Source organism: Coregonus lavaretus (genome assembly GCF_964263955.1).
Source record: "Coregonus lavaretus genome assembly, chromosome: 33".
Lineage (NCBI taxonomy): Eukaryota > Metazoa > Chordata > Actinopteri > Salmoniformes > Salmonidae > Coregonus > Coregonus lavaretus.
The window spans coordinates 21554215-21623442 of NC_140020.1; the positions used below are offsets into that span (position 1 = coordinate 21554215).

The window sequence follows — 69228 nt, forward strand, 5'->3', positions numbered from 1 at the left end:
TCCAAAGTGTAATTAATAACTTGACCATGCTCAAAGGGTTATTCAAGGTCTGCTTTTTATTTCATTTTTACCCATATACCAATGGGTGGCCTTCTTTGCGAGGCACTGGAAAACCTCCCTGGTCATTGTGGTTGAATCTGTGTTTGAAATTCACTGCTCGACTGAGGGACCTTACAGATAATTGTACGTGTGGGATACAGAAATTAGGTAGTCATTCAAAAATCATGTTAAACACTATTATTGCACACAGAGTGAGTCCATGCAACTTATTATGTGACTTAAGCACATTTCTACTCCTGAACTTATTTAGGCTTGCCATAACAAAGGGGTTGAATACATTCACTCAAGACATTCCAGCTTTTCATTTTTTATTAATTTGTAGACATTTTGAAAAACATAATTCCACTTTGACATTAGGGGGTATTGTGTGTAGGCCAGTGACACAAAATCTCAATGTAATCCATTTCAAATGCAGGCTGTAACACAACAAAATGTGTAAAAAGTCAAGGGGCGTGAATACTTTCTGAAGGCACTGTATATCTCAATCAGTAGAGCTGACTACTAGGCCTTTTGTGTGTATCACTGTCTACAACTAGGCCTACTCGCTGTCATTTGGGTCGCTGTCTGTGGTGCTGAAAGATGCCTGTTCGTGCGAGGCAGTTTTGTGGGGCACAAGCTTTTAGTGCCTGTGAGTGTATCTAATGGTTGCACAGCCTACCTGCTGCTGTTTGATGGTTGGTTTTTGTATTTATTAAGGATAACCTCTACTCTTACTGGGGTCCAGCAACATTAAGGCAGTTATATACAATTTAAAATATTACATGACATTACATTTCATAACACTTTAAACAATTCATCAATTGTGTTCACTCAGGCCGCTACTCTACTAACACATATCTACAATACAAAATCCATGTGTATGTGTGTGTAGAGTGCGTGTCTTATCATGTGTATGTGTGTCTGTGAGTGTGTGTGTCTCTTCACAGTCCCCGCTGTTCCATAAGGAGTATTTTTATCAATTTTTAAAATCTGATTCTACTGCTTGCATCAGTTACCTTATGTGGAATAGAGTTCCATGTAGCCATGGCTCTATGTAGTACTGTGCGCCTCCCATAGTCTGCTCTTGACTTGGGGATTGTGAAGAGACCTTTGGTGGCATGTCTTGTGGGGTATGCATGGGTGTCCGAGCTGTGTGCTAGTAGTTTAAACAGACACCATGGTGCATCCAGCATGTCAACACTTCTTACAAAAACAAGTAGTGATGAAGTCAATCTCTCCTCCACTTTGAGCCATGAGAGATGTACATGCATATTATTAATGTTAGCTCTCCGTGTACATTTAAGGGCCAGCCTTGCTGCCCTGTTCTGAGCCAATTATATAATTTTCCGAGGTCCCTCTTTGTGGCACCACACGACTGAACTGTAGTCCAGGTGCGACAAAACTAGAGCCTGTAGGACCTGCCTTGTTGATAGTTTTGTTTAGAATCCAGGGTTACTCCAAGCAGTTTAGTCACCTCAACTTGCTCAGTTTCCACATTATTTATTACAAGATTTAGCTGTTTGATGGTTGGTTGTAGTTGTTTGATGGTTATCTTTGTGATTGTGTCATTCTGATGAACACTGTGTGTGCGAGTGAGTGAGAGACGGGGACCGGGGGTGGGAAAGGGATTTGTATCCCAAATCAATGGCAGGAAAGGGATGTGAGTGACCCCTCACTTTCACATCGTATTACAATGCCATGCTGCCTTGATTGTGAACTGTATATTTTTGTGATTGAAAATAAAATAATTTTGCTCTGTATAATTTCTGCTCTGTATGTAATTGTATCTCTTTAAGCTGTTTTTGAATTGTTGTTTGTTGTAACACAGGACACCATTGAAAAAGAGACCCTGGTCTCAATTGGGATTCTCTATATAAATAATGGTTAAATAAAATTAATACAAATGTTATAATGTTTCCTATCAAATGTATGAAACAATGTTTTTGTATCAGAATATTCATAAACATTGTGATTGGAGGACAGCTGTGAGGGTTATCGGATCAAATCCTCTCTACTCCTCAAGCTCATTAATGATAAAATGTTCATATTTGAAGATTGCCGAAAGGCCAGTCTGTTTGGCATATCATACGAAGTACTCTACAAGGAGTGAATTGTTAGCAGAAACAGACTGGTAGCCAGGCTAGCGTTGGCCCGGGTATCCTGCGACCCAGACTGAATTTGATCTAAATCGAGACAGCTCGAACGGATTCCCTCAAACACGCTGATTGTCATGATTAGGCACTAAGGAGCAACTTTGCCGCTGCTGGAGATGGCAGATCGTATTTTCACTCGGGTGGTTGAGAGGAAGAAGGCAGAAGTTCTGGTTGAAACTGACTTCGGGAGAAGATGAGAGCATAGACTCGGATGAAGGATTGCGGAGGTGGATGTGGAATATGAATCAGATGGCAGTGGAAGTAAGGAAGAATGGACCTCTGTCCAAAGGAACGGGAAAAGAAGCAAAGTTGGGAGGGGAAAGAAGATACCTAGTGTTGAGAATACCTCATCATATTTGGTGGAAGTCTGGTTTCTGGGAGAATTGGGGCCGAATTGTCAAAATCGTTGGAAGTATCTGAGATGGTGGAGAGGTGTGGGTAAAGTGGAGTCGGTGAGGGTCACGAGGAGTGGGCTGGTCTGGATTTTTTGTGTTTCTGTTGGCTATCAGACGAATTGATGACCATGCTGTATTGTGCTTTAAGCTAAGGAGAAGAGCGCCTGTCAAGGGAGTCATTGCTGGAGTTGGGTCAATGGCAAGAAAGAAAAGAGCTTGTCTATTATGGTGTCCCTCCCGATTCGAGTGGAGCTGGGGTACGTGCACTCTCCTGTAAGAGCTTTTACATCCAGGCGGTTGCAGTATAAACGGTATAGAATGTTTGGACATGTAGAGAGCGTCTGCAGGCGGAGGAATCCGAGATGTGGAAGTTGTGGAAGAGAATATCATGGTGAAAGTTATGAAGAAGATGAAGTGTTGCAATTGTTGTGGAAAGCATGTAGCTACATCATCAGAGCGCCCGACGAGGGCGAAAGAGAATGAGGTTGCCAAAGTCAGGGCCATCCAGAGCATTTAATATGCAGAGGCTGTCAAAAGGGTGGATGGAACAAAAGGTACTACTGAGGACTCCATTGTTTTGGGTAGACCTTCAATGCAGGCTGCGGAGTTGGCTTCCCGCCAGCAGGATCCAGGGATGCAAATAGTCCAGGTAGCCATTTGATTAGCTGTTCAGGAGTCTTATGGCTCTGCGGTAGCAGAGAGAACAGTCTATGACTAGGGTGGCTGGAGTCTTTGGCAATTTTAGGGCCTTCCTCTGACACCACCTGGTATAGAGGTCCTGGATGGCAGGAAGCTTGGCCCAAGTGATGTACTGGTCTGTACACACTACCCTCTGTAGTGCCTTGCGGTCGGAGGCCGAGCAGTTGCCATACCAGGCAGTGATGCAACCAGTCAGGATGCTCTCGATGGTGCAGCTGTATAACCTTTTGAGGATCTGAGGACCCATGCCAAATCTTTTCAGTCTCCTGAGGAGGAATAGGCTTTGTCGTGCCCTCTTCATGACTGTCTTGGTGTGTTTGGACCATGATAGTTTGTCGGTGATGTGGACACCAAGGACCTTGGAAGCTCTCAACCTGCTCCACTACAGCCCCGTCGATGAGAATGGGGGTGTGCTCAGTCCTCCTTTGAAGTGCTGTTACGAGCAGTGCTACCCTCTCAGAGCCTGGGGAGGGAGCTATGGAAGAGTGAAGAAATGAGGGAGTAGGTTATAGGGTTTGTTAAGATATTTAGTTATTTAATTTTTTTAAAGCAAAGTATAAGGAAGTTATACTCCAGTCTAGTAGGTGCCGGTAATGCAACATTTATTGGATGCCAACCGCCGTTAAACCTCATCGAAGAAGAAGTAGTATGCTGAAACACAGCCAATACAGTAGGTGGCGGCATGCACTTATAACATTTGTTTGTTTTTGACCGCCGTAATATCAAAGAAGAAGATTAGGTACTGACAGCAAACAGCTGTATTGAAACCCTCGCATGTGCAGCTCAGAGAGGCATATCAACTTCATTGAAAAAGGCAGCATACAGCAAACCACCATACTTCTGAAATGCCGAATGGTAAGTAGGATTGCAGTACCACACTAGTGAATTTAACTATACATTTATTTGGTGTACAGTTTAAACATTATCGTTGATCAGGTAAAGCGAAGGATTATTTTCTGAAGCCACTGGTAGCAGACTACGAGGAACTGCTGGGTCGTTTCCAACAGACGGAATCCGTGCGATTTGAGGAATTTACTGCTATTTGGAGAAGCATGGGCTTCTCCAGTTTATTTTAGTAAGGCCCTTTTCTCTTTTCATCAGTCATCTCTTTAAGATTACCTGCCGGCCTACCTATTGTCGACAATTTGTTGCGAAATATGTCGTTTCTATAATACACACTCAAATGTTTTTTAAAACATGCAAATTATTATTAGACCACAACACACTGCCAACGTGTGCCTGGTTTCCCGATAACTATGGAATTTAGGCTTACTAAAGTTAGTGTTTTAACGATGCATCTTTCCTACAACGGCCGAAGATGTAACATTATTTTCCCAAAACGCCACGCAGAGAACAACGCTAAGTGCGTCGTCGGAGCATTTGTTGATACTGATAGGATCGAAAGAAGGGCAGCGCTACTCGCGAGTCAACTTTCTCAATTGAAATCTTACTTTAATATTATAATTATTTCACAATACTGACGACGGATCAGCTTCTAGTGAGAGATTACAATCTATGGCTGCAAATATTGAGGCGGCTTATTCTATTGCAATACCCAATAAAAATGCACTAAATCAGTGATTTGGCACATCATTGCGCACATGTTAGACTACTCATCATGAAATGTATTTGACAAATTAGGCAGTAGCCTACAATTAACAAAATATATTCAATCTATTGAACATGAAATGTATTTAAACATGATTGAGATAGGCCTATAGGCTACTGTATTTATATTTTAATGCAGTCATCTCGGTTTTAATTTAAAGTTGATTTTATACCCCGCTTGTTTGTATTAAAGACATTGGCAACTTTATTTGTAGTGAACTTTGTTCAGCAATTGCAGAGAGACGGATAAACCTTATGATTCTATGTTTAGCGGAGATCTGTGTCTAAAGTGACGCGGGAGGGCAAAAAAGCATATAATTAAGCATTTAGCTGTACTTTAACGACGCTCCTACGAAAATTCTAACTTTGAATTTAGCCTTAAGATGCTTTTGGGAAACTGGGCCATGGTCACGTTCCGGAGGGTGCAGTCAATGTTGTAGATGGTTCATGCCATGAACAGAGCTGACACATATCAGGAATTCACAACAATAGTTGGTGCTGTACAACAATAGTTGGTGCTGTTCCTAGAGGTGCTACTTAAATTAAGAGATTATTATGTGAGCTCAATAACACAGTAAAATAATGTTTTTATTTTTAGTCATTTTAGTAGACGCTCTTATCCAGAGCGATGCTGAGACTCAGATTTTTCACTTTAAAATGAATGCCCCCCCAAAAAAAAATTATGCAGGGTTAAACAAACCATACAACTCTATGCACAAGGACTACTTTTAACAATTTCCATAGCAAATTTTACACAAACACATTTACTTGAACAGTTCAGATACAACGTTTGGTAAAAGAATGACGGCCCAAATCGTCATTCTGTAACCAAAATTAGCATTTGCGCTGTTTTTCCAAGTAAATGTGTTTTTGTAACATTTCGTAGAAATTGTTAAAAGTAGTCCTTGTGCCAGTAACGGTGCGTGGGGTGAAAGAGCCATATTACAACCTATGTGTTGTGATAATTGCGTTGTTTGCTCAATAAATCCTGTTAATTCATATGCCTTGTGATCGTGATATATAGGCTAAAGGCCAAGACAATAAGAAGACACAGTGGCAGAATAAATTTAGCCCCACATGTTTTGAGCCCCACATTGTTTGCAACAACATTCTTTTGTAAAAACAAACAACACATTTATTTATTTATTTATTATTATTTTTTTTGGGGGGGGGGGGGGGGGGGCTTGTTCTCTAGGTGTTGGTAATGTTCTCTAGTTGCGCCATGATTGGCTCAGTGTTCTGTCACTCACGGGGACACTACGTCACCGCCAAGTCTGACTTGAAAGCACCATCAATCCAGAGAATTCCAGACTTTGATGACAAAGTTTGATGACAAAATTTGCCCACGAAGGACCGCCACGCCACTTTCCTGTTCAAGTGAGCACAGCACAACAAGGTGTCCAAATATGTCTTGTATGCTGCTGCATAAAATGCCAGGGAGATATGTATACTGTAGCTAAGAAAGTAATACTAAGTGTATGTTGTATAGTAAGTTGTTAGTAGCCCATGTGCCTCACCCTAATAATTTGGTCTATTTTCCCCTCTTAATTTCGCCTACTGTTCTGACTTGGTGGTGCAGATGTAGCCTATAGCCTGTTTTAGTGAAATGTCATCAAATATTGTAAGAGCTTTCATTGTCTGCTTATATGCCCCCTTTATTCATCCTACGGTTCTGACTTGGTGTACAGGGAGAACGCTGTAAGAACAGCCCATGTTCAGAATTCTGTCGCTGTGCATTTAAAAAGTGGTGAACAAATAGTTATATTGACTACGTCCATCCTAGCTCGCTCATTAATGTCTTCATTGAAATTATAGATTGCCTCTTGTCTGCTTGTCTTCCCCTTATGCCATAGTTTGTACATCTCAATTGTCAGTAGAAACCACATTTGTTTAAGCAAGTCAGCCATATGAGCTGTGTTTTTTTATTTTTTTATGCAGTAAATTACGCTGAATGAACTGTTTCGCTGCCAGACAAGGCTCCGCTGATAGCCAGGTGTAGAAGTGGGAAGGTGTTGGGACAGCTTTATGTAGGCCCTAACAGTTTGTGGGCACAGTTTGTCACCGTTATAATGCAATGAATGTGTTGTTTAGTGTTGTGTAGTGGCTTTGCTGGTATGCATCCCACTTATATATGTTTTGCCCCACCAAGATTTACATGCTAAAATCACCACTGGTCCAGTGAAGTCCACAAAGCATATTGCATATACAGTAACAGGCAGTTACATGACCCACCGCATGGTCAAGCAAGTTAATGTTTCTGACTTTTTCGGACCACTAAACAACTATTGATTTAGAACCAGAGTTACCACAAGTCGCAAAGAAAACAGGAGCTGCCTCCACTATTCCAGCACCATTTCAACTTCAACATCATCAAATCACCTCTGCTTAGTCTAATACAATGACGACTAAAAGATACCAAAAACTATTTAGTCCAATCAACGTAAGCTAAATATGATGTGGCTCTCCACGGTTCTGATTTCTGTGTGTGTGCACGTTCGTGCAAGTAGAAAAACATGTCTCTACTTGTAGAGAAAAGCCAATGCCGCCATCCTCTTTCATGTTGACGAAAAGGTCTATCACACTGTCATGCAGTACATGCTTTTATTTTTTGTTGTCCTAGGCTACCTGGCTAAAATGCTTGCTCGCCTAACTTCCATTCATGGCCAACATTAGTTAGTTAACATTAGCCTTCTACATCTAACTACATATTGAACTTCCATCCTCTCAGGCTAAAGGCACAACGATATATATAAATTAATGGTTGGATCAGAATCACCGTTATAATCATTGGCCAGTACGGAGAATTAAGTAAAACCACAAGTCCAAATCCTTATCTCCATCCATGGCTAATTTAGGAAAGGGACAATTTTAGCTATCTAGCCACTGGAGGACAACACAGCTAGATGCAACAATTCAAGTTATGTCAGTGATGTATGCTCTCATTGGGATTTGATATGAGTGACTCCAAAATCCAAGCTGGCTTCCCTTGACACTTTTGGTGCGCCAGGACCATTCGCAGTTGCGCTCACTCAGTTTAGCTCAACGCTGATTGACACATTTTTTTAATACGTTTTTAGCAAGGGAGGCCAAATGCTTGCTGGCTTGCCTTCAATGCTACGGGCGGCAACAATGTCATACTTGTTTGGACCAGACATTTACATTTACATTTACGTCATTTAGCAGACGCTCTTATCCAGAGCGACTTACAGGAGCAATTGGGGTTAAGTGCCTTGCTTAAGGGCACATCGACAGATTTTTCACCTAGTCGGCTCGGGGATTAGAACCAGCGACCTTTCGGTTACTGGCACAACACTCTTACCCACTAAGCTACCTGCCGCCCGCATCAGATAGATGGCCTACACATAGAGAGACAGAGGGGCGCTGTTTCACTAGCTTGGATGCTTTCTCCTGTGAGATACATTCAGCCTCTTGCGAAATGATGGAAAATTATGAAACAGAGACTAAATAAATTATTTAATGTTAATTTATTTTATTGGTAAATGTTTTTGGGAAGCCTGGATTCCCTTGGGATCCATGAATACACACCACTGCCTTGTGCATAGTTGTATGGTTTGTTTAACCGTAGAATTGCCCGAGGCACCGGAAATGCTTAATTCTGCAGGAGTTAATATTAATGCTACAGTATGTGAGAGGTTATAGACCTACAGTCGGTGTCCAGATTTCAGTTTCCATTCAACCCATCTGAACAGTAGGCTACAGTCCTCTTAACTTGCCATAGGCCTATTTGAAGTCCCTGTCTTGTGACTGTCGAATTTGTATAGCGCCTCACAATGATCTTTTACCACTTTCCCAAATCTTTCCCAAACATTACTTTTCTGGCCCTCCCTTATCTTTATTTTTAACTCTCCATTTCGCAGCTATTCTCTTATTGAATTAAACTTCGACATTGTCCTTTTTGCCTCCGTGGATCGACGTCAACTTTTTCTGCCTGTTCCTAAAAGCGTTTGGCGTTTATGCTATTTGACGAGTGTGCATTTAGACCCTAAAGCTTAGACTTACGCACTAATGCCAGATAGGCTAAAATAATGAAAGAAAAACCTCAATGTAGCCTATAGCTATAAATGGCAATAAGAATGATCCATTTGTTTTTTTTAAAGGTATTGTTTTCTCTTTATTCAACCCGCCTGTCACCCACCTGTCCTTTATCGACACAATATTTAATGACCCTAAACCCGCCAAACCACGGGTTTAACCATGAGGACTGCGGGTTATGTGTCATCCCGCGCACCACTAATGGAGGACTTCATAGCATATATTTTGTTGGAGGGGAATTATATTTTAAGAACATGCAATTACAAAATATAGGCCTAAAATCTGTCAATGTTTCTAGGACTACTAGTCCTCCTAATTATTCTGGGCCTGTTTCCCAAAAGCATCTAGGCTAGTTCATCGTTAGAACATTCGTAGGAGCGTAGTTACATTTCCGAGCTGTTTCCCAAAACCCTCGTTACTAAAGATGAACTTGAGTACACTCTTTATTTACTGACTGCCTTAGACGACTCAGAGAACATTTTAAGTGTGTCGTTGGGTGCCTTTTTGCCTTTCCGCGTAGCTTTATACACAGAAGATCTCCACTAAACATAGAATGAAGATGTTTCTCTGTGACCGCTATAACTTCAGAACGAAGTTTACTACAAATACAAAGTTACCAATGACTTTTCAGGAGTTACAAACAAGTGAAGGATAAAAATATGCTGAATGAACCGAGTTGACTGCATAAAAATATTAATACAGTGCCTTCAGAAAGTATTCACACCCCTTGACTTTTTCCACATTTCTGTTACAGCCTGAATTTAAAATGGATTCAATTGAGATTTTGCCGCTGGCCTACATGCAATACCCCATAATGTCAAAGTGGAAGTATGTTTTTAGAATTTTTTACAAATTAATAAAAAATGAATAGCTGAAATGTCTTGAGTCTAAGTATTCAACCCCTTTGAGGGCAAGCCTAAATAATTTCAGGAATAAAAATGTGCTTAAAGTCACAAGTTGCATGGACTCACTATGTGTGCAATAATAGTGTATAACATGATTTTTGAATGACTCCCTCATCTCTGTACCCCACACATACAATTCGTTGTGAGGTCCCTCAGTCGAGCAGTGAATTTAAAATACAGATTCAACCACAAAGACCAGGGAGGTTTCCCAATGCATTGCAAAAAAGGGCACCTATTGGTAGATGGGTAAAAATGAAATAAAATCATTCATTGACTATCCCTTTGAGCATGGTTAAGTTATTAATTACACTTTGGTAGCATGGCCAACATTTCATATCACTTATTTTTTTCTAAATTGTATGTTTTTGAATAATCGTTACAAATTTGCTCTGAGTAGGGCGTGACCCCTAGGGTGGCAACACATACAGTGCATTCGGAAAGTATTCAGACCCCTTCACTTTTTCCACATTTTGTTACATTACAGCCTTATTCTAAAATGGATTAAATAAATAAAAATCATCATCCATCTACACACACTACCCCATAATGACAAAGTGATAACAGGTTTTTAGAAATGTTTGCAAATTTATAAAAATAAAAAAAACGGATACCTTATTTACGTAAGTATTCATACCCTTTGCTATGAGACTCGAAATTGAGCTCAGGTGCATCCTGTTTCCAATGATCAGCCTTGAGATGTTTCTACAACTTGATTGGAGTCCACTTGTGGTAAATTCATTTGATTTGGTCATGATTTGGAAAGGCACACACCTGTCTATATTAAGGTCCCACAGTTGACAGTGCATGTCAGAGCAAAAACCAAGCCATGAGGTTGAAGGAATTGTCTGTAGAGCTCCAAGACAGGATTGTATCGAGGCACAGATCTGGGGAAGGGTACCATTTATGCAGCATTGAAGGTCCCCAATAACAGTGGCCTCCATCATTCTTAAATGGAAGATGTTTGGAACACCAAGACTCTTCCTAGGGCTGGCCGCCCGGCCAAACTGAGAAATTCGGGGAGAAGGGCCTTGGTTAGGGAGGTGACCAAGAACCCGATGGTCACTTTGACAGAGCTCCAGAGTTCCTCTGTGGAGATGGGAGAACCTTCCAGATGGACAACCAGCTCTGCAGCACTCCACCAATCAGGCCTTTATGGTAGAGTGGCCAGACATGACAGCCTGCTTGGAGTTTGCCAAAAGGCACCTAAAGTCAGATCATGAGACACAAGATTCTCTGGTCTGATGAAACCAAGATTGAACTCTTTGGCCTGAATGCCAAGCGCCACGTCTGGAGGAAACCTGGCACCATCCCTACGGTGAAGCGTGGTGGCAGCATCATGCTGTGGGGATGTTTTTCAGCGGCAGGGACTAAAAGACTAGTCCGGATCTAGGGAAATATGAACGGAGCAAAGTACAGAGATCCTTGATGAAAACCTGCTCAGGACCTCAGACTGGGGCGGAGGTTCACCTTCCAACAGAACAACAGCCCTAAGCACACAGCCAAGCCAACGCAGGAGTGGCTTCGGGACAAGTCTCTGAATGTCCTTGAGTGGCCCAGCCAGAGCCCGGGCTTGAACCCGATCGAACATCTCTGGAGAGACCTGAAAATAGCTGTGCAGCGACACTCCCCATCCAACCTGACAGAGCTTGAGAAGACCTGCAGAGAAGAATGGGAGAAACTCCCCAAATACAGGTGTGCCAAGCTTGTAGCATCATACCCAAAAAGACTCAAGCCTGCAATCGCTGCCAAAGGTGCTTCAACAAAGTACTAAATAAAGGGTTTGAATACTTACGTAAATGTATTTCAGTTTTTTTTGTATGTATATATTAGCAAAAATGTCTAAACCTGTTTTTACTTTGTAATTATGGGGATTGTGTGTAGATTGCTGAGGGGAAAAACATGTTTTCTCTTAGCTACTCTGTGTAGGTAACACATTCATGCTTATTCCTCTTTGATTTAGAAAATACTGTTGTACAAACATGATGATTTAGGCCTACAGCATCACTGGTATCAGGCGGTATAGCTAGCTATGTTTGCTCTGTACATTTATTTGTTAGCTAGCTAGCCAGCTAACTAGTGATTAGCATTAGCGGCTAACACAAATTAGCCACAACTTGCTAAGAATAGACAAACTAGCTGTTTGCAGATGTAAGTAACACAATCTAATAGTGTAATTATAGAACGCTTGTGGATTTAAACTGAACAAAAATATAAACACAACATGCAACAATTTAAAAGATTTTACTGAGTTACATTTCATATAAGGAAATCAGTCAATTTAAAAAAAATGAGGCCCTAATGTATGGATTTCATATGACTGGGAATACAGAAATGCATCTGTTGGTCACAGAAACCAAAAAATAATTATTGGTGTGTGGATCAGAAAACCAGTCAGTATCTGGTGTGACCACCATTTGCCTCATGCAGGGCAACACATCTCCTTCGCATAGAGTTGATAAGGCTGTTGATTGTGGCCTGTGGAATGTTGTCCCATTCCTCTTCAATGGCTGTGCTAAATTGCGGGATCTGGAACACGCTGTTGTACGCGTTGATCCAGATTATTCCAAACATGCTCAATGGGTGACATGTCTGGTGAGTATGCAGACAATGGAAGAACTGGGTCATTTTTCGCTTCCAGGGATTGTATACAGATCCCTGCGACATGGGGCTGTGCATTATCATGCTGAAACATGAGGTGATTGTGGCGGATGAATGGCACGATAGTGGTCCTCGTCACGGTGTCTCTGTGCATTCAAATTTCCATAGATAAAATGCAATTGTGTTCGTTTTCCGTAGTTTGTCTGCCCATACCGTAACCCTACCGCCACCATGGGGCACTGTTCACAACGGTGACATCAGAAAACCGCTCGCCAACACGACGCCATACACCTGGTCTGCGGTTGTGAGGCCGTTGGACATACTGCCAAATTCTCTAAAATGACTGTGGTAGAGAAATGACAACTAAATTGTCTGGAAATAGCTCTGGTGGACATTCCTGCAGTCAGCATGCCACTTACACGATCCCTCAACACAGCACAAGGTGCACCTGTGTAATGATCATGCTGTTTAATTAGCTTCTTGATTTGCCACACCTGTCTGGTGGATAGATTATCTTGACAAAGGAGAAATTCTCACTAACAGGGATGTAAACAAATGTGTTTACATCCCTGGGGGGGGGGGGGGACCTGAGGATGAATTAACATTGTAGTTACTCCACAATACTAACCTAAATGAAAGAGGGAAGTCTGTACAGAATACAAATATTTACAATAAGGCACTGAAGTAAAACTGCAAAGAATGTGGCAATGAAATTAACTTTATGTCCTGAATACAACACTTGGGGCAAACACAACACTGAGTACCACTCTTCATATTTTCAAGCATAGTGGTGGCTTCAGTGTTTTTTTGTTTTTGTTTTTTTTTTTGTATAAAAAGAAACCGAATAGAGCTAAACACAGGCAAAATCCTAGAGGAAAACCTGGTTGTCTACTTTCCAACAGACACTGGTACACAATTTCACCTTTCAGCAGGACAATAATCTAAAACACAAGGCCAAAAATACATCAAGAGTTGCTTACCAAAATGACACAATGTGGCCTAGTTACAGTTTTTATTTTAAATTGGCTTAAATCTATGGCAAGACCTGAAAATGGCTGTCTAGCAATGATCAACAACCAACTTGTTGAAGAACAAATAATATGCAAATATTGGACAATCCAGGTGTGCAAGCTCTTTGAGACATGCCTAGAAAAACTCACACGTAATCGCTGCCAAGGTGATTCTAACATGCATTTACTCAGTGGTGTTAATACTTATTACTGTCTTCATTTTCAGTAAATTTGCTAAATAATTCTAAAATAATTTTTTCACTTTGTCATTATGGGGTATTGTTTGTAGATGGGGGAGGGGAAAAAAATATTTCATCAATTTTGAATTCAGGCTGTAACACTATGGAATAAGTCAAGGGATTTGAATACTTTCTGAAGGCACTGTAAGCCTATATATTTAAATCGTATTGTAATCAATTTCTTGTTCAATTGAGTTATAATTTGCTAATTGTAGGCTACTGTCTGTAATTTTTGCCTTCATGATGTGTAACGTGCGCAATGATGTGCCAAATTTGGGATTTAATGCTTTATAGTGTAGGCTAGGGCCTAAGCATTAGAATAAGCCACCTCAATATTTGCAGCCATAGTCTATAGGTGATGATATCTCTCTAGGAGCTGATCTGTCAGTATTGTGGAATAATTATAATGTTAAGGCAGGATTTGAATGGAGAAAGCTGATCCGATGGCAGTGCTGCCTTTCTTTTGATCCTATCAGTGTCGACACATGCTCCAACTACGCACTTAGTGAAAGTTATCCCTATGTAGTGTTTTGGGAAACGCATGTGAGTTCTTCGGCCGTTGTCGGAACGATGCATTGTTTTATCTTGGCCAGGTCGCAGTTGTAAATGAGAACTTGTTCTCAACTGGCTTACCTGGTTAAATAAAGGTGAAATAAAAAATTTACAAAAATACACTCGTAAGCCTAATCGCTATCGGGAAGCGGGGCCCTGGATGTTGCCCCACAAGTTCGACGGCATACGGCAAACTCGACTAGAAGTTCAGTTCTTCTTTCTAGTTGAAACAGAGCTATGCCAACATGTTTTTATTTATTTATCGATTTGCTCAATGGGATAATTAGGAGTACAGCGACACATTCCATCCCTGGATTGAGGTATGTTTTCAAACCATTTCACTTCTCGTTCACCGCGGTGAAAACATATTGGCGTGTGCCTGTTTCGACTAACAGGAGGTACTGAACCTCTAAGTTTTTGGCTTTTTGGAGTTACCATCTCAGTGGATACCATAGGATATGCGTTTGGGTTAAGTCACACTGAAATGACTGTACCTGTTTAGCAGCATGTGTCCCACGTTGGAAGGTATATCTGTAATAATTGGTAGAAAGTTCTGATTTTAAAAAGGCTTTTTACTGAGCAGTGCCCAATAAATAATTAAATCCAGTTGTTCCAAAAATCTAAAATGGATTCCATGTTGTGTTCTTTCACACCTGTTTTGTCCTAGCTAATCAATACCAGTGCTACTGTTGTAACAGCTCCCACTCTTCTTAATTTTCCCTCTGATCTCCTTTTCATTTTAGCGGTTCACTTGCTGGTAATAAGATGAGGGAATTCTGCCACCTAACCCTGACCATGGCCTTCAACTACTTCTTGCCCCCATATAGCTTCCAGATCAGAGTGGGGGGTTTGTACTTGCTCTATGGCCTATACCACACACAGCTCGCTTCACCTAAAGAGAAGGTGCTGAAAGACTCTTACTTTGAATCTCATTATTCAATGTTTTCTATTTTTAACTTTAACAATGGACTTGATATACTTTTCCACTGGCTAAACTAATATGCTGTACTGAACAATGTCTGTGGAGAATCTCAATTGCATACTCCTTGCTTCCTCTTTCCTCGCCTCCTTCTCAAAACCCATTGGAGGAGAAGGTTAGAGGGGATGGACTTCTGGCTTTCTCATCCAATGGGTTTTGAGAAGTACTTGATGACTATGCAATTGAGGTTCTCCCATAGTGTGCAACAACTTGCAGACAGCCATAGTCTCGCGGAATATCTGAGTTTCCCGCACAATGACTGTAAATCTTCCAGATCCAAGTGGTCACTGTCAATCTATTTGAAATGTCACATTTTTGTAACTGATCAGAAAATGTTTATCTGATACATATGGGTGAAAGTGTCGCTCACTAGCACAGGAGAAAATCTATGCATGTCCCTGACAGTAAATACCCCCTTGGCGATAGCTTATGTAGCTATGAAGTATAGTGCCAATCAAAAATGTGGACACATCTGCTCATTCCAGGGTTTTTCTTTATTTTTGTAGAATAATAGTGAAGACCTCAAAACTATGAAATATAATAATAATAATATTATCCAAAGCGACTTACAGTCATGCGTGCATACATTTTTGTGTATGGGTGGTCCCGGGGATCGAACCCACTACCTTGGCGTTACAAGCGCCGTGCTCTACCAGCTGAGCTACAGAGGACCGACACATATGGAATCATGTAGTAACCAAAAAAGTGTTAAACAAATAAAATAGATATTATATTTGAGATTTTTCAAAGTAGCCACCCTTTGCCTTGATGACAGCTTTGTACACTCTTAGCATTCTCTCAACCAGCTTCACCTGGAATGCTTTTCAATTAACAGGTGTGCCTTGTTAAAAGTTAATTTGTGGAATTTCTTTCCTCCTTAATGCGTTTGAGCCAATCAGTTGTGTTGTGACAAGGTAGGGGGTGTATACAGAAGATAGCCCTATTTGGTAAAAGACCAAGTCCATATTATGGCAAGAACAGCTCAAATAAGCAAAAAGAAACGACAGTCCATCATTACTTTAAGACATGAAGTTCAGTCAATCTGGAACATTTCAAGAACTTTGACGGTTTTCTTCAAGTGTAGTCGCAAAAACATCAAGCGCTATGATGCAACTGGCTCTCATGAGGACCGCCACAGGAAAGGAAGACCCAGAGTTACCTCTGCTGTAGAGGGTAAGTTCATTAGAGTTTACTGCACCTCAGATTGCATCCCAAATAAATGCGTCACAGAGTTCAAGTCACAGACACATCTCAACATCAACTGTTCAGAGGAGACTGTGTGAATCAGACCTTCATGGTCGAATTGCTGCAAAGAAACCACTACTAAAGGACACCAATAAGAAGAAGAGACTTGCTTGGGCCAAGAAACACGAGCAATGGAAATTAGACCAGTGGAAAACTGTCCTTTGGTCTGATGAGTCCAAATTTTGAGATTTTTGGTTCAAACCGCAATGTCTTTGTGAGACGCAGAGTAGATGAACGGATGATCTCTGCATGTGTGGTTCCCACTGTGCAGCATGGAGGAGGAGGTGTGATGGTGTGGGGGTCCTTTTGCTGGTGACACTGTCAGTGATTTACTTAGAATTCAAGGCACACTTAACCAGCATGGCTACCACAGCATTCTGCAGCGATACGCCATCCCATCTGGTTTGGGCTTAGTGGGACTATCATTTGTTTTTCAACAGGACAATGACCCAAAACACACATCCAGGCTGTGTAAGAGCTGTTTGACCAAGGAGAGTGATTGAGTGCTGCATCAGATGACCTGGCCTCCACAATCACCCGACCTCAACCCAATTGAGATGGTTTGGGATGAGACGGACCGCGGAGTGATGGAAAAGCAGCCAACAAGTGCTCAGCATATGTGGGAACTCCTTCAAGACTGTTGGAAAAGCATTCCTCATGAAGCTGGTTGAGAGAATGCCAAGGGTGTGCAAAGCTGTCATCAAGGCAAAGGGTGGCTACTTTGAAGACTCTAAAATATAAAATATATTTTGATTTGTTTAACACTTTTTTGGTTACTACATGATTCCATGTGTTATTTCATAGTTTTGATGTCTTCACTATGATTCTACAATGTAGAAAATAGTAAAAATAAAGAAAAACCCTTGAATGAGTAGGTGTGTCCAAACTTTTGACTGGTACTGTATATCCATATGAATTTGCTGTTATCATTATTGTTTGGTTTATGTATTCCGGTGGGGCAACTTGATTCTTGGGGTTGGATGATATGTTAAAAAATAAATGTATCCAACTTGTTGGGTGTTTTTGTTTGACGTATTAGGGGGATGCGATCGTGCACAATACGTCAAGATGAGTAAGTGTGTTGTTCCCTCTTCCCTCCCAGATCAGGATTGCCCTGAAGGACTGGGAGCAAATTCAGAAGTTTTACCAGGATTCGGTGAATTCGCAGCACTATGATGCAGTTTACATTATCAGGAAGCTAATCGCTGAGAATGCTGTCCTTTACACCGCCATGCCTCAAATGGTAAGGCACTCCCAAATTACATATTGTAATTTAAAAGTATGCATTAAGGTGTCTGTAATGTATAACATACTTGGCAAAAACGAATGTAGACATTAAATGGATTTCTATATCTTCCAAAACCTTTTTTAAAAATGGAGTACAACAATTGCAGTGCAGTAGCTTGAAAACAGTGCCCCCTGTCAGTCATCTGGTGTTTATTTACATCATTGGTCAAAACAAGAGATTGTAATGAACAAAATACAGCAGAGCTTCTAGTCAATGTTGCTACCTATCTGACCAATCCGAATGACAGCCTTTTACCTCAGAGCCGGCGTCCTTTTTTGTCGTGTTTTTGTCAACCCTTCTTCATAGGAAAATATAATAATTAGTGTCTCAAACGTTTTTGGGCCAACTGATGACATTGCAAGCTTTAAAATATGTTTGTTTTTCATTAAAACGTCACCTTGGTCAGTGTTTCTACACAATCTTGTATAAATATGTAAATCATGTTATGGGCCTCCGAGGCCCATGTTGTGCCAGTGTTTCCTGAGTTCATTTAAGTGTGGCGCTGCGCCAAGGCAGAATCATTGCCGCCACACCAAAATAAACATCCTATTTCTACCAAACAGTTTCAATAAAGTGATTTTCTTGGTAAGTAGATCATCTGTCTGTGTTCAACACAGTTCTGAAGGTTATTTAGCTCTATGAGCTGTGGCAGGCAGCCTGCAACTCAAGAAACACAGCACACCAGTGCGCGAGTGACCAGTGCTCGATACAGACGCTCTGCGGCGTAGAACACAATTCACATGAATCACTTCAGAATGCACCTGCGCGAGAAACGGCACACCATGGATCAGTGTGCGAGTGACCAGTGCGGAATACAGAAGCTCTGCGGCGCAAAACACAATTCACTTGAATCACCTCCGAGTGCTCCTGCTTGAGAAACTGCAAGAAAGGTACGTTAGTTTGTTTGTTTGTTTGACCAACGTTAGCTAGCCAACTAGTTAACTACATAAGCTAGCTATAACCTAAACTCTACTAGCATCATTTAGATCTATAATATTTCTGCCACAATTGTAACGGCAATTAGCTATCCAATATCCACAAGTATGTTGATGATAGAAACATGGTTTACTAACGTTACTAGTCTAGCAAGTTAGCTAGCTAGTTCGTTCTTTTTTTTTTTTTGTGATGAACATGAATTAGTGGGCTCTAATTCATGTTCAGTCAAATGTTCCTCTGTTAATTTTGTCAAGATAAACGTTTTTATTTCAGAACTTTGGATAGCTGCAGCACTCAACCTTAAATCGTGTCCTGTATAGTAATTATAATCATTTTACCAATACGTTATTGAGCTAATTTCTGGGGGTGAAAATTATATTAGATTTTTTTCTCCACCAGAACCAAGCTTTTCAGTACTTATACATATTTTGTTTTGGGGGGGAGGACCCCGGAACCCCCCAAAAAAGGGGGGACACCCCCACTCCCACTAACTTTTCCCCGACAGCTAACACATTTTCCAGAGGAAACACTGGGTTGTTCATCTAAGGCTTAAATCATTTCAACTTGTATTTATATATTTTCAGTATAGCAGGGCTGTCTGAACAGTGACATGATCAGCTTGAGGGAATTTAATTCAAATTTAATTTGTTGAATTGTTGTTGGAGAATATACATTTTGGGGGGGAATTTACCTGACATTAGAATACAACTAATTGGCCTGGAATTAGAATTTCCTTGATGGAATTTACAGTGAGAGGGAATTTAATTAGAATTGAATTTGTTGAATTGACCCCAACCCTGACCCCAACTTGAATCAGTGTGATTCGATTAGTTTTACTCGAATTAAAATCCCTTTTTGATAATTCAAGTATTTACAAAATAATGTTTTCGCATGGAGCACAAGCTGCGGGCGTAACACTCAACATTCCAGAGCGTGCCAAAGAAGCCCAAAACGTGTGCTGCAGAGGGACAAGACAAAGCCATGACAACCAGTTTTGATGAGTCAGTGTTGACATTTGTTGATTCACCATTAACTAAGTTATTAGATAGAAAACAAGCTATTAGGGTGAAAAGTTTTGGCGTTTTGTTGCAGGTGCAGCCGACTCGAGCAAGCGAACATTTGAGATCATGGCTAGACGGCGGAATGATTGCTTGACGTTGTGAGAAACATTGAGCCTAGTTATGTATTTTTCTGCTTAGAATCTCCACATTTGGTAGGCTATTTCCTATTTGTTAGTCAACTTGTCTATAATTGGATACGTGATGCTTCTCTTTGTCATTACTTGATGCCCTAGAAGTCTAAATAAAGCCTTCTCACCAGAATGTCATAAATCGATAGAATTAATGCATCAATCTAGTTGACATCTGTTCTCTTTTAAAGTTTTCTCTTTCATTTCTGCTTCTCTCACGGAGTGAGGACGTTTAAGGAACCAGGGGAAAATGCAGTAACTCAAACAGCGGAAAGATTTCCCATGCACACCAGTGTCCAAATGACATCAGTTTGACTGGTTTTAAGAAAATCTGTGAAAACGATCCAATGATTTCAGTTCGTCTGGAATGCATAGCCTATTGGGAGTTTTAAATACTGGCAGCTTTTATATTGCTGAAAAATAAAGTTTATACACTGTCCCTAAAAGACAACTTATTTTTGTAACAATGCGGAGGGCTCCTTATCGCTCTGCATTGACATGATTGGTTGATGGTATATTGAGGAGGGAGGTCCTGTATAAACACAATCACTTCCTTGACATCAGCTCTGCTCCGCGTAGCGCAAGAAGTATGAATGCCCTGACTTCTGCAGAGGCTGTATCACTGTAAATGCTGCACAGCCAATGCAGACGTCCTATACTCTCAAGATGCTGAAAGAAATCATATTTCTCCACTCCTGTTCCCGAAACAATGTTATATTTGGTGTATCATTTTACTGTAAGAAACACTTAATTCTGCAGGAGTTTATATTGTATTAGGTTACATGTGAGAGGTTCTAGGCCTACAGTCAGTGTCCAGATTTCAGTGTATTCCATTTAACCCATCTAAACTTCAAAGGTGCGCACCTGTCACACCCCTACTTCCCCTACTTCCGCTGTCTCTGCACGCACACACACCAAACTTGGCTCCATTTAAGCCAATCAGTGCAGCACAGTACACGCGTATAGACCCTCCCCCTTAGTCTTGTAGGGTCAATTGTTTTTTAAAACCAGAAATGTAACTGATTTAACTTGTATTAAAACAGATTGCACTTTTTAATTGATTTAGATGGAATTGACCCTATACTCCTGTTCACATTGTCCACCTGCAGTTGACCTTCCGTGTGAAGAAGAAGCCCCAGCATCACAAGGTGTGCGAGGAGTTCCGTGACCGACCGGAAAGGGTCAAGGACCTCATCTCTACAGATATGCTACAGGTATGGCTTTTCCGCTATTAAAATCTTTGTTACAGTAAATTTGTAAAAACGGTTCCATGTCACGCTGAATGTGTGAATAGGCCCTTTGAACATCAGTAGGCTATAATGCAGGCATGGGTGTGCGTCTAAAGCTCGTCGCATACTATCCAGTCAAAATGTGGTCGGGCTGTTACGCGCATATAGACTGAACAAAAATATAAACATGCAACAATTTTATATGTTTTACTGAGTAACAGTTCATATAAGGAAATCAGTCAATTGAAATAAATAAATTAGGCCCTAATCGATTTAATTTTAAGAACTTGGATGCCAAATTCTCTATGTCTGGTGGACATTCCTGCAGTCAGCATGCCAAATGCACGCTCCTTCAACTTGAGACATCTGTGGCATTGTGGTGTGACAAAACTGCATTGTGCTGGGGCCTTTTATTGTCCCCAGCACAAGGTGCACCTGTGTAATGATAATGCTGTTTAATGATTTTCTTGATATGCCACACCTGTCAGGTGGATGGATTATCTTGGCAAAGGAGAAATGCTCACTAACAGAGATGTAAACAAATTTGCGCACAAATGTGGAGAAATAAGCTTTTTGTGCATATGGAAAATGTATGGGATCTTTTATTTCAGCTCATGAAACATGGGACCAACACTTTATACACTGCTCAAAAAAATAAAGGGAACACTTAAACAACACAATGTAACTCCAAGTCAATCACACTTCTGTGAAATCAAACTGTCCACTTAGGAAGCAACACTGATTGACAATACATTTCACATGCTGTTGTGCAAATGGAATAGACAACAGGTGGAAATTATAGGCAATTAGCAAGACACCCACAATAAAGAAGTGGTTCTGCAGGTGCTGACCACAGACCACTTCTCAGTTCCTATGCTTCCTGGCTGATGTTTTGGTCACTTTTGAATGCTGGCGGTGCTTTCACTCTAGTGGTAGCATGAGACGGAGTCTACAACCCACACAAGTGGCTCAGGTAGTGCAGCTCATCCAGGATGGCACATCAATGCGAGCTGTGGCAAGAAGGTTTGCTGTGTCTGTCAGCGTAGTGTCCAGAGCATGGAGGCGCTACCAGGAGACAGGCCAGTACATCAGGAGACGTGGAGGAGGCCGTAGGAGGGCAACAACCCAGCAGCAGGACCGCTACCTCCGCCTTTGTGCAAGGAGGAGCAGGAGGAGCACTGCCAGAGCCCTGCAAAATGACCCCCAGCAGGCCACAAATGTGCATGTGTCTGCTCAAACGGTCAGAAACAGACTCCATGAGGGTGGTATGAGGGCCCGACGTCCACAGGTGGGGGTTGTGCTTACAGCCCAACACCGTGCAGGACGTTTGGCATTTGCCAGAGAACACCAAGATTGGCAAATTCGCCCTGTGCTCTTCACAGATGAAAGCAGGTTCACACTGAGCACATGTGACAGATGTGACAGTCTGGAGACGCTGTGGAGAACGTTCTGCTGCCTGCAACATCCTCCAGCATGACCGGTTTGGTGGTGGGTCATGGTGTGGGGTGGCATTTCTTTGGGGGGCCGCACAGCCCTCCATGTGCTCGCCAGAGGTAGCCTGACTGCCATTAGGTACCGAGATGAGATCCTCAGAACCCTTGTGAGACCATATGCTGGTGCGGTTGGCCCTGGGTTCCTCCTAATGCAAGACAATGCTAGACCTCATGTGGCTGGAGTGTGTCAGCAGTTCCTGCAAGAGGAGGCATTGATGCTATGGACTGGCCCGCCCGTTCCCCAGACCTGAATCCAATTGAGCACATCTGGGACATCATGTCTCGCTCCATCCACCAACGCCACGTTGCACCACAGACTGTCCAGGAGTTGGCGGATGCTTTAGTCCAGGTCTGGGAGGAGATCCCTCAGGAGACCATCCGCCACCTCATCAGGAGCATGCCCAGGCGTTGTAGGGAGGTCATACAGGCACGTGGAGGCCACACACACTACTTACTGAGCCTCATTTTGACTTGTTTTAAGGACATTACATCAAAGTTGGATCAGCCTGTAGTGTGGTTTTCCACTTTAATTTTGAGGGTGACTCCAAATCAAATTTGATTTCCATTGATAATTTTTGTGTGATTTTGTTGTCAGCACATTCAACTATGTAAAGAAAAAAGTATTTAATAAGATTATTTCATTCATTCTGATCTAGGATGTGTTGTTTAAGTGTTCCCTTTATTTTTTTGAGCAGTATATGTTGCTTTTATATTTTTGTTCAGTGTATTATGACAACGTTTTGGTGTTTAGCAGTTTTTGTTGGGGGGGGGGGGGGGCTGTTTGCACATTTTATTGATGCAAGTTTAAGTCATCAAATTATTTTTACACATTTGTTTGATACCCCCAAGTGTTCTAAAATAGAGAATGAAATGGCTTGATGGTCCATGTTAATTCCATCTTAAATATGTGTGAATGAATTGTGATTGGGATACATTTTCAGTAGAAACTGTCAACTGTATTTCTATCTCTGCATTTTTTATTTTTTATTCAACAGGTCTATAAAAATTAAGCGTTTGTTGATAGCTGATTTAGGTGTGTGACAGCCATATCTTATTGCCTTACTGAAGGTTTGCGCATTGACGGATGAGAGATGTTCCGCTGCTCTTCATGAGTTTGTAGGTTAGTCAAACTATTGAAAGTTATCAGGCTTGTTCGCCTGTCAAATTCAGGTTTCTTAAAGTCTTCAGTTAAACCAGTAATGCGTATTGCAATATTTACCTGGAGCTAACCCTGCAGATAGCACTACTGGGTGATCTGAAAAGTCATAGTCAATCGATCAATAATGTAATAATACTTTTAGCAAAAATGTTTATTTTCAATTTACAATCTGTAGAAACAATGAGAATAGAAGGGTTCAGAACTTTTGTAAAACATCACTACAGTTGAAAAATATATGGCAAATAGAAATCCAATATGGATGGTGTTAAGAGATAGATGGGAGGAGTTGAAGGATGGGACTAATAACAACTAACAGCAACTAATAACAACAACATAACTAATGTAAAACATACTGTGTCCATAAGTATATAGGTTATAGGTTGAGCGCTTTTGTGAAAGAGCACAGTTAGAAAGATATGGCATATAGAAGCAAACCGGATGGACATCATGAAAATAATCAGAAAGGTTGAGGGTAGAGGAAGTTCAGGAGTAAAAACAAACAAAATATAATTATTGTAAAATTGACTGTGTCCATAAAATGTATATAGTATGTATAAGCTGGAAGTAGAGGCCTAAGCATTGTTGTTCACTAGTTTACTCCAATTAGGGAAGGGGTGGTGGGGTTGGAAAGTAATAAAGGGAAATATATTTTGAAAAAGGGTGTGTGTATGTATAATATATATTTGCAAGAAAAAAAACATATGGGGGATTGGAAGTGATGCAGACAATTACATTGATGGAAGTTACAATCTATCTGCAATATTAAAGCTGATCTACCCCCTAAAAAAAAAACACTAAAAAAACACGGTGACCCCACCCCATTGTTTGTCAAAAGCAGAGGGATGGGGCTGGAGAAATGTAACCACTCTCAAACTCATGTACAGAACTATTGATACAGGGACTGACATCATGATATCAAAATGTTTTGAGCCTATGCAGTTTGTTTACATTTACTTTGTTTGGCATATTTTATATTCTCAACCAATGCCATTTAGTAAAATGATCATGTGGTTTTCATTATCGAACCACACCCATTCAAAGATGGTTGAAAACCAGGAAGTGAATGTGACCTAAATGGAATCTCAATTACCACATTCTTTTTGTACCAATTCTATATAAAATGCCAAATTACAAGGTTGACCTCAAACAACATTTTAAGAATGAGTAAATTACTAATGTTTGACCATTTTAGGAACTTCAAAAATATGCTCTACCAGGCGGTTGAGTTGCCCATTTTAAAGGAATGTTATTAAGTCAAAGCTAGTGATAATGGACAAGAGAAATGTTTTTTTAATGGGATTTTTATTTGTGCAAATCCAAAAATCCTTTCAAGACCGTATAATTATTTACTGTATGTCTGTTATCTTCAATAACCACTATTGGCTTAAAAAGCCAAACCTAATACAATCTGCCAATTCATTTCCAGGAATATTGACAGTCTCTATGGTGCGTGCGTTTGTACATCACTCCGTGTGTAGCTAGTTGATGTGATTACCGTCTTGTGGGTTGACAGAAATACTTTCCCCAAAATCTTCTCAATTAAATGTTAGTAGGCTTACCTGGCAGAAGTATATCAATATATAATTTGTATCTCTTATTTGCAAGCTTTGCCATGAAATGCACAGCAGCAGTACAGTCATCACTAGACCAGCATGTTAGCTGGCACATTCCTCACTCGCTATTCCCGCAATTAAAGGGCCAGATGTGCAATTGAAGGGGTATTACACAAAACATCTGTGTTTGCTTTCTTCCAGACCTAAAAAATGGTCTTCAGATATGATTTTAAGCATTGACATGGATTTTAAGCATTGACATGAGAGTGGACTAACTAAAAAAATCTAAAACCAAGAAACCTTTTACTGAACATAATTTGGGAAAATATAAAACATAATTTTGGGGAAAAAGCACAGATGTTAGTAGTTTATTAACCATTATTTTACCAGGTACAGTGAGGGGGAAAAAGTATTTGATCCCCTGCTGATTTTGTACGTTTGCCCACTGACAAAGAAATGATCAGTCTATAATTTTAATGGTAGGTTTATTTGAACAGTGAGAGACAGAATAACAACAAAAAAATCCAGAAAAACGCATGTCAAAAATGTTATAAATTGATTAGCATTTTTATGAGGGAAATAAGTATTTGACCCCCTCTCAATCAGAAAGATTTCTGGCTCCCAGGTGTCTTTTATACAGGTAACGAGCTGAGATTAGGAGTATACTCTTAAAGGGAGTGCGAAGAGCCTAGGCGTGACCCTGGACAACACCCTGTCGTTCTCCGCCAACATCAAGGCGGTGACCCGCTCCTGCAGGTTCATGCTCTACAACATCCGGAGAGTACGACCCTGCCTTACACAGGAAGCGGCACAGGTCCTAATCCAGGCACTTGTCATCTCCCGTCTGGACTACTGCAACTCGCTGTTGGCTGGCCTCCCTGCCTGTGCCATTAAACCCCTACAACTCATCCAGAATGCCGCAGCCCGTCTGGTGTTCAACCTTCCCAAGTTCTCTCACGTCACCCCCCTCCTCCGCACACTCCACTGGCTTCCAGTTGAAGCTCGCATCCGCTACAAGACCATGGTGCTTGCCTATGGAGCAGTGAGGGGAACGGCACCTCTGTACCTTCGGGCTCTGATCAGTCCCTACACCCAAACGAGGGCATTGCGTTCATCCACCTCTGGCCTGCTGGCTCCCCTTCCTCTGCGGAAGCATAGTTCCCGCTCAGCCCAGTCAAAACTGTTCGCTGCTCTGGCACCCCAATGGTGGAACAAGCTCCCTCACGACGCCAGGACAGCGGAGTCACTCACCACCTTCCGGAGACATTTGAAACCCCACCTCTTTAAGGAATACCTGGGATAGGATAAAGTAATCCTTCTACCCCCCCCCCCAAAATTGTAAAGTGGTTATCCCACTGGCTATAGGGTGAACGCACCAATTTGTGAGTCGCTCTGGATAAGAGCGTCTGCTAAATGACTAAAATGTAAAATGTCTTAATCTCAGTTTGTTACCTGTATAAAAGTCACCTGTCCACAGAAGCAATCAATCAATCAGATTCCAAACTCTCCACCATGGCCAAGACCAAAGAGCTCTCCAAGGATGTCAGGGACAAGATTGTAGACCTACACAAGGCTGGAATGGGCTACAAGATCATCGCCAAGCAGCTTGGTGAGAAGGTGACAACAGTTGGTGCGATTATTCGCAAATGGAAGAAACACAAAAGAACTGTCAATCTCCCTCGGCCTGGGGCTCCATGCAAGATCTCACCTCATGGAGTTGCAATGATCATGAGAACGGTGAGGAATCAGCCCAGAACTACACGGGAGGATCTTGTCAATGATCTCAAGGCAACTGGGACCATAGTCACCAAGAAAACAATTGGTAGCAGACTACGCCGTGAATGACTGAAATCCTGCAGCGCCCGCAAGGTCCCCCTGTTCAAGAAAGCACATATACAGGGCCGTCTAAAGTTTGCCAATGAACATCTGAATGATTCAGAGGAGAACTGGGTGAAAGTGTTGTGGTCAGATGAAACCAAAATTGACCTCTTTGCATCAACTCAACTCGCCGTGTTTGGAGGAGGAGGAATGCTGCTTATGACCCCAAGAACACCTTTCCCACCGTCAAACATGGAGGTGGAAACATTATGCTTTGGGGGTGTTTTTCTGCTAAGGAGACAGGACAACTTCACCACATCAAAGGGACGATGGACGGGGCCATGTACCGTCAAATCTTGGGTGAGAACCTCCTTCCCTCAGCCAGGGCATTGAAAATGGGTCGTGGATGGGTATTCCAGCATGACAATGACCCAAAACACATGGCCAAGGCAACAAAGGAGTGGCTCAAGAAGAAGCACATTAAGGTCCTGGAGTGGCCTAGCCAGTCTCCAGACCTTAATCCCATAGAAAATCTGTGGAGGGAGCTGAAGGTTCGAGTTGCCAAACGTCAGGCTCGAAACCTTAATGACTTGGAGAAGATCTGCAAAGAGGAGTGGGACAAAATCCCTCCTGAGATGTGTGCAAACCTGGTGGCCAACTACAAGAAACGTCTGACCTCTGATTGCCAACAAGGGTTTTGCCACCAAGTACTAAGTCATGTTTTGCAGAGGGGTCAAATACTTATTTCCCTCATTCAAATGGAAATCAATGTATAACATTTTTGACATGCTTTTTTCTGATTTTTGTTGTTATTCTGTCTCTCACTGTTCAAATAAACCTACCATTAAAATTATAGACTGATCATGTCTTTGTCAGTGGGCAAACGTACAAAATCAACAAGGGATCAAATACTTTTTTCCCTCACTGTATATGTACAGAAGACAGTGCACTACTTTATCTTGTACAGGGGAGAAGAGTAGAATGTCCCTATTTGAACGATATACTTTTTTTTTGTAGCTTGCAACGTTTCATTTTTAAGTAGCTCTCCTGCTAGAAAACGTTGGTGATCCCTCATACTGTAGTTGGAGAAAACATGGGGGATGTAATGCTGCTTTAAAAGTTGATAAATTGTAATCTAATTTAGGAGAAAAGGGCATTCAAACATTTTCCTGCGATTTTCACACTTGTTCTACATTAATCGTTGGGAAACCTATTTAGAAAGGGAATACTTTCAACAAATTGCCAACATTATCTCACCAAGTTCCCCCATTAGGCAAACCATTAACAGTATTACATTGCTTATTGTTGTATAGTACAGATAACCTTTCACATTGAACAGCTACAGTGCTGCTCTTTGTTTTTGCTCATTTAGCATCGTTCACACCCTCTTAAGCCTTAGATCGACCATCTCTTAAAGAATTCACATTGGAACACGTGACTGTGGCCATGTGCTAAAGCAGTGAGGTAGTGCTTAAAAAACAAAGATTTAAACATTAAAATACTTTATCAACATCAAGTGCTAAAGGTAGTAGCCTACAATTAGGAAATAATTAAAACGCATAGACTTTTTACAACCTTATTCTATAATGGATTAAATTGTTTTTTCCCCCCTCATCAATCTACACACAATACCCCATACGCAAAAATAGGTTTTTAGAAAATTTTGCAAAGTTCTTACAAAAAAAACTGGATATAACATTTACATAAGTATTCAGACCCTTTACTCAGTACTTTGTTGAAGCACCTTTGGCAGCGATTACAGCCTAGAGTCTTCTTGGGATTGACGCTACAAGCTTGGCACACTTGTATTTGGGGAGTTTCTCCCATTCTTCTCAGCAGATCCTCTCAAGCTCTGTCAAGTTGGATGGGGAGCGTCACTGCTTAGCTATTTTCAGGTCTCTCCAGAGATGTTAGATCGGGTTCAAGTCTGGACTCTGGCTGGGCCACTCAAGGACATTCAGAGACTTGTCCCGAAGCCACTCCTGCGTTGTCTTGGCTGTGTGCTTAGGGTTGTTGTCCTGTTGGAAGGTGAACCTTCGCCGCAGTCTGAGGTCCTGAGCACTCTGGAGCAGGTTTTCATCAAGGATCTCTCTGTACTTTGCTCCGTTCATCTTTCCCTCGATCGTGACTAGTCTTTCAGTCCGTGCCGCTGAAAAACATCCCCACAGCATGATGCTGCCGCCACCATTCTTCACCGTAGGGATGGTGCCAGGTTTCCTCCAGATGTGACACTTGGCAGTCAGGCCAAAGAGCAATCTTGGTTTCATCAGACCAGAGAATCTTGTTTCTTATGGTCTGAGAGTCCTTTAGGTGCCTTTTGGCAAACTCTAAGCGGGCTGTCATGTGGCTTCCTTCTGGCCACTCTACCATAAAGGCCTGATTGGTGGAGTGCTACAGATATGGTTGTCCTTCTGGAAGGTTCACCCATCTCCACAGAGGAACTCTGGAGCTCTGTCAGTGACCATCAGGTTCTTGGTCACCTCCTTGACCAAGGCCCTTCTCCACCGATTGCTCAGTTTGGCCGGCGCCTAGCTCTAGGAAGAGTCTTGGTGGTTCCAAACTTCTTCCATACAAGAATGATGGAGGCCACTGTGTTCTTGGGGACCTTCAATGCTGCAGACATTTTTTTGGTACAGTTCCCCAGATCTGTGCCTAGACACAATCCTGTCTCTGAGCTCTACGGACAATTCCTTTGACCTCATGGCTTGGTTTTTGCTCTGACACGCACTGTTAACTGTGGGACCTTTATATAGACAGGTGTGTGCCTTTCCAAATCATGTCCAATCAATTGGATTTACCACAGGTGGACTCCAGTCAGGTTGTAGAAACATCAAGGATGATCAATGGAAACAGGATGCACCTGAGCTCAATTTCGAGTCTCATAGCAAAGGGTCTGAATACTTATGTAAATAAGGCATAAAAATAAAACATTATTTGCAAACATTTCTTAACCTGTGTTCGCTTTGTCATTATGGGGTATTGTGTGTAGATTGAGGGGAGAAAATAAGTTAATCCATTTTAGAATAAGGCTCTAACGTAACAAAATGTGGAAAAAGTCAAGGGGTCTGAGTACTTTCCGAATTCACTGTATGTCACTGCAAAACTTGTTGCAATGGTTTTACATTGGTATTTAGCTTTATGTAACGGTTTATCACGAGAGACTATTTTCACACTGAATGTCCTTCTGGATTCATTTAGCATATCAGACTGTTGTCTGGCAAGTGTGTGTGTTTTGTTTTGCACATAGGAGGTGGCCAACATTCAGGGTCACTATGAGCGGCTGAAGGCGTCCGTCTTGGAGAGGTCATCCATTGCAGTGACCCAACAGGACCTGCCGGCCCGCTTGCACAGCTGTGTGCTCGAGTTCCTCCACTGGCAGGACAGGCATGAGGTGAGGCTCTCCAATGGGCAATATGTAGGGGTCACAATGTAACTGTGATATCAAGAAAGCTGTTATTTTCAATCCTTATGGTTAAGAGTAAGACAATCGTTTTAAAATGAACCGGTTAATTGATTTGCTGTTAAAACAACCATAGTACAGTACTATGAACGGAAATGTCTATGGGTTCAGGAGTGAAGTATAAGCATTATGTTGTCTGCTTAGTTCAGAACCTGTGATTTGTTCTATAGTTAGTTTCTCCATTCTGTATAGCGCTGTTGTGACACTGTCACCGATGGAGATAGGACATTTTGGCTGTGACACGTGCTTGTGTGTTGGCACAGCAATAACTTACAACAGTTTTATTTTGTGTACAACTTGGGTTATTCAATCAAAACCAGGAACTGGTAAAAATAACAATCTTATAGCGCAGCGAGAAAGCATATTTCAATGCAGTAGTGTTTTGTTGAGAATGCATCGAATGTACATTTCTACTCTGAATAATAAATATTTGAGCCCAGAAACTGGGTGCGATTTTAAACTAGGCTTTTTGTTGCGCTTAGGACCGTGGAGATGCAGACCACTTGGTTGCTGCTGAGGAAAAAGCCCAGCAGGTCGAGGTAAGCCTTAAGCTTTAGCATAGTTATCCATTTTTTGTACTGTAATGAAATAACTAGGTTATGACTATTTGGGAACTTGGCATACTGTTAAAAATGCTAGAAAGCCTTTTGCACAGCAGTGCTTGTTTTGCTGCTGTAGTAACATTGCTAGAATATAGTACATTGACTAACTGAAACTAAGAAACCCTTTGGGAGTGTGCAATGGTTTTACATCAACACTAGTGAGGACCACCGTTGGCCAGATGGTGACATTACAAGCATTGAAGGTCTTATCCTTTCCTGAATAAGCTCTCTCTTTTTGTCCAGTCTTCCAATAGGGCACAGCTTCTGGCATCCATCAAGACAAAATCATACGGGCATCTTGCAGAGGTCTGCTGAACAAGAAGCGATTCTCTCACTTCATTTCAAGTGCCACTGTTGTTTAAGTGTCCAATGCATATCTGTCAAACTCCAGTCTTTTAGGGCAGAGTGTCTGCGGCCTTTTGCTCCTCCCTAGTGCTTTATTGATTAGTTAGGATCTCCCCTCACCTGGTTGTCTGGGTCATAATTGGACATTAACTGAAAGAAAATGACAAACCAGCAGATATACAGCCCTCCAGGAATTGAGTTTGACACCGCTGGTCCAATACATAGTTTTTCTTACACCACTTTTTAATGGCTATGCATGTGTTCAAAGAAAAATGTGTTTTATTAATAGCAAATTATGGGCAACATTTTCCTCTCGCTAAAAGGCGCACAATGTGCTAAAAAATCTGAGCAATTACTTTTCAGCTCACCTGTAGGTCAACTGATTGATCATTTTATGTTTATCCACAGGCCTCGAAGTCACGGCGGCATCGCCAGGTGGAGATGGACGCATCAATTTCTGGAACAGACCACTTCCAAGAGGCCCCCAAATATCACAAAAGTAGGGCTCCATCACTCAGGGCCCGAACCTGCAAGAACCTCTGTGGGGAAGGTCAGTGTACCTCTTGTTGGATGAGAACTCAATGGTGATTTTGGTGAAATGTTTGGGTGAGTTTCTCCATAGTCAACAGTGATGTGGAGAAACGTTTTAAAGCTAGCCGCAAAGCAAGAGAACACCTGCAGGCCTGTCAGACTGAGGTTCTGTTATGGATGCACCACAAACAGGCAGCTAGACAACAGTGGTCACCCCAAGATGGATTCTGCTTAGTCTATTTTAATTCCACTTGCATTATTTACTCTTCAGGGCGTGTTCACTCATAGGCACCTGAACCATGGGGTAAACTTGGCATCTGCCACACCACTATCAGATTAGGGGGGGCCACTTATGCTTTTGGCGTCTTACTTTTTAAAATTAAATCACCATGGCACCTCTTGAGCGGATGAATAATGTTCTGAGCAAGAAATGCAGTAAGAAATACAGTAATGTATCTTTGAAAATAATATGCTATGATATAATTAAGCAATAAGGCCTGGAGTTGTGGTATATGGCCATCCAAGTGTACAAAACATTAGAAACACCTTCCTAATATTGAGTTGCATCCCCTTTTTGCCCTCAGATCAGCCTCAATTCGTCGCGGGGCATGGACTCTACAAGGTTGTCGAAAGCGTTACACAGGTGCTGGCCCATGTTGACTCCAATGCTTCCAACTGTTGTATCAAGTTGGCTGGATGTCCTTTGGGTGGTGGACCATTCTTGATATTCACGGGAAACTGTTGAGTGTGAAAAACCCAGCAGCGTTGCAGTTGTTGACACACTCAAACCGGTACGCCTGCACCTACTAGCATACCCCGTTCAAAGGCACTTCAATATTTTGTCTTGCTCATTCACCCTCTGAATGGCACAAATACACAATCCATGTCGCAATTGTCTCAAGGCTTAAAAATCCTCCTTTAACCGGTCTCCTACCCTTAATCTACACTGATTTTGAAGTGGATTTAACAAGTGACATCAATAAGGGATCATAGCTTTCACCTGTTTTCACCAGGTCAGTCTGTCATTGAAAGAGGTGTTCCTAATGTTTTATACACTGTGTATAGGGCCAATATACCACGATTAAGGGCTGTCCTTATACACAACGCAATGTGGTGTGCCTGGATACTGCCCTTAGCCGTGGTATATTGGCCATAAACCACAGCGGTGCCTTATTGCTATTAACTGCTTACCACCATAATTAGAACAAGTAATTTTGCTTTATACCCCTGTCTGATATACCACTGCTTTCAGCATCCAGGTCCCAAACTACCCAGTTTGTAATTATGAACATAGGTAAGCAATTGTCACCAACAAGCAAATTCCCAATTTACGACCAACGATGGCGCTTGCAGTGTATTGCAGAGCTCTCAATTGACAATTTCAAATTGAAAACAGACCCGTTCGGTCAATCCTTCAGTTCTCAGGTCAGAAATGAGTTTTTGATTTATAATTTTCCTGTTTATATATTTGGAATTAGAATAATACATCTTTACCTTGTAGCTTATGTAAGGGATAATCAATGTGTTCTATAGAAAATAATGCATGACGTGGAAGGTGTGACGCGGAGTGGCACTAACCTTCCTCGGAATTCAATTATTTTCCATAGAACGCATAGAGCCCTGAGTTGAGTAACCCGTTTTTATATAGAGTACCAGTAAAAAGTTTGGACACCTACTCATTCAAGGGTTTTTCTTTATTTTTTACTATTTTTTAAATTGTAGAATAATAGTGAAGACATCAAAACTATGAAATAACACATATGGAATCATGTAGTAACCAAAAAAGTGTTAAACAGCTATGGTATTTCGAATTGAGCACATTGGGTATCAACTTGGAATCTATTAGGAAGTAGTCGATTGTAGAATAAGACTTGTGAACTTGAGAGTAGAATGAGTAGTCTTTGTCTGTGGGATGTTGCAGTCTGCAGATGTCCACTAGATTCCTGGATTTTATAAGATTATTTAGCACTTGGACAGATGTGATATTTGGTGGAGTACGTGTAGACAGTCTGTCAAGATACGGATCAAGGTAACAATTAAAACCACCTCCGATTATTAGATTAGTGGTACTAAGGTCTGGGAGTAAATCAAAAACATTACGAAAGAAATGTGGGTCATCAATGTTTGGGCCATAGATGTTCAATAGGGTGACAGGGAAAGAGTTAATGTTCCCTGATACTATGATGTACCTACCGTGTGGGTCTGTAGACATGGACAAGAGTTGAAAAGGGATGTTTTCACAAAAGAGAATAGTAACACCTCTAGCCTTGGAAGAGAAGGGTGATTGATAAACTTGGGAAATCCAGTTGGATCTCACATGCCGCTGCTCGGTGGCCTTTATGTGCCTTTCTTGCAGGAAAATGTCAGCACCAAGTGACTTCAAGTGCTTAAATACCATACCCCTTTTGCTCGCATGCCCAAGACCGTGCACATTCCACAAGACTGTGACACCTTTAACATCTGACTGATTCCCATGATCGTTTCCTGCCATTTATATCCAAGGGCATTTCAAATATAACATCTTCAACATGTACGAATTCAAATAAAACTTGTCTGGCAGCAGAAAACAAAAACAAAACACAGTAACCGACCCCAGAGAAACCCGCCCTCCCCACTGATTTCCCAAATGAAGCACTGTTCTCCCCATCTCATGTAAATGAGGACCGCCGGGCATGATGGCTAGAACAGACCCAATACTACGCTAGCACGCTAACAACAGTCAGACTTAACTAACAGCCCTCTCCAGTGGTTGTTGGAAAATAAATGAATACGTTACCGTTCATGAAGAAACTGTTTGCTCAGTCAATATCCCCAAAATTTGTGGCGAGTGATTTCACCCTTTCAGGGGGTTTGCTGTAGTTTTGACACATAGCTTGCAGCCTCTTCGGGCTTGGTGAAGACTCTTGTAATGCCATTGTGATGGACATGTAGCTTGGCTGGAAAACGCAGGCTGTATTTCACCTCCGCCTCTCTCATGGTCTGCATCACATCTTGAAATGCTCGCCGTTGCTCCATCACCTCCATGGTGTAGTCGGGAAAGATGAGAACCTTTTTGGCCTTTGTATTCCATAGCTTGCTGTCGTCCATGTCGTAGAATGAGCTCCTTTTCCTGGAAGTGATGCACCCTTGCGATTATGGTATGCGGCTTGGCACCTGGTGAGGGCTTCGCCTGTAGAGAGCGATGTGCACGGGCAATGATGAGGGGCTTTGGGAAGTTGTCATCGCCCAGCAGCTTAGAGATGAGCTTGGACACGAATTCTGTGGGTTTCCCTTGTTCTTCGTCCTCCAAAGTCCCCTCGTTTGATATTCAGCCTGCGACTCCTGCCCTCTAAATCAAGAACCTTGGCTTGGAGCTCCTCGTTCTTCTTTTTAAGCTCTGCGCAGGTGGTTTCCAGGCCGTTGATCCAGGTGTCATGATCAGACAGGGCCTCATCGGCTGTGTCCATGCGGCCCTTCAGTTCGGCCTGTGCTGTCTTGAGAGACTCATACTTTGTTTCTAGCCTTTCAATAGTTTGAATTACAGCCTCTTTCATTTGTTGACACATGGCCGTGGCAGAATCTTGTTGCTGGGTATCTGGAGAGTTGTCGTCATCAGTACTCAAAATGGAGCTAGCTGCTGCTTGTTGGGCCTGGGCCTTTGTCAACTTAGCATTAAGTTGACAAATGTTCTGTTGGTTTTCGTCGCCATATTTCACTTTTTCGCTGCTAGTTAGTGCCTGGGGAATATACTAAACAATGTGTATATATTTTGGGGGGCATTCTTGGAAATAAAACGGTAAAAATGACAGATTTCAAAATTTGCGAACAGGATATCTATGGGAACGCTTCTACTCCATGCGCACTAGCGCCCGAAGAGTAATAGAATTTTAATAAAACCTTTTAATGGCATCCCATAAAATGAGGATCGTCGACTGAATTTTTGTTAATCATTATGAATTACACTGAACAAAAATATATAAACACAACATGTAAAGTGTTGGTTTCATGAGCGGAAATAAAAGATCACATACATTTTCCAGCGTATTTTTCTCTAATTTGGTGCACAAATTTGTTTACACCCTTGTTAGTGAGCATTTCTCCTTTGCCAAGATAATCCATCCACCTAACTGGTGTGGCATATCAAGAAGCTAATTGAACATGATCATTACACAGGTGCACCTTGTGCTGTGGCAATAAAAGGCCACTCTAAAATGTGCAGTTTTGTCACAACACAATGCCACACATGTCTCAAGTTTAGAGGGAGCGTGCAATTGGCATGGTGACTGCAGGAATGTCCACCAGAGCTTTGCCAGAGAATTTACTGTTAATTTCTCTACCATAAACCGTGTCTAACTCGTTTTGGAGAATTTAGCAGTACGTCCAACCGGCCTCACAACCACAGACCACGTGTATGGCATTTGGGAGAGCGGTTAGCTGATGTCAACGTTGTGAACAGAGTGCCACATGGTGGGGTTATGGTATGGGCAGGCATAAGCTACGGACAATGAGCACAATTGCATTTTATCAATAGCAATTTGAATGCACAGACACCGTGACAAGATCCTGAGGCCCATAATTTTTAAAGGTACCTGTGACCAACGGATGCATATCTGTATTCCCTGTCATGTGAAATCCAAAGCTCATTTTCAAGCTTAACTACAGTGAGCTGGTTGCAAAGCTAAAACAAAATAGAGCGCTGGTGAATATAGATTAGGGCCTAATGAATTTATTTCAAATGACTGATTTCCTTATATGAACTGTAACTCAGTAAAATCTTTGAAATTGTTGCATGTTGCGTTTTTTTGTTCAGTATAATTCAATTCAGTTTCAAATTGTTCACAGAAAGATGGATTTTGCAGTCCATCTTGTGGCTCTTTTAGGAGATTCTGACATTTGTGACCAACAGGCTCGATTTGGTCTTTGAAATTGTGTTTTTTACATTGAATAAAAGTAGAGACACAGAGCTAGATAATGATATGTAATACACTGCAGTTGAGGAACAATGGGAAAGTAATTCTGCTTTGAAAGTTGATAAACTTGTAACCTCACTTTTTGAGAAAATGGCCCTTGAATGTTTTGGTACACCTACTGGAGCTCGTCTTTGTCTACACCCATTCAGCGTCATTCACATCCTCTTAAGCCTTAGCCCCACCCATCTCTTTAAGGAGGCCATGTACTAAACAACCAAAGATTTCAAGACTAAAGGCTGGTTTATACTACGGGTGTGTTCATCAATTCAATCTGGAGTGCCAGTGTGCGCTCTGGGCATTCGTAAACTCAGAGCGTTGTTTTACCAGCTACGTCTATCGACAGTTGTCGCAGTGACATCATGAATATTCTATTGAAATGGTTACTTGCTTAGTGGAGTCTTTTTGTTTAGACATGTAGCTAGCTAAACAATTAACCATAATCCCAACTCATAACGTTACTACCCTGCATGAATCTGCAGGTAGCTAACTAAACAGGTTCAATGTTAGATAGCTAACATTAGGCTATAACTAGCAATGCCAATGGCTCTGAGATATGAATAATATTACTACACAGATCATACACGTAACGTTAGCTAGCGAGCCAGCCAGCTAACGTTAGCTAGCTAGCTAACAGTACGCTTTAACTTGAAATAAACGACTTTCTTACAAAATTAGAAACGTGTAATATCTGAAAATGTAGCTAGCTAGACTATCTTACCCTTATACATGGATGTATGCTTCTCCCTCTGTCTCCTTAGCTATCATACTCTAATTCCACCGGAGTGCAACACTTTTGCTTTTTGCAGTTCTATTACTTGATATTGTTCAAAAAAGCCACATTAGAAAGGATTACCTACACATACTGACCAGCTCATGTTATAGACAGAAGAGTGCTACATGGCAGACCAATCCAAACTCATCTCTCGGCATGTCCAGCCCACACATTATCTCAGCCAATCATGGCTAGCGGGAAGGTTCCTGTCTTTTTCTATGGCTAAACCAACTAGGCTCGTAATTTAACAATGTTTTTCATATTTACAGATGGCATACAAGTGTGTTATAAAGGCACATGAAAGTTCACATGTTCTAGAATTATTTCTGCCAAAAAACGAATTTTGATAAAACAATACATTTACGTTCAAATGGCTCTCCTGTGAAGTAGTGACGCGCGACATACGCCTAGTTTCCTGAAACTAGTCACATTTTGTATCTGACAGTAATAGGCATGAGGATAGGGTCATATGTCGAATTTGTATTTTCTTAATTTAAAGAAAATAGAGGAGTAGATAATAGTATAAATTGATTCAGGAGAATGTTTTGTGCCTTTTTGAATAGAAAGTGTACTCTTTTGCTTTAGGGTTATGAACTCGCCATGCGTCAATTATGTTGTAATCAGAGAGTATATGTTGAAGGGCATTGGTTGCCTGTGGATTGTAGTTGGTCTTATTAGATTTGTCCAGAATGGCATTCGTCTGTCCCAATAACCAGTTGGAATTCAGTAAATTCTAACAATATGCTGTTCAGAGAATCAAAAAACGTAGGATCATATGAATTTGGAGCATACACATTAATAAAGGCAATTTTCTTTCCATTATGAATAGTTTAAGGAAAGTGATTCTGCTTTGGTGGTCTTCGCCTTTACCAAGGATGGTGATTTTGAGTTTATGTATCATTATTATTATTATTATTATTACACCATTATTATTATTAAATACCTACTACAACTACACCACCACCACCTACGAAGTAAGGGTGGGTAATAAACAAAATACAATTTTAAACAAAGATATAACATATGCAAGCCTAATCCATTATCAGTCAAAAATAGGATAGCAGTAGGATCCATATATTCTTCATTAATTGGAATGGTGTCATCACTGTGTAAATGTCCTGGAACATAGGCTCAGCAATAATATTCATATTCTTCCTTCTACCCAAACATGAGGGGTGTACTCATCATTTTTCTTATGCTGAGGGCAGCATCATAGCCATAAGCTATGCTGTATGACTGTGCATGGATAGCATACCTGAATGAGCCGTCATGGGGTTCCATCTGTCGGCTTGTCCGGTTGTGAATTGGGTTTCATATGCTTCTCCAACAACTCTTGAGCTTCCTTGGCAGTGCAAATCGTGTATTATGTTCTGGAAGGTCAATGAGGTTTTGCCGGGTGGATGAAGCCGCATCTCAGGTTTAGCTTGCGTAGCTGGAATCTCACCTGGTTGTAGGTCTCCCTCTGTTTTAGCAGTTTGTCACTCAGGTTTGGGTAGATGCTGATCCTCTTCCCTGCATAGGTCAGACACCTGGATCCCGCTGCAAGGCGAACAATTCGCCGCTTGGCTTAAAGCTGTGGATCCGTACAATCAATACAGCGAGAGCTGTTGTGGAGTTGACCCGTGTGGTGCGCAATGTTAATCAGCGGCATGGGACCCAGCTTCTCCTACCCGAACAGTTCATAGAAAAGATTGCTCATGAAGGAAGTTGGGTTGCCCGCTTCCACACCAGTTTCAAGACCTGTGACTCGTACATTTTAATTTACGAGAATGATTTGAGTGATTCTATTTTCTCTTTTAGGACTTTGATTATCCCTTCCAACTTAGCTCGAGCTGTTTCTAGGTCATGGAGTCGCACCATTGGCTGTCTTCTCCACATTTCCCACTTTGGTTGAATAGGTAGCCACTTTAGCGGTGAACACTGCCAATGATTCTTACCGGTTTTAATTGGAAGTCGAGGGCAGAGGTAATCTCCTCAAGAACAATCTGTTCTATAGTAGTAGCGGCCTGCTATTTCTGTTGCCTGGTAATGAGAGCCGCCATGTTCCTACAGTTGAATTGTGGACGGACAAATTCTAGGGGCGTAATAGACCTGCTAGTTATTTCTTGTCACACAATACATGTCCCCAGTCAGTTAATTCATAGTAATTTGCAAAAGAAAACCACAGAACCGCGTTTCAGTGCATGCCAGCTGAATCGCAAACCATCGGCGTAAACTCTATTTTGAAGTCAAATTTAGTTTAACTTTTGAGGTATAGATGAATGTGTACTGTGTTGATGCATTTTACCTGTCTGTCCAGGCTTTAAGTCCCTTGATTGATACCAGATGAGGCTGGTGGGAGGAGCTATATGAGGACGGGCTCATTGTAATGGCTAAAATTGAATAAATGGAGTCAAACGTGGTTTCCATATGTTTGATACGGTTCCATTTATTCCATTACAATGAGCCCATCCTCCTATAGCTCCTCCAACCAGCCTCCTCTGATACTGTATATCCATATTTACCACAAGCCAAGTTATGCTCTTTATTTCACTGATTTAACTCCGGTCATCACCAACCTTACAATAGCTTTTTGTTTTGCTGTGTCCCTTTCCATTAGGAGATGAACAGAAGACCCAATATTGGCTCCTTAGTGTTGCAGAGGAGGACAAGACTGCATGTAAGAACAGGCCAATGCCACTTACCAGTATGAATAGGGGATTATTTCAATGCAGATCCATATAAAAAATACTTGTAGTCCATTTATTGTATTCTTCAAAGTAGTTCCCTCCCACACATTACCTGACAGCCAAGTAGGGGGGGGCAGGAAACTAAGTGAAAGTCTGGATTTACACTTAATCAAGCGTTCTCCTTTGCAATATGTCATTGACGCTTGTTTAAAGTTACAAATTCTGGCATGCACCAAATTATCACAACTCACTTTTGTATAATTGTTAGGTTGTGCATAAAAAATGAACGTTTGTGAGCTGCACAGTATGGCAGGGTCAATTACATCCAATTAACTGTACTGGCGATCTCCCGACCCAAAAAATAAACTCATTGACAGAATTTTCTGTCGTAGGTGTACATTAAAAAAACTAACATTTTTTGTCATTTAGCAGACGCTCTTATCCAGAGCGACTTACAGTTAGTGAGTGCCTACATTATGTTTTTCATACTGGCCCCCCGTGGGAATCGAACCCACAACCCTGGCGTTGCAAACGCCATGCTCTATCAACTGAGCTACATCCCTGCCGGCCATTCCCTCCCCTACCCTGGACGACGCTGGGCCAATTATTTGCCGCCCCATGGGTGTAAACACCGCTACGAGGGAGATTCCATGGGATTCTGCGGCATGTGCTATAGAAATGATTAAGCAATTGGTTGATCTTTCCACAGCACATCAACATTAGCCATTTAGGCTGTGTGAATTTCACTATTTTGGGCCTAAAATGGGATTATAATGCTCGTATGTAATACCAATACAGTTGTCATAATCACTTGTCAACAACCGCATTACAGGCCTGCTACGTTTAACGCGTAACTTTTACAACTTATTTATGAGTGTTTTGCTGATGTATATTTTAGGTACTGTAAATCCAAACGTAGACAAATTGTCTCTTTTGTTTACGTAGTTAACAAGGTGCACCCTTCACGTTGACACAAGTCATTGATTGTACCAACTCCGCCTTGCGGTTAGTGTCCGCCCTGAGATTGGAAGGTTGGGAGTTCGATCCCCAGCTAGGGCTGTTGCGGTGACCGTATTACCGGCACACTGCGGACGGTCACGTGTCATGAAGGCAGTCAAATTCCACGTGACTGATTAGTCATGGTAATTAGGCTTCTGCAAGCTCTGATGCTGCTGCTGGTCATTAGTAGCCTACCAAACTTGCTAACTGTCTGGTACTCAGCACTCCCTCTAATCGTCCCTCTAATCGCTCTGACATCAATGCAAATGTTATCGAAAATACAGTCAGTATCTGGTGTGGCCACCAGTTGCATTAAGTACTGCAGTGCATCTCCTCCTCATGGACTGCACCAGATTAGACAGTTCTTGCTGTGAGATGTTACCCCACTCTTCCACCAAGGCACCTGCAAGTTCCCAGACATTTCTTGGGGGAATGGCCCTAGCCCTCACCCTCCAATCCAACAGGTCCCAGATGTGCTCAATGGGATTGAGATCCGGGCTCTTCGCTGGCCATGGCAGAACACTGACATTCCTGTCTTGCAGGAAATCACGCACAGAACGAGCAGTATGGCTGGTGGCATTGTCATGCTGGAGGGTCATGTCAGAATGATTCTGCAGGAAGGATACCATATGAGGGAGGAGGATGTCTTCCCTGTAACGCACAGCGTTGAGATTGCCTGCAATGACAACAAGCTCAGTCCGATGATGCTGTGACACACCGGCCCCAGACCATGACGGACCCTCCACCTCCAAATCGCTCCCGCTCCAAAGTACAGGCCTCGGTGTAACGCTCATTCCTTTGACGATAAACGCGAATCCGACCATCACCCCTGGTGAGACAAAACCGCGACTCGTCAGTGAAGAGCACTTTTTGCCAGTCCTGTCTGGTCCAGCGACGGTAGGTTTGTGCCTATAGGCGACGTTGTTGCCGGTGATGTCTGGTGAGAACCTGCCTTGCAACAGGCCTACAAGCCCTCAGTCCAGCCTCTCTCAGCCTATTGCGGACAGTCTGAGCACTGATGGATTGTGTGTTCCTGGTGTAACTCAGGACGTTGTTGTTGCCATCCTGTACCTGTCCCGCAGGTGTGATGTTCGGATGTACCGATCCTGTGCAGGTGTTGTTACACGTGGTCTGCCACTGCGAGGGCGATAAGCTGTCCGTCCTGTCTCCCTGTAGTGCTGTCTTAGGCGTTTCACAGTACGGACATTGCAATTTATTGCCCTGGCCACATCTGCAGTCCTCATGCCTCCTTGCAGCATGCCTAAGGCACGTTCACGCAGATGAGCAGGGACCCTGGGCATCTTTCTTTTGGGGTTTTTCAGAGTCAGTAGAAAGGCCTCTTTAGTTTCCTCTAAATTTTCATAACTGTGACCTTAATTGCCTACCGTCTGTAAGCTGTTAGTGTCTTAACGACCGTTCCACAGGTGCATGTTCATTAATTGTTTATTGTTCATTGAACAAGCATGGGAAACAGTGTTTAAACCCTTTACAATGAAGATCTGAAGTTATTTTGATTTTTACTAATTATCTTTGACAGACAGGGTCCTGAAAAAGGGACGTTTCTTTTTTTGCTGAGTTTAAATTGGTATGGTATATTCTCTGATTATTTGTGCATATAAATGGACCCCAATGTAATTAAGACTCCATTCCATTCTCCTAAATTGCTCTGACTCTCTCTTACATTTTGTTTCAGTGAAAAGACCGAAGCGAAAACAAAAATTCCGGTGGTGAAGAGAATGCAGAGGCTTTGGGCTATGACTGCTGCACTTTTGGAGAGGCTGGTTTCAGACAAATGTAATACATTAGGAGCAGACTTAATCTCCACATAATGAATCTATTCATCAAGTTCTCTGAGGGCTTGAGCCAGTTAATTACTGTGTATATAACAGGACATTTAATTAATAGCACACACTTGTTTTGTTTTTGTGTACAAATAAATGTGGCACCAAATTTGCATCATTCCCTGAATTTCCAAGCATGCATGATTAGTCCTTTGTCCTTCTGACAATCGTACTGTACTGGGTATGGCCCATCCAGTGGGGGTTCCTCCTCCCCTTGTTTTTAGGGTGGTGTTTTACCCCAAGTTCCCCTACAGTTGACCCATGTTACATTTAGCCCCACTTTCCCCTATGTACTTAGTCATTAAGTCTATTAATGCCAATGTCAATCTAAGTAATGTACATTTACAAAATCTGTCAGTTTAAGATGTAGCTCTGTTTTTTTGCATTGGCTGCGTCCCAATCCACCGCATCCACTTATGTCGGCCTTCCGCATCTGCGTTGGAAGGTGGCTGAGCTACAGTGGTGTTTGTCAGACCATGAGACATCCCGAAAATTGGTCTTCTCAAGAAAACGTCTGTAGCGTCCGAACGGTTTGGCCTACTGTGACGAGGTGTGAATGAAGGAGTCAGGCGCAGGAGGTAAAACACCGAAGTCCAGAGTTTATTCTGTTTACATAAATAAAACGCACCCAGCTTCAAAACTACTATTAAAAAACGATCTATCTATTCCTTGGCAATAACAACTGGAAGAGTAGATCAACCGAGCTACTCGCTCTCACAATGAAACAATCACTCACAAAGACAAGGGGAACAGAGGGAACACTTATACACATACTAATTAGGGGAATGAGCACCAGGTGTGTGTGATTGACAAGACAAGACATGACAAGTAGAGTGATGAGAATGGGATCGGCAGTAGCTAGTAAGCCGGTGACGACGAACGCCGAAACCTGTCCGAACAAGGAGGGGAGGCAGCCTTGGCAGATGTCGTGACACCTACGACCCCCACAAGTGTCACGGGACTCGTCTGAAGGTGACCCATACAAATGAATGAAAGTATGGAGGTAGTTTTGTGCCAACAAAAATAAGGGGTTAAATATGTCCAACAAAAACAAATATTGAGCATTCTTACATCTCCTAGATATAGGACAGACACTTCAAAACTTGAACCATTATGATTTATTTTTTGACTGTCTTTTTTTGCCATTTATGAATGTTATTCAATGCGTTTCTATGGGCTATATATTTTTGATACCTAAAGGGGTCCTAAAATTCAATCAACTAGCTAGCTAAATGATCCATGGTATGACCATCTTAAAACAATTCCATATTGCTTAGTAGAACTAGCATTGAAGTTGAAGTCTATTGGTAACTACTACCATGCTAGCATATACCAATAGACTTCGTCATTGCGCTAACGCAATTTAGCATTGGACGCAGAGACATAATAATGGTATCCACAAGTTCATCTGACTCTGGGGAAGTAGATAAAGGGGCTCATTGCCAAAATCCCGAAGTATCCCTTTAAGCAGTCTCACAAAGTAAGGCATAGGGCTGTTGTAGTATCTGTCAGTCCGAGTAGGGTGAAGGTTAATGTGATGGCAGAGTTTGCAAAACATTGATCGATAGATACAAATCATCATAATATATCATTCTGCCAGGTAGGACTACTTTGCAGTCAACATTTCAATTGGGGAGGTTTTTTGGAAAAGCCTTTAGAAATGTTCATTCAAACAGCACATGATGACTGAAATGCGCATTGCAAAGATTCAACCAAGACTTCGGAGCAACCTTTTTGAATACCTGGTCTGCATACCCATTGTTGACACCGCGACGGCTCTCAAGGAACTACAATGGACTTTTTGCAAACTGGAAACCGCATATCACGAGGCCGCATTTATTGTAGCTGGGGACGTTAATAAAGCAAATCTGAGAAACTCTACCGAAGTTTAATCAATACATCACCTGCGCTACTAGCTCATCAATAATTCTTGACCATTGCTACTCCCCCTTCCGGGACGGCTACAAGGCCCTCCCCCGCCCTCCCTAAAGCAGATCAGATCACACTTCCATTCTGCTCCTCCCTTCCTATAGGCAGAAACTTAAACTGGAAGTACCCGTGGTAAGGACTGTTCAACGTTGGTCTGACCATTTGGAATCTATGCTTTAAGATTGTTTTGATCACGCGTACTGGGATATGTTCCAGGTTGCCTCAGAGAATAACATTGATGTATACACTGACTCTGTGACTGAGTTCATCGGGAAGTGCATAGAGGATGTTCCCACTGACGATTACAACTTATCTAAACCAAACATGGATAGATGGCAGCATTTGCGCAAAACTGAAAGCATGAACCACTGCATTTAACCACAGCAAGGTGACTGAACATCGACGAGTACAAACAGTCAGCTATGCCCTCCGTAAGGAAAAAACAGGCAAAACATCAGTGCAAAGACAAAGTGGAGTCGCAATTCGACGGCTCAGACATGAGACGTAGGTGGCAGGGACTCCAGACAATCACGGATTATAAAAGGAAAATCAGCCACGTCCTCAACACGGGAGCCCCACAAGGGTGTGCGCTCAGCTCCCTCCTGTACTCCCTGTTCACCCATGACTGCGTGGCCATGCACGTCTCCAACTAAATCATCTTGTTTGCAGACGACGCAACAGTGGTAAGCCTGATTTACCAACAACGACAAGACAGCCTACAGGGAGGAGGTGAGGGCCCTGGCGGAGTGTTGCCAGGATAATAACCCCTCCCTCAACGTCAACAAAACAAAGGATCTGATCGTGGACATCAACGGGGCCGCGGTGGAGAGGGTGAAAAGCTTCAAGTTCCTCGCTGTGCACATCACTAACAACCTTGAAATGGTCCAGTCACACACAGTGTGGTGAAGAGCATTTACTAAAAGGAGGAGGCTGAAGAAATCCAGGTTGGCCCCTATGACCCTCACAAACTTCTACAGATGCACCATTGAGAGCATCCTGTCGGGCTAAATCACCGCCTGGTACGGCAACTGCTTTGTCCGCAACCACAGGGCTCTGCAGAGGGTGCTGTGGTCAGCCCAATGCATCACCAGGGGCACACTGCCTGCCCTACAGAACATCTACAGCGCTCGGTGTCACAGGAAGGCCAAGAAGATCATCAAGGACCTCAGCCACCCGAGCCACGGCCTGTTCACCCTGCTATCTAGAAAGTGGAGACAGTACAGGTGCATCAAAGCTGGGACTGAGAGACTGAAACAGGTTCTATCTCCAGGCTATCAGACTGTTAAATAGTCACCACTAGCCGGCCTCCACCCAGTACCCTGCCCTGAACTTTAGTCACTGTTACTAGCCGGAAACCACCCAGTTCTCAACCTTTCAGACACTGCTGCTCTATGTACGTCGTCATTAAACACTGGTCACTTTAATAATGTTTACATACTGTTTTACCCACTTCATATGGATATACTGTATTTTAGTGAATGCTCATCCTATAACTACTGCTGTACACACCTTTTCTATTCATATTCTGTCCATTATGTCTATACACACCATCACATACATGTAAATTTATATTCCGGACTCTGACATTGCGCGTTCTAATATTTCAATATTTCTTTATTCCTTTCTTTACATGTTTGGGATTTGTGTCTATTGTTAGGTATTACTGCACTGTTGGAACTAGGAACATAAGCATTTTGCTACACCCGTGATAAAATCGGCAAAATGTGTACGCGACCAATAGAATGTGTTTCTTTGATTTGCATACAATGATGTATATACAGTGGGGAGAACAAGTATTTGATACACTGCCGATTTTGCAGGTTTTCCTACTTACAAAGCATGTAGAGGTCTGTAATTGTTATCATAGGTACACTTCAACTGTGAGAGACGGAATCTATAACAAAAATCCAGAAAATCATATTGTATGATTTTTGGGATTTGATGCACATTTGGCAGCGATTACAGCCTCGAGTCTTCTTGGGTATGACGCCACAAGCTTGGCACACCTGTTTTTGGGGAGTTTCTCCCATTCTCTGCAGATCCTCTCAAGCTCTGTCTGCTATTTTCAGGTCACTCCAGAGATGTTCGATCGAGTTCAAGTCTGGGCTCTGGCTGGGCCACTCAAGGACATTCAGAGACTTGTCCCGAAGCTACTCCTGCGTTGTTTTGGCTATGTTCTTAGGGTCGTTGTCCTGTTGGAAGGTGAACCTTCACCCCAGTCTGAGGTCCTGAGCACTCTGGAGCAGGTTTTCATCAAGGATCTCTCTGTACATTGCTTCGTTCATCTTTCCTTCGATCCTGACTAGTCTCCCAGTCCCTGCTGATGAAAAACATCCCCACAGCATGATGCTGCCACCACCATGCTTCACCGTAGGGATGGTGCCAGGTTTCCTCCAGACGTGATGCTTGGCATTCAGGCCAAAGAGTTCAATCTTAGTTTCACCTCCCTGACCAAGGCCCTTCTCCCCCGATTGCTCAGTTTGGCCGGGCGGCCAGCTCTAGGAAGAATCTTAGTGGTTCCAAACTTCTTCCATTTAAGAATGATGGAGGCCACTGTGTTCTTGGGGACCTTCAATGCTGCAGACATTTTTTGGTACCCTTCCCCAGATCTATGCCTCGACACAATCCTGTCTCTTAGCTCTATGGACAATTCCTTTGACCTCATGGCTTGGTTTTTGCTCTGACATGCACTGTCAACTGTGGGACCTTATATAGACCGGTGTGTGCCTTTCCAAATCATGTCCTATCAATTGAGTTCACCAAAGGTGGACTCCAATCAAGTTGTAGAAACATCTCAAGGATGATCAATGGAAACAGAATGCACCTGAGCTCAATTTCGGGTCTTATAGCAAAGGGTCTGAATACTTATGTGAAAACCTGTTTTCGCTTTGTCATTATGGGGTATTGTGTGTAGATTGATGAGGAACAAAATGAATTCAATCCATTTTAGAATAAGGCTGTAATGTAACAAAATGTGGAAAAAGTCAAGAGGTCTGAATACTTTCCGAATGCGCTGTATGTACACTACCGGTCAAAAGTTTTAGAACACCTACTCATTCAAGTTTTTTTTTTTTTTCTTTTTTTTTTTACAATTTTCTACATTGTAGAATAATGGTTTAGACATCAAAACTATGAAATAACACATATGGAATCATGTAGTAACCAAAAAAGTGTTAAACAAATATATATACAGTGAGTGAAAAAAGTATTTGATCCCCTGCTGATTTGGACATTTGCCCACTGACAAAGAAATGATCAGTCTATAATTTTAATGGTAGGTTTATTTGAACAGTGAGAGAATAACAAAAAAACATCCAGAAAAACGCATGTCAAAAATGTTCTAAATTGATTAGCATTTCAATGAGGGAAATAAGTATTTGACCCCCTCTCAATCAGAAAGATTTCTGGCTCCCAGGTGTCTTTTATACAGGTAACGAGCAGAGATTAGGAGCACACTCTTAAAGGCAGTGCTCCTAATCTCAGTTTGTTACCTGTATAAAAGACACCTGTCCACAGAAGCAATCAATCAATCAGATTCCAAACTCTCCACCATGGCCAAGACCAAAGAGCTCTCCAAGGATGTCAGGGACAAGATTGTAGACCTACACAAGGCTGGAATGGGCTACAAGATCATCGCCAAGCAGCTTGGTGACAACAGTTGGTGCGATTATTCGCAAATGGAAGAAACACAAAATAACTGTCAATCTCCCTCGGCCTGGGGCTCAATGCAAGATCTCACCTCGTGGAGTTGCAATGATCATGAGAACGGTGAGGAATCACCCTAGAACTACACGGGAGTATCTTGTCAATGATCTCAAGGCAGCTGGGACCATAGTCACCAAGAAAACAATTGGTAACACACTACGCCGTGAAGGACTGAAATCCTGCAGCGCCCGCAAGGTCCCCCTGCTTAAGAAAGCACATATACAGGGCCGTCTGAAGTTTGCCAATGAACATCTGAATGATTCAGAGGAGAACTGGGTGAAAGTGTTGTGGTCAGATGAGACCAAAATCGAGCTCTTTGGCATCAACTCAACTCGCCATGTTTGGAGGAGGAGGAATGCTGCCTATGACCCCAAGAACACCATCCCCACCGTCAAACATGGAGGTGGAAACATTATGCTTTGGGGGTGTTTTTCTGCCAAGGGGACAGGACAACTTCACCGCATCAAAGGGACGATGGACGGGGCCATGTACCATCAAATCTTGGGTGAGAACCTCCTTCCCTCAGCCAGGGCATTGAAAATGGGTTGTGGATGGGTATTCCAGCATGACAATGACCCAAAACACACGGCCAAGGCAACAAAGAGTGGCTCAAGAATAAGCACATTAAAGTCCTGGAGTGGTCTAGCCAGTCTCCAGACCTTAATCCCATAGAAAATCTGTGGAGGGAGCTGAAGGTTCGAGTTCCCAAACGTCAGCCTTGAAACTTTAATGACTTGGAGAAGATCTGCAAAGAGGAGTGGAACAAAATCCTTCCTGAGATGTGTGCAAACCTGGTGGCCAACTACAAGAAACGTCTGACATCTGTGATTGCCAACAAGGGTTTTACACATAGGAAATACACATGCGGAGGTCATCCGTTCACACACACCGCGTCTCACAAAGACTCCGGTTGGAACCAAAATTCTCTAATTTGGACTCCAGACCAAAGTAACGTAAATGTAAAATGAAGGCCTGATTCACACAGTCTCCTCTGAACAGTTGATGTTGAGATGTGTCTGTTACTTGAACTCTGTGAAGCATTTATTTGGGCTGCAATTTCTGAGGCTGGTAACTCTAATGAACTTATCCTCTGCACCAGAGGTAACTCTGGGTCTTCCATTCCTGTGGCGGTCCTCATGAGTGACAGTTTCATCATAGCGCTTGATGTTTTTTGCGACTGCACTTGAAGAAACTTTCAAAGTTCTTGACATTTTCCGTATTGACTGACCATGTCTTAATGAGGACATTTGCATGGTTTGGACCAATGAGATGTGCTTCTTTTTTTTCAGCATAGAGAGAAAATATCATCAATATTTTATAAAAGGAAAAAGGAAGTTATGGCCAGTGTTTTTTTTGTAACATGTTTAATAGTATATCATTACATATGCTAATCATTACCCATGTGACTGAGTTGACAGCCTATTAGTAATACCGCAATAATGGGCTTAATAGCGATGTTTAACAACGATCACGTTTGTTACTGTTCCAAGTATGACCGCTTTCATTGAGTTGGATTCATGATGGGTCATACTTACCAGAATAATACTTACTGTTACTTGTTATTTCCTTTGTCACTGTTCTTCATGAAACACACACACACAGAGTTTCTGCTGTTACATCCTGTGAACTCTGCCCCTCTCATCTCTCTTCTGTCCTTCCCAGTTAACAGGGCCTGTTTAACAACAGTGAGGCTGACTACCACAGAAGGCAGCACTGGACAGCCATGCAGGTGAAGGTAACACCACACACAGTTTCAGCCTCTCATTTCTCCCTTTAAAAATGGAGCCTAACACACACATGCATACTCACAGATGTTGTTGGTGTACCAGCCATATTAAAACCAACCATCACCAAGTTTACCATTGCAGACATCCGTTTCCCTTCACACCGATACACATAAGCTGTTCATGTGATGTCACCATTACTCTCACTCTTGTTACAAAATATGTTTTTACCATATTTATTTATTCTAATTTTCTTCTCTGAGGAATCATATTTTATGCAGTGCTGGTGAAATGGACAATCAAACATGTCAGCTGTTGCTTCATTGTATAATAACATGTCCATGCAATCTTATATCTTGTGCAATCTGTCCATTCTTTTGAAAGAATGTGGATTGTCCTACATGAAATTCTCTGAAGGATGAGGAAGGAATCCAGCAGGTTGTCCTACAGGAAAATGGCCCTGGAAATCTTGTGGAACTACCTGCAGGACTCTTACCTACAAGATATCCCACAGGATTTTTGGGCCATTTTGTTCTATGACAATTCCTACAGGTAGTCCTTCAGGAAACAATCCTGCAGGATTTATTTGAGGACTATCTACAGGATCCTGCAGGAATTGTCCTACAGGAAAGTCGCCCCGGAAATCCTGTGGGATATCCTGCAGGACTTCCTATTCCTGGATATATATTCTGAAGGATTCCTGCAGGATTTTTCATGCAGGATTCCTGTAGGACTTTTTTGTAAGGGCAACTCAAGCATTTACATAGCATTAGACTGTAACAAAACCATTTTGCATTAGGTCAAAGATCTGTGGTTAGCTAGGTGCTTTTGAAAATTAGCTAGCTAGATAACCACTGACTGTAGTTATGTGGACAATGCACGTTACCTTCCTTACAAATAAAAAGAAAACCAGCATAGGCTAGCATAATGACTGTTGTGACCTTTTATTGACAAGTCTTTAGTGAGCTAGCCAGCTAATTAAGCGGTTTCTGTAGTCATACTGTTTCATGTGGTGACATGCTAGCTAGCGTTAGCCCACCAGGGAAGGGATATTTAGCTAGCTAGTTAACGTTAACTCACCATTCGTGTAGTCAGACTTGCTAGCTAACGTTAGGCCGGCACCATGGCAAGGATAGTTGGTTAGCTAGCATGTCACCACTTAGAAAAGTCTGACCACATGACCGGTGAGCTAGCTAAATATCGCCTTGTGGGCTAGCTAGTTAGGTACCTTGGTTGGCTAGTTAGCTACATTAGCTAAAGTTAGCTAGCTGGCTAGCTAGTTCACAAAGGACTTGTGGGCTTAATGTTTTCCCCATACAAAACACAGAAACGGGTTTGTTCCACGAGTGCATCTGTTGTACATGACTAATCAAATGATCTGTGAAGTCAGATAGACATGTCAGAAGGGATGGAAATTAAGCTAGCCCGAGGCTAGTACTTTTCAGACTGGGCTTGTAGACAATGTGCTAAACTAGCCTGACACAGCATTGACATTTTGCCGTTACAAACATCGCATGCCATAGATTTAGGACCTGAATGTTACCTGGGCTAGTAGAAACCATGGTCTACTGGCCAGTGCCCAAAATCCTTATGTTCCATCCCTGCATGTCAGTCCCTTTCAGACAATCCCCGCTGAAGAATGTAGGTGTCTGCTGTCTGCAGAGTTGCAGAATGTTCTCACTGAGTTGAATCTTGAGGAAACATTAGCGCAGTTGAAGGTTCTACAGGAGAATGAGCTGTATACCCACAACAGGTATGCAGCATCACAGCTGTCTGATAAAGTACTTGGAAACAGGACTTCCAGACAAAGACATGTTCAACATCGTTGTTGAATACTTGGAACGTTACAAGGACTGTGTTGTCTATTTTGCCAAGTGGAGGGTCGAGGTGCTGTCATTTGAGGATCAAGTGTTTATGGCGCTTATGAAGTTGCGTCACAGCTACACCAACTCGCACCTGGCTCAACTATTCCGTTGTAGTGCAAGCACTGTCAGCAATGTTACCATCACTTTCATTCATGTGATCCACAAGCTTTTTTTCATTAGCATCATGAAGACTTCCAAGTCGGGAGAAGAACCAAACGTGCTTGCCTGTGTCTTTTCAGGGGTCCAGCAGAAACTTCAGGATGGTCATTGACTGTACTGACATAGAAGTTGCTACTCCAAGTCAGATGGATCTGCAGAAGCAAACCTACTCTGTGTACTGTTCAATGCACTCCTTCAAGCTACTCCTGGGAGATGCACCTAATACGGTGATAACATACTGCAGTGATCTGTATCCAGGATCTGTGTCGGAAAAATACTTTGTCCAGAAGTCTGAGTTTGAGGAGATCTTCACGTCTGGAGACATGACTTTGGCAGACAAAGGCTTCTTGATCCAGAGCTTGATGCCTGCAGGAGTCAGTGAACATTCCTACATTCCTGAAACACGGAAGGTTCACAGAGAGTGAGATACATCTCACAAAAGACATAGTGAGAAACATGATCTATGTTGAGAGGGCAAATGCTTGACTAACATATTTCTAAATCCTGAGATTCATCCCACCGTATCTGCTTTATAGTACTGTGCTGGTGCAGACTTGCTGTGCACTTGTAAACCTCTAAGACCCACCACTGACTAAATGCCTCTTTGTCAGTAACTCAGATCAGTAGCTCATCAAATATGATACAATTCTGTGTAAAACATTGCATTTCTAGATGCATCGACATTTTTACGTTGTCCCCTTTTCCCCATGTTTTTGACATGAGGCGTGACATGCGAAACATCAGGCTCACCCCACGAGAAGCAGTGCATGATCAACACCACCCTCAGCAAGGAGATTGGCTGGAAGTGATGGCTCTCCCATCCTTAGATTCTCTCTCTCGTTAAGCAGTCCAGATTATTTTCGTACGGTTAGTGGTGTAAAGTACTTAAGTAAAAATACTTTAAAGTACTACTTAAGTTGTTTTTGGGGGTGTTTATATTTTTGACAACTTTTACTTTTACTCCATACATTTTCCCTGACACCCAAAAGTACTCGTTACATTTTGAATGGCTAGCAGTACATCTGATCTGGCGGACTCACTAAACACAAATGGTTTGTTTGTAAATTATGTCTGAGTGTTGGAGTGTGCCCCTGGCTCTCCGTAATTAAAAAAAACAACAAGAAAATGGTGCGTCTGGTTTGCTTAATATAGAGAATGAAACTATTTATACTTTTACTTTCAATACTTACGTATATTTTAGCAATAACATTTGCTTTTGATACTTAAGTATATTTAAAACCAAATACTTTTAGACTTTTACTCTAGTAGTATTTTACTGGGTGACATTCACTTACTTGAGTAATTTTCTATTAAGGTATCTTAACTTTTACTCAAGTATGACAATTGGGTACTCTTTCCACCACTGCGTACAGTGTGTCGTACCCAACTCTACTTACTTCTTATTTGGAGTTCAGTGGAAACATTGAAGTTCCAGGCACGAGGGATGTTGCTTTGATTTTGCTTTGTTGCCAGTTAATTAGAAATATTGTCATTTAATCATTCTGTGCTATGGCCATGTTCGAGAGGATCAAAACCGCAATGTGTCATGGGTAACTTGTGACTGACTGACTGATCTACAAATAATAATGAGTCGTTATTTATGATGAAAGGTGATTTGTAGATTAGTCAGTCGGCAGTCGCCTGCAGTCATTTTGATGCTCTCGAACATGGACATGGCTAGTAGGAATCCAGCATTTGTCAAATTAACATCAGATTTGACTGTTCGTAGCAGGTTAGGATAATTAACGTAGCAGTTTAGGATAATTAGGTTAATAAAAGGGTTAGGGTTAGCAAAAATTTAACATTTTACAAAAATAAAAAATGCCATAAGGTCTGAACTAGACACCAAAGTTGACATACTGTACAAACAATTATCTAGGTAACTAAAACAAAATAATTGTTTGATGCTCTGCTAGCTAGCTAGCTAGCTAGCTAAAGTGTAGTCAGTGGCTAGCTAAGACAGAGAAAGGGGACGTAAGAAGTTCAACACTTTTTAATTCATTTTAATACAGCACATGGATACATCATGGATTGGGCACAGAAGGTCTCTGATCGCGCTGGTGAACAGTAGCTGACAGTGTCGGCTAGAGATGACGTGCAGGAGCTTCCTGTAGTCTTGCTGAGGTCTTATCTGTTGCTAATTATTTTTTTGAGTACATTTAGGCTAATATATTGATAAAACTCACGTTGTCCGAGAGAGAATTACAAGGTTCTAAAAACTTAACGCCAAGGTAAGCCAACACCAAACACATACTTATTTTGAAGTGTTTGTAAAATTCACTATGTGAAAAATGAATGGTGGATAAACGATTGGAACCATTTCCATGTTTGACCGCTAGGTTTTATGGGGGGACTATGAGAAAAAGGCAGAGAAAGAGCAGTGGACAGCAGTGGAGGCTCCTCAGTGGAGGAAGGGGCGGACCATCCTCCTCAGTGAATTTCATAAAAATAAAAATGGTAAAACATTGAAAAAGTTATCATTTTTAGATAAAACTATACTAAATATATTAAAATCACCAAATAATTGGTTAAAACATACTGTTTTGCAATGAAGGTCTACAGTAGCCTCAACAGCACTCTGTAGGGTAGCACCATGGTGTAGCCGGAGGACAGCTAGCTTCAGTCCTCCTCTTGGTACATTGACTTCAATACAAAACCTAGGAGGCTCTTGGTTCTCACCCCCTTCCATAGACGTACACAGTAATTATTACAACTTCCGGAGGACGTCCTCCAACCTATCAGAGCTCTTGTAGTAAGAACTGACATGTTGTCCACCCAATCAAAGGATCAGCGAATGAATCTAGTACTGAAGCTACAGCTAGCTAGCACTGCAGTGCATAAAATGTGGTGAGTAGTTGACTCAAAGAGAGCGAGACAATAGGTGAACAGTTTTCAACCAATTAATTTCTTGAAAAATGAAGGAGAAGCAAGAGAGAGAGATTTCGTCATTTTCTTTTCACTTTCAGTTTCACTTACTTAGCTAGCAAATGCAGCTGGCTAGTTTAGTTACTCAAACACCAGGCTCAAACAGAGGGATGCTATGTTAGGTAGCTGGCAATGGCTATCCAACACAACACTGGAACTCTTCTAAGTCAAGGTAAGCTTTTGGTTTTATTCATTTATTGCCACTGGGGCTGCCTGTCTAACTACTTACTGACTACCCATGTAGCACAAAACGTTCCTGGAACCTAAACCAACGTTGGACAGGTTGGGAAATGTTGTATATTGGTGTTGTAACAACGTTCTCTCAACATTGCTAAATAAACGTTTTAAAATAAATGTATTTGAAACATATTCCAAAGTTGCCAATAGGTTGAGATTTGGTGCTGTTTGACACGTATGAAATGGAACTCTTGGTCAACGTTTCTAAACGTTGTCAGGAGGTTTTAAAATGAACGTTTAAAAATAAATGTATTTGAAACCTATTCCAAAGTTGCCAATAGGTAGGGATTTGGTACTGTTTGACACATACGAAAGGGAACTCTTGGCCAACGTTTATAAACGTTGTCACTAGGTTTCAAAATGAACTGTTGCTTGCACTCCCATTGCCATAGAAACGCACAGTTCCATCAATTTGTTTGCGGAATGCCGAAACGCGCGACCGCTTGCAGATAAGACGCTCTTTTCTAACTGTCACTTAAGTTAATTCACTGCAGTAACGTCGTCGTGTCACTTGGTAATTATTATATGTAATAACATGTAACATTAGCTTTTAATTATGCAATCAGTTTTGATGTTAGATTATTAAACAACTGAATGCCTGGAGTTAGCTAGCTAACGTTAAGTTAAGTATGTTAACGTTTTAGTACAAGGTAACGTTAGCTAACGTTAGCTTACCTAACTCAGTTGACTCACTTAACGTAATGTTAACGTTAGCTAAGTTGACTAACGTTAGAGTAAACTAGGCTTATTAACACTAACTTTACCGTTCTGCTAGTTAACCAGCCAGCTGACCAGCCGTAACGTTACCCCCTTGCCTTGTGTTCTTCGGATCATCATTCTCCTTTTGCCAAGTAAGTTACTGCTGCTTCGGATTTCTCAAGCCAAGCCCCGGGTGTGTTCGCTGACACTGACACATATGTTCCAATGTAATTTAGATCAAGTCACCTTGCATTGAAACATGGCAATCTCTGTTTTCTGTCTACAGTTACAGCCTGCCAACCAGCCAGTCAACGAACCAGCTGTAGCCCTTGGTAACTTACTCTTAGTAAGAGTCTTCCTCCTCCTCCAGCCAGCTAACATAAAGCGATTATCTGAATTATTTAAATGAATTAACCCACCAAATTACTCAACTAAGCACCCATAGCCACAGTGTATATTTCTCAAAGACACGACCAATACATTTAATTCAGGATATAATGGATAGTGCGAGAAAACGCTGCTACAACAGGAAATTGACCAAGTCCTTATGACATTTACATTTACATTTTAGTCATTTAGCAGACGCTCTTATCCAGAGCGACTTACAGTTAGTGAATACATATTTTTATACATTTTATTTTTTTCATACTGGTACCCCGTGGGAATCGAACCCACAACCCTGGCGTTGCAAACGCCATGCTCTATCAACTGAGCTACATCCCTGCCGGCCATTCCCTCCCCTACCCTGGACAACGCTAGGCCAATTGTGCGCTGCCCATGAGTCTCCCGGTCGCGGCCGGCTGCGACAGAGCCTGGATCTATGACTTAGACACATCAAACGAAATCAGAGAAAGTGACAATCATGGAGCCAACAATGATGATGATGGGGAAATCAGTGAAGGGGACATTCATGGAGCCGATGATGGGGAAATCAGTCAAAGGGATATTTATGGGGACTCAGACAATGACACAGTGATGGAATCCACTCTAAGAGAAGACTTAGCCTCTTGGCTTGTTGTGAATGATATAAAGCACACCGCAGCAGATGGTTTTCCCAAGATACTGAAAAAACATGGTGTTGATGATCTGCCATGTAGTGCACATACACTGTTAAAAACTGATTAAAATGTGCGGGTCGAAATGAAGTCTGGCATTGACTATGTGTTTTTGGGAGTAGAGAACATGCTGAAGAAGATCTTAGACAAGTGTCCCAGTTGCTTCACAGATGAGACTGAGTATTTGAATGTGTCTCTGAATGTTGATGGACTACCCCTATTCCAGAGCTCAAAAACCGTAACCTGGTCTGTGTTGTGTGGTGTCAACACTCCACCGATAGTTTTCCCAGTTTCACTGTCATGTGGAAATTCTAAACCGAATGATCTCGCCTTTCTTAATGATACCATACAAGAGATGAATAAGCTTCAAGATGAGGTAATGGTTTATAGGGGCAGGCAAGTAAAAATCCTTCTGAGATGTGTAGTGTGTGATGCACAAGCCAGAGCCTTTAGAAGCTGTGAAATAGAACCATAACATTAAACTAATTCATACTTGGTCTGTACTGTGCTGTTAATGCCCGTGGATGACAATCAAGTACTTTTTCCCTTTCAGGGATTCCTGTGCTACTGGCCATCAACATGCATCTGTGTCATCCTCACACAACAACTGGTAAAAGTGTACCACCAATGTAGTTTGTCCATAATCAACCAAAAGTCACTGTGTCACTGTTACCCCAAATGTAATCATATTTGTCCAAATTTCTCAGATGCCGCTTTGCAAAAAAAGCAGAAAAAACCTCCAATGTGGAAAGCACTAGTGAAATGGAGGCACGACCACACACCATCCCAGCTCGATACCAAACTGGTTGTTATGATGACAGCAGCAGTAAGTTGATTATACACTGAGTATATTAACATATGTGTAGATCCGATGCTTATGACATGTTTTCTGTTTTGTTTTTGTATCTAGCAACTGATATAGATGAGTTCTTTATGGAACCCTGCTTTCCAGTGAAAACTTTACGTTTACCTCTACCGCCCAGATATTAGGACACAAATTAAGGTCTTATATGGAAAAATGATTTAAGATTTCACAACTAACAGAATTTTGGCCCAATGCAATGCCAAATAAATCATGCTTCTTGTGATTTTGTAATTACCCAAAGATATCCCGCAAAAAGGAAAGGTCTCCAAAGTGTCCAGTGCACCACAAACTGTGTCATGCAGTGAGTATTGAGAGGAACCAACGTTTTGTACAGTGACATATACTAAATACTACAAAAGTATGTGGACACCCCTACTAATTATTGAGTTCAGGTGTTTCAGCCACACCCATTGCTAACAGGTGCATAAATCCAGCTAAGCCTTTAGTTCCAGTGAAGGTCATTTTAACGCTACAGGATACACAGACATTTTAGACAATTGGGTGCTTCCAACTTTGTGGAAACAGTTTGGGGAAGGCCCTTTCCTGTTGCAGCATGACTGCCCCACAGACACACTCCAAAATGCATTTCAAATCTGAGGTGGAGTAGTATAGATCTAAAATGTGTGTCACTGTCCATTTATCTTTGGTGTTGACTGTAATAGAATATTGAATTCACATACCTGAGTTTTATCTAATCTTCTACAACTTCCTACAGGCCTACCAGCCAAAACAACAACTGGCGGAGTAGCGCCACCTGCAGCATCCAGTAAGAATTTTGCATCTCTGTTACAGTACATAGTCAACCTCCCTTAGTAGTGCCCAACAGTATCAACATTTACATTACATTTTAGTCATTTAGCAGACGCTCTTATCCAGAGCGACTTACATGATCTTTTTTTTTTTTTTTTTTTTTTCATACTGGCCCCCCGTGGGAATTGAACCCACATCAACACATCCCTCTCTATTTTTCCCCTCAACCAAAACCGTTGTGTTTTTCTGAAATGTCACAATGCACTGTTAAGAATGAATTAATTGCTTTACGCTGAACCTCCTATCCATTCTCATAGATCTCCAACAAAAGGAATCTGCATCCACAAGTGCTGTGCAGTCTCAGGAGATAATTGCAATGATGTCTTGTTAGTACTGTACATGTTCATCTGTGATTTAACAGTGCTTTGGTCAAAATAGCAACTCCCCTTTAATCCTTTCTGCTAAAACAGCTTGTCTAGGACCCAATTATGTGTCTCCGTTCTAATCAATGATGTTGTCTTGTTAAGCCTTCCAGACAAAGGTACTGATGAAGCTAGACATTATAATTGAGAACCAGTAAGAGCAACTGAGGCTCCTTAATGCTACAAGGCCATCGACCACAGCTGAGAACCTCGACATTCTGCCATCACCGTTAGACTCTGTGGCTGACCTGAAGCTACTGTGTAAGCGGATCTCAACAGAGGAGAATTTTCGCAAACAATTGGTATGTTCTCACTGCATGTCACGATCGTCGTAATAAGTGGACCAAGGCGCAGCATGATATGCGTACATCTTTTAATGCGTACTTTGCACAATACAACAAAACGAAACGTGAAGTCCTCGGTCATACAACACAAACCTAAAAGGAACAAGATCCCACAAAAGACAAGTGCACAACAGGCTGCCTAAGTATGGTTCCCAATCAGAGACAACGAGCCACAGCTGTCTCTAATTGGGAACCACCCCGGCCAACATAGAAACACATAAACAAGAACATAGAAAACGAAACATAGAACCTAACACCCAGAAACTAACACATCTAAACTAACACCCTGGCTCAACATATAAAAGTCCCCAGAGCCAGGGCGTGACACTGCAAGTACTTCTTCAACACAAAAAGAGAAACACTGGCCGATAAAGTATTATAGGGCTACAACTGTAGGTCACATATTTTTCATTGTTTCTGTCAGACATAACAGTAATCAAATTCTCATTTACTCGACTAGACATCCTATCTCAGTATGTATGGGTCCAACACAGTGGGGAAGACTGAGGAGGATGATAGGGCGTATTGGGACTTTTAAGAGTCATGACAAATAGGTGCACAGTTATACCGGATACCCTAGTAGAACCTTTATTATTTATTGCTCAGAAGACAACCAGCATCTATTTACCCAGAATCCATTGGCCTCCTTGTCCTAGATCTACAGTATAATACCATATTGTGCTGCTTCACTACTAATTAAACTAAATTATGTGTTTCAATCTCATTCAGAGGCCTGCAGCAGATGCCACAAAGAGGCCAAAATCACTGAGTGTGAGACCGAAATCGGTGAATGCCTGAAGCATGCACCATTTAAGGAGGGGGGCAACAAATACAGATCAAAGTTAGGACAGGTGCCGTTCCACATCAGATATTTTGTGTTAATTAACAGTACACAACAGTAGCACAAGTGTTTTACTTACATGAACATGTTGTTCTTCATTGTAATTTCTCTGAATAATTCATTTGTATGATCGACTTCGTCGTAGCTCGCTAACACAACAGCTGGATGTTTAGCCTAGTCTAGCTAAATACCGTTGTTTACTTCACCACTATCCCAAAATGCTAGGTAACTTTCTGCTTCTGTAACGTTACTTGTCAAAATTGACACATCTGTCTCCAGAAAAGAAGAGAGTCGCAGATAAACAGAAAGAGCTCTGTGTGCCCAAATGGTGTGAGAGAGCACGAGCTGACTGTGCCCCTCAAATAAATGTTACTAGTCCAATGATGAGATCTAACACTGTTTCAGACCACAGCACCTGAAATAATGGAGAGAGACGGAAGCTTCAGCACGAGCCCAAGAGACAGAAGCCCAAGAGACAGAAGCCCAAGAGACAGAAGGAGCACAAGCACGGAGTCGACCCTAATGTTTTTTGACTAAAGAGGACATTTTGTAACTCAAGTGATTTTATTAAATGTGTCCAGTGGTAAAAAAAATAAAAAAGGGAAATACTAGGGAAATAGTAATGTAATTAGTTGCTAATCCAATTATAGTTCATCAAGAGTTAGTAATTAACAGTTTTATATTATTTCCTTGTTGGTTAAAAAATATATAGTTAAAATTTCCTGTCTTTATTAGTTGAAGCCATCGTCGCATATAACACCTATTACCAACATTTGTCAACGTTTGTTAAACGTTGATGTTCATTAACATTTAAAAAGTAACTAATAGCCAACGTTGTAAATTACACTAATACCAATGTTTACCAAACGTTGCTAACACCTATGACAAATGTTTACGAAACTTAATCTGTCCCCTACACTTTAACCCAAACCGAACGTTTATCTGAATGCATTCAGAATGTTTAGACAACCAATCCAACACCTAAAAAAAAAAACGTATTTTTGCTACCTGGGTATACACTAACATTAGCACATGATTGTAGCGGGTTTACTAACACAGTTCTATTAGCTATGTTGACTAGGACTTTACTTTGGCTAATATGGGGTCAACGATGTAGGCTGTGTGTAGCGGTTTTGACATGGTTTGGAAAGGTTTTTTCGCCTGCTCACACAGCTGATGTGTTGTTAATTGAAGTCCACAAATGAAGGGAAAAGGTGAGAGGAGGAGAGTACATAGAGGCTAGAATGAATACAGCATGGCTGCTACATATGAAAGTGAACTGTGTTTATGCGTGATCAGGGGTGTATTAATTCCGCCAATTCTGTTGAAAAACGTTTCTTAAACGGAAGCAAACGAAACGGATAAAAATAACTGAATTTGTCCAATAGAAACTCTCGTTTGCAACTGTTGGACTAATGATTACACCCTAGATAAGCTAGATGCAGGCAAGAGTGCAAGGAGGTATTGAATGTGCCACTGTCTGTCAATGTGTCTAAAAAAAAAATCTCGACCTGTGTGCACCTACGTTGTAAACTTTCATTAATAAGCAAGGTTGTAGCAACCTCATGATGGGTATAGGGAAAATTTGAGTATCATGTAGTAGCCTAAACCTATCAATGTTACATTGAACTGGGTGAATGGAATATGAATGACAGTCATCTAACATGCTGTAATAGAAATAAGGCCATGCTCATGAAATAAAAATCGTCCTCCCTCATCATAAACGGCACTGACCGCCACTGGTGGACAGAAACACTGAAAATAAACAACCAGAAATGCACTGTTAAGCTGGATACAGGAGCTGAGTGTAACGTCATGTCTGTGACAGAATGGCTCACATCAACACCATTATCCCAGAAACCCTAGACCCACTCCAATTTGCATGCCGCCCCAACAGATCCACAGATGATGCAATCTCTATTGCACTCCACACTGCCCTTTCCCACCTGGACAAGAGGAACACCTACGTGAGAATGCTATTCATTGACTACAGCTCAGCATTCAACACCATAGTGCCCTCCAAGCTCATCACTAAGCTAAGGATCCTGGGACTAAACACCTCCCTCTGCAACTGGATCCTGGACTTCCTGACGGGCCGCCCCCAGGTGGTAAGGGTAGGTAACAACACATCTGCCACACTGATCCTCAATACGGGGGCCCCTCAGGGGTGCGTGCTCAGTCCCCTCCTGTACTCCCTGTTCACCCATGACTGCATGGCCAGGCACGACTCCAACACCATCATTAAGTTTGCCGACAACACAACAGTGGTAGGCCTGATCACCGACAACGATGAGACAGCCTATAGGGAGGAGGTCAGAGACCTGGCCGTGTGGTGCCAGGATAACAACCTCTCCCTCAACGTGACCAAGACAAAGGAGATGATTGTGGACTACAGGAAAAAAAAAAGAGGACTGAGCACGCCCCCATTCTCATCGACAGGGCTGTAGTGGAACAGGTTGAGAGCTTCAAGTTCCTTGGTGTCCACATCACCAACGAACTATCATGGTCCAAACACACCAAGACAGTCGTGAAGAGGGCACGACAAAGCCTATTCCCCCTCAGGAGACTGAAAAGATTTGGCATGGGTCCTCAGATCCTAAAAAAATTATACAGCTGCACCAACGAGAGCATCCTGACTGGTTGCATCACCGCCTGGTATGGCAACTGCTCAGCCTCCAACCAAAAGCACTACAGAGGGTAGTGCGTACGGCCCAGTACATCACTGGGGCCAAGCTTCCTGCCATCCAGGACCTCTATACCAGGCGGTCAGAGGAAGGACCTCAAAATTGTCACCCCATCTTTTTACGCTGCTGCTACTCTGTTAATTATTTATGCATAATCACTTTAACTCTACCCACATGTACACATTACTTCAACTACCTCAACTAGCTGGTGCCCCTGCACATTGACTCTGCACCGGTACCCCCCTGTATATATAGCCTCCCTACTGTTATTTTATTTTACTTCTGCTCTTTTTTTCTCAACACTTTGTTTTATTTTACTTTATTATAAAAAAAAATAATGCACTGTTGGTTAAGGGCTGTAAGTAAGCATTTCACTGTAATGTCTGCACCTGTTGTATTCGGCGCGTGTGGCCAATAAAATTTGATTTGATTTGATTCGAATTGAAAACGCTGAAAGTGTTTGACGTATTCTGGCCACCAGATGGCGCCAAATGGCAAGGAAACGCTCAAACACCAATACAAAGAGAACGTTTCTGAACTGGAATTTCAAGTGATGGAACAAGATGCACCTGCAATACTTGGAAGATCAGCTTGTCTACAAATGGGTTTAATACAGAGAATATTCAAGCTTGAACAAAAAACAGAGACTGATGAAGGGGAGGAGACAGGTTAAAGAAGGATGTTTAAGCCTTGAGACAATTGAGACATGGATTGTGTGTGTGCCCTTCAGAGGGTGAATGGGCAAGACAAAATATTTAAGTGCCTTTGAATGGGGTATGGTAGTAGGTGCCAGGCGCACCGGTTTGAGTGTGTCAAGAACTGCAACGCTGCTAGGTTTTTCACACACTCAACAGTTTCCCATGGACCATCTTCCCTCTTTATGTTTCCATCATATATGCTGATATATACTGAACAAAAATATAAACGCAGCAAGCACAATTTCAAAGATTTTACTGAGTTAGTTCATAAAAGGAAATCAGTCAATTGAAATAAATTCATTAGGCCCTAATCTATGGACTTCACATGATTGGGCTGGGGTGCAGCCATGAGTGAGCCAGGCCCAGGCACAGCCAATCAGAATTAGTTTTTCCCCACAAAAGGGTTGTATTACAGACAGAGATACTCCTCAGCACACCCCACCCCACCCCACCCCACCCTCCTCAGATGGTCCCGCAGGTAAAGAAGCTGGATGTGGAGGTCCTGGGCTGGCGTGGTTAGACATGGTCTGCAGTTGTGAAGCGGGTTGGACATACTGCCAAATTCTCTAAAACGACAGAGGCAGCTTATGGTAGAGAAATTAACATTCAATTATCTGGCAACAGCTCTGGTGGATATTCCTGCAGTCAGCATGCCAGCATGCCAATTGCATGCTCCCTCAAAACTTGAGACATCTGCACATTTTAGAGTGGCCTTATATTGTCCCCATCACAAGGTGCACCTGTGTAATGATCATGCTGTTTAATCAGCTTTTTGATATGCCACACCTGTCACGTGGATGGATTATCATGGCAAAGGAGAAATGCTCACTAACAGGGATGTACACAAATTTGTGCACAACATTTTAGAGAAATAAGCTTTTTGGGCGTATGGAACATTTCTGGGATTTTTTATTTCAGCTCATGAAACATGGGACCAACACTTTACATGTTGCGTTTTATATTTTTGTTCAGTGTATGTTTCCACCATATATGCCCATATAAAACATATAAGTAAAATTGCCATACAGTATATTACTTTTCTGTATGGGTTTGCAGTCAAAATTGCACTGATACGATGGGGAATAGCATGCTCGCTCTGCTGCAGCCTGCCTGCCAATGTCTGATTCTGTCCCATAAACCACATTTTTGACAACTGAATGGGAGCTCGCTTGCCTCCCATTTGATCATTCCAAATACATTTGATTCAGTATAGCTAGTCAGTCACATGTATTGCTAGCTAACCAAATGCAATCCCTTAGCTGTAGCCACCGAAGTTTCCAAAAAATGTTTTCGGCCACTCACACCCACTCGTCCAGGTGATGGCATGACATCCTCCCAGCAGCTAGCTAGCTAAGGCTCCATGTTTTAGCTTGCTAAATACATAAATAGGTATGCTAGCCTATTAGCCACGTTATGATTTGTGATCATTGCCCTTGCTATTTTGATTGTGTTGAGATTCCCAGCCTAACTTTCGTCCGTTTTGGTCCAACATATCGAGTGAGTGACAAACAGTGCATCACCCAAATGGCTGGAGGCAGTAAACAATGTACTAGCTGTGATTTAAAACCTGATAGAAACCTTTTATTAGACTACCAGGAATGTATTGGTGAATTATATTAATTGTGCATTGATTGCATTAATCTATTCTACCAACAATGCCTTACTATACGTAATGGATTTTTTTGTCAAATAGAACCTATTATTAAAGGGAGTGGCTACTTTTTATGTCTGAGGCTCCGTATCTGTGAGTCCGCAAATGTTCACAGTATCTTGTGGGAACTTGGGACTTATGTTATTATCATAACCTGGACTGGGTTAACTGAATAGTTAAATGCCAAAAATAAGAAATTATGTCATTAAGCAAAACCAAACAACGATAGCATCAACAATTTAATTTACTAGCATGGTTTTGTGTTGATCTCGTTAGTGCCGCTAGACAGCAAATGAGCGAGCTAACATTAGATCGCTAGCGGGCATAAAACTATTGACACTAGCCAACAAGTTAGCATCATCAGTCTCTGGCATTGGACAAAATAATTTAATAGGGGCTATGTAGCTAGCTAGCATGGCTAACAATATAGCTAGGTAGCTGATGACAATGAGAGGTGTTGCTTGTCATGGTATATAATTATAGTGCAAACTGCAAAACCACGTAAGTGAATAAAAATTGACAGTTGAAGTGGCTATTGTTGTTTTCTTTGTTTGGTTTTGCTTAGTGACATTGGACATTTTTATTTTTGGCCCAATCCAGGTTCTGAAAATAATGGTGCGTTCAAGACAACACGGAGCTTGGAAACTCTGACATTTCAGACTTGGAAACTCTTTGTAGAAAGATGAGGCCCGAGCAGAAATACTTTAAGAAATGAGGAGATGGTAAACTCCATTCGATTCGTATGAATTCCAGTTGTGTGCTTTGCCCGTGCTTTGTCAAATGGGCCATGTGATGCATTCTGGGTCATTCTGGGACAAGGAGTGCAGTCCTTCAAGGAGTGAATGGGAGTCAATTGGGCGCTAGTTCAAAAACCCAACATTAGCATGAATTATGTGAACAAGAAGCACAACATTACAAATAATTTCAGAGATCTGAGATATTTCACTATGTGTTATCTTTTTGAAATCGTGACATTACGTACTTTGTAGGAAAATAAGCAGTTTATCGACACACCCTGACTTTCTACAATACATTTTGTGACTATTAGCTTAGCCAACCGCAGTATGACAATATGAACGCAATTGGTCGACAGTCTGTTGGCAGGGGCATTATACGTTCCTCCATTCAATAGTCAATGAGATTGTATCTCCTCATTTCTTAACCTCTATGGGATCGGTGTCCCGTATACGGGACGGTTGAGCTAACGTGCGCTAATTTGATTAGCATGACTGTTATAAGTAACAGCAAATTTTACAGGACATAGACATGTCTTATATGGGCAGAAAGCTTAAATTCTTGTTAATCTAACTGTCCAATTTACAATAGCTATTACAGTGAAAAAAATACCATGCTATTGTTTGAGGAGAGTGCACAACAACAAAAAATGTATCACGGCAACTGGTTTGATACATTCACCTCTGAAGGTAAATAATGTACTTACATTCAGTAATCTTGCTCTGATTTGTCATCCTAAGGGTCCCAGAGATAAAATGTAGCATAGTTTTGTTTGATAAAATCCATTTTTATATTTAAATGTAGGAACTTGGTTCTACAGTTTGAACCCCTGCTGTCTCTGGCTCCACACCCACCTCGCCCGGCCATCTAGATGTGTGAAAGTTAGTGTATAAGCTAATGATCCATCATGTCTGACATTCCTGGGAGTGTGTAAACTTACATTTTGTATTACCATATACTTTTGGTATGTTCTCTATAGTTATGTACTTGAAAATGTATCAATTGACCATTTCGGCACATTTGGGCAGACTTGATACGAAATAGTCCAGTATTGCAATGCTTCACTGGATCAATCTGAAACTTTGCGCACACACTGCAATATTATATTGTGGCCTTTCTATTGCATTTCAAAGATGATGAAAAAAGAAAACACATGTTCTTTTGTTTGTATTATCTTTTACCAGATCTAATGTGTTATTCTCCTACATTAATTTCACATTTCCACAAACTTCAAAGTGTTTTCATTCAAATGGTATCAAGAATATGCATATCCTTGCTTCAGGTCCTGAGTTACGGGGTCTGATCCTTAAGAGTTTTAAATATTTCTGGCCCGAGTTTCCCATTTGGAAAGTATCAGAATCAACCAATTGGAAGCTCTACGCAAATAACTGATCTTAATTTGAACTCGAAGGTTCCAAGTTTCCGAGTTGTCATGAATGCACCATCAACATAAATCTCAAGTTTCCACGAGATACTGCGAGAATTTGCGGAATCAAGGATACATTGGCCGTGTTCGAGGGTCATGGCTAGAAGGGATCCAGCATTTGTCAAATAACGTCAAAGTTAAATTTTTGCAAACCCTTTTCTTAACCTTAACCTAATTCTCCTAACCTGTTACATGAATTCATCTAACCTATTACGAAAAGTAAAATCTGATGTTAATTTGACAAAAGCTGGATTCCTTCTAGCCATGTCCATGTTCGAGAGCATCAAAACGACTACAGGCGGCTGCCGACTGACTGATCTACAAATCCCCTTTCATCATAAATAACGACTCATTATTATTTGTAGATCAGTCAGTCAGTCACAATTTACCCATGACACATTGCGGTTTTGATCCTCTCGAACACGGCCATAGCACAGAGTTTCTAAACCCAGAGGCGCAACATCGCGAGACTTCCGGGAACGCTTGCGAAGCAGACCAGGGCCTAGATTCACAAAACACTTAAGCTTCTTAAGAAAAGAAAAAGAACTTCATAAGATAGTTCGTAAGTGCAATTCCTCAACAATATCTTAACATTTAATGATTTTCTAACAAACGTCTCAAATATCTTCTTACAAATCTTGCTAGGGAACCGTGCATATTTCTTGCTGAGATTGCTGCTCTAAAACATGTTCTTGGGTTTAAAATAATCAATACTGAAAGTTTCAGATGAAGTTTGTGTGAATTAAACATGTTAAATTGCTTTCATTAGCTTTTTCTCACTACCCTGAGTTTAAGACAAGGGTTTAGCTATCTTGGAATTAAGAACATTTCCAATAACTTTATTTTCAAGAATCTAATTTTTTCTTAACTTTTTGCTTAAGGAGAAACATAAGAAATAGCGCAAGAATTTACAATAACCTTTTTGAGGAATAGCAACTTTGCTTAACTTTCTTCTTAAGTCTATAGTTACGGAAAAAATGGCAGTTAAGAATACATTTCTTCTTAAGGTTTTGTGAATCTCTCCAAACGTTAATGTCAATACGTTCGGTACTCATCAAAATATGGAGTTTCGCAGAGCATCTATAGTCATTACTACCCTTATGTACTTCCAAAAAAGGTCTAAATAAACATTTAATCAATGATCTTTCGGGATATGGTCCCGTGTAGCTCAGTTGGTAGAGCATGGCGCTTGCAAATCCAGGGTTG

General features: G+C 41.7%; 1 protein-coding gene across 2 annotated transcripts; it reads left to right on the top strand.

The window, feature by feature from the left end:
- Positions 1-4053: 4053 nt before the first annotated feature.
- snapc1a (small nuclear RNA activating complex, polypeptide 1a) lies at positions 4054-43400 on the top strand. Of its 2 annotated transcripts, XM_084151434.1 has the most exons (11): positions 4054-4141; positions 4223-4361; positions 14995-15154; positions 17578-17718; positions 20998-21102; positions 30388-30531; positions 31083-31139; positions 31446-31508; positions 31956-32097; positions 40399-40458; positions 43161-43400. In XM_084151434.1, exons 1-11 carry the CDS (start codon positions 4132-4134, stop codon positions 43196-43198), a joined length of 1059 nt encoding a protein of 352 aa, XP_084007560.1. In that variant the 5' UTR covers positions 4054-4131; the 3' UTR covers positions 43199-43400. The 2 variants fall into 2 exon arrangements, with proteins under 2 accessions (XP_084007560.1, XP_084007561.1); XM_084151435.1 differs by lacking the exon at positions 4223-4361 and having other exon boundaries at positions 4056-4141.
- Positions 43401-69228: the final 25828 nt, after the last annotated feature.

Bases quoted from the DNA above. Each gene is read 5' to 3' on its own strand.
- snapc1a (XM_084151434.1), top strand. The intron at 31,509-31,955 runs GTCTGCTGAACA...GTTTATCCACAG, and splicing joins CATACGGGCATCTTGCAGAG to GCCTCGAAGTCACGGCGGCA. The intron at 40,459-43,160 runs GTAAGAACAGGC...ATTTTGTTTCAG, and splicing joins AGAGGAGGACAAGACTGCAT to TGAAAAGACCGAAGCGAAAA.